Below are 72,089 nucleotides of genomic sequence, written 5' to 3'. Positions count from 1 at the left end.
TCTCAGGGTTGTGAGTTCTGGCCCCATGTTGGGTGTAAAGATTACTTAAAAAACAAAAAATCTTTCAAAGAAATGCAATGTCTTTCCATATATTTAGATCTACTTTAATTTCTTTTCACCATATTTCGTGGGTTTTAGTGTACAAATCTTTTACTTCAGTTAAATTTATTCCTAGGTATTTTATTCTTTTGAATGCTATTGAAAATGGAATTGTTTTCTTTTAACTTTTTTAATATTTATTTATTTATTTTTGAGAGACAGAGCATGAGTGGGGGGCGGGGCAGAAAGGGAGGGAGACACAGAATACCAAGCAGACTGTAGGCTCTGAACTGTCAGCACAGAGCAAGACTCAGAGCTCAAACCTACCAACCCTGAGATCATGACCTGAGCCAAAGTCAGACGCTTAACTGACTGAGCCACCCAGGCGCCCCTGGAATTGTTTTCTTAATTTCCTTTTCAAATTGTTCATTGCTAGTGTTTACAAATACAACTTATTTTTATGTGTTGATTTTGTATCCCGCAAATTTGCTGAGTATATTTAGCTCTATTTTTTTTGGGGGGGGGGATTCTTTAGGATTTTCTACATAGTAAAATTATTTCATCTGGGAAAGACTTTTACTTCTTCCTTTCCAATTTTCATGCCTTTTGTTTCTTTTTCTTTTCTTTATTTTAAGTAGGCTCCACCCCCAGCCTGAGGCTTAAACTCATGACCCTGAGATCAAGAGTCTCATGCTGTACTGAGCCAGCCAGGTGCCCCTATTGCTTTTTCTTGCTTAACTGATCTGACAGAACTTCCAATACAACGTTGAATGGAACAGTGAAAGCAGAAATCCTTCTCCTATTCCTTATCTTAGAAGGAAAGCTTTCACCATTAAGTGTGATGTTAGTTGTGGGGTTTTCACAGATGCTCTTTATCATGCTAAGGGAGTTTCCTTATTCCTAGTTTGTTGAGCATTTCTCTCTTGAATAGTTGTTAAATTTAGTCTAGTACTTTTTCTGTGTAGTTGAGATGATTATGTCAAAATCTTCCTTCATTGTATTAATATAATGGATTATACTGAGTGATTTTCTTTTTTTTTTTTAATTTTCTTTTTTAACGTTTATTTATTTTTGAGACAGAGAGAGACAGAGCATGAACAGGGGAGGGGCAGAGAGAGAGGGAGACACAGAATCCGAAGCAGGCTCCAGGCTCTAAGCTGTCAGCACAGGGCCCGACGCGGGGCACGGACCGTGAGATCATGACCTGAGCCGAAGTCGGACACTTAACCAACCAAGCCACCCAGGCGCCCCTGAGTGATTTTCATATGTTGAATCATTCTTGGATTCCTGACATATATCTCACTTGATCATTGTGTATAATCCTTTTAATGTGCTCCAGGATTGGGGGTGCCTGGCTGGCTCATTTGGAAGAGCATGGGACTCTTGATCTTGGGGTCATGAGTTTGAGCCCCATGTTAGGTATAGAGATAACTTAAATAAATAAATATTTTTAAATATACATATATATGCACACACATATATATGCTCCAGGATTGTGTTTGCTAGTATTCTGTCAAAGATGTTTGTATCTATACTAATAAAGAAAATTGGTCTACTGTAGTTGTCTTTAAATGGCTTTGATATCTGGATAATATTAGCCTCATAGATGCATCAGGAAGTGTTCCATCCTCTTTTGTTTTGAAAGAGTTGAAAAAAATTAGTGTTAAATCTTTAAATGTTTGGTAGAATTCACCAGTGAAGCCACCTGGTCCTGGGCTTTTCTTTGTTGGGACGTTTGGTTACTCCTTCAATCACTTATAAGTTTGTCCAGATTCTCTATTTCTTCTTGAGTCACCTTTGTATGTTTGTACACCTTCTTGAGTCACCTTTGTAAGGTGTATGTCACCTTAGTGTGTATGTTTCTAAGAAATTTGTTCATTTCACCAGACTATCTAAATTTTGTACGTACAATTGTTCATAATATTCTCTTATGCAACTTGCATGCAACATCTTTCCATTATTTGACTTTCAACCTATTTATGTCTTTGGATCTAAAGTAAAGCGATCTAGAAGATATCATATGGTTGTATCTCTTTTTTAAAAATCCATTTTACCCATCTCTGCCTTTTAATTAACTAGCTGAATCCATTTAAGATAAATTACTGGTAAGGACCCACTTATTTCCTTTCTCTTTTATCTTTTTTGTTCCTCAGTTCCTCCGTTACGGCCTTCGTGATTGATTTCTTTCAATATACCATTTTTACTCCATTCTCACTTCCTTTTCTGCATATTTCAAGTTATTTTCTTAGTGGTTACTCTGGGGGATTACAATGAACTTTTAATCAACCCATTTTATTGAGGGACTTCAGGGAAAAGTCAAAGGGCTAGGAGGACAATTAGATCCAATGTCCTCAGTCTGACCAGGATCTCCCCAGCTTCATAGTCTCTGAAAGCACAATTAACATTTTAAAATTATAGCATTCTAGTTTTAATAATCCCAATTTAGCTTCAATAGTATACAAATGTTTTACTCCTAAACAACTCTGTCCTTCCCCCTTTATGCAGTTGTTACATTTACAAAATATGTGTCCAGTAACCTACATTTATAATTAATATTTTATGCATTTGTCTTTTTTTTTCTTTACCACTTATTTATTATTGAGAGACAGAGAGACACAGAGCGTGAGCAGGGGAGGGGTAGAGAGAGGGGGAGACACAGAATCTGAAGTAGGCTCCAGACTCTGAGCTGTCAGCACAGAGCCCGACGCGGGGCTCGAACTCACAAACTGCGAGATCATGACCTGAGCCGAAGTCAGTCACTTAACCAACTGAGCCACCCAGGCGCCCCATGCATTTGTCTTTTAAATGATGTAGAAAAACAAAAGTGAAGTCACAAACCAAAAATATAATAATACTGGCGTTTATACTAATTTATGTAAGTACCTTTACTGGTGTTTTTTTATTTCTTCATATGGCTTCAAGTTACTGTCTAGTGTCCTCTCATTTCAGCCTGAAGAACTTCCCTTAGCATTTCTTTAATGCAAGTCTACTAGCACTGTGAACTCCCTTAGCTTTTATTTCTTCAAATGTCTTAATTTCTCCATTTAAAAAATTTTTTTCAATGTTTATTATTCATTTTTGAGAGAGACAGAGCACGAGTAGGGGGAGGGGCAGAGATAGAGGGAGACACAGAACCCAAAGCATGGTCCAGGCTCTGAGCTGTCATCACAGAGACCGATGCAGGGATCAAATCCATGAACTGTGAGATCATGACCTGAGCTGAAGTCTGACACTTAACCAACAGAGCCACCAAGGCACCCCTTAATTTCTCCATTTTTGAGGGATGGTTTTGCCAGATATAAAATTGTTCATTGACGTTTTTTCTTTCAATACTTTAAATATAACATCCTACTGCTTTCTGGCCTCCATAATATGTGTTGAGAAATTAGCTGTTGATCTTATTGAGGAAACTTGGACATGATGAGTTGCGTCATTTTTGATGCTCTCAAAATTCTGTCTTATGACAGTTTAATTTCAGTTCACCGAATGTATATATCTTTTGAGTTTATTCTACTTGGAGTTCGTTGAGCTTCTTGGATGTGCGGATTCATGTCTTCCATTAAACTTAGTGTGTGTCAGAAGAAAAGGGAATTGCCATTTATTCCTTCAAGTATTCTTTTGGACTCTTTTCTCTTTCTAGGATCCCCATGATGTGAATGTTGGTACATGATGGTTTTCCAAAATTTCTTAGGTTCTGTTCCTTTTTCTTCATTCTTTTTTCTGCTCCTCAGACTGACTAGCTTCAATTGTCCTGACTTCAAGTCTGCTGATTCTTCTGACTGCTCCAATCTGCTATAGATTCCCTCTAGTGAATTTTCATCTCAATTATTTTTCTTTCAGCTCCAGATATCTATTCAGTAACTTTTTATAATTCTTATCTCTTTATTATTGATATTCTGTATTGATATGGACATATTGTTCTTAATCCTTTGTCCATTATTTAGTTCTTTGAGCATATTTAAAACTTAAGGTCTTTTTCTAGTGAGTCCAATGTCTGAGCTTCTTCAGGGACAGTTTTTGTTAATATTCTTTTATTTTATATGTGAATGGGCTAGAATTTCATGTTTCTTTGCAGGCTTTGTTTCCTGTTGAAAACTTGACATATTGAATATTACAGTGTAACTTTGGAAATCAGAGTTGTTGCTGTTTGTTGAGGGTTACAGTTTTTGTTGTTGTTTAGTTGTTGTGTTTGATTTAGTGACTTTTCTAAACTCTTTTCAGTAAAGACTAAATTCATTATCATGTGTGGTCACTAAGTCTGTTAGCTTACTCTCCACCTAGTGATTTAACAGTGATTTCCTTCAATGCCTAGTGACAAAACAACAACAACTCCCAGTGTTTGCATCTGGACTCTGTGTGTGTTGGGCATGCTTTTAACATTCAGTTGGGCAACTTACAACTTTGCCTTTATTTTCACATCTTGCTTTCCCAGGGCATCAAGATCAGCCAGAGATGAGAGCTTAGAGCATTCTCAGGTATTTTTAAGCATGCATCTGCCCATATGTGCACATGGCCTCCTACATTTCCAAGAATCGTGGAAGCTTTCCAAGCTTTTATTCCCCAGGACATCTCATTCATTCCCTAGCTTTTTCTTCCCAGGCTTTTCAGTGTATCTATTTTTTGCCCCAACTTATATCCTTTTCCCCAGGTGTTAGCGGCTGGTTCATTTGCATTTAAATATTTTTTGAGCAACATCCTCCACATAGCTATTTCCCCAATCTGAGAGAGTTCTGACTTAGGGAAGGAAGGAAGGAAGGAAGGGAGGAAGGAAGGAAGGAAGGAAGGAAGGAAGGAAGGAAGGAAGGGAAAAGGCCTTTAGGTTAGTCCTTCAAGGAGCCACCTAAGAGTCAATCACAATGTTTTGGAAACAAAATCTGGTTTGCTTTCTCCGAAATCTGGAATTCACATTGGGAGTGTGGACTTCCATCTTCAAGACCTGGGAGTGGGGGATTAAGCAAGGGTAAGTTAAAATGATGCAAAACTTTCTTACTGGTTTCAGCCAACTTTTTTTTCTTTTCTAATTTTTTTTAATGTTTATTTATTTTTGAGAGAGAGAGAGAGAGAAACAGCACATGTGGGGGAGAGGCACAGAGAGAGAGGGAGACAGAGAATCCGAAGCAGGCTCCAGGCTCCGAGCTGTCGGCACAGAGCCCGATGCAGGGCTCAAACCCACAAACTGCTAAATCACGACCTGAGCTGAAACGAAGAGTCTGTTGTTTAACCGACTTAGCCACTCAGGCACCCCAACTTTTTCTTAAGTATTCACTTGGTTGGGGGAGCCTAGGTGGCTCAGTCAGTTAAGCTTCCAACTTTGACTCAGGTCATGATCTCACGGTTCATGTGTTCGAGCTGCACGTCAGGCTCTGCGCTGACAGCTCAGAGAGTGGAGCCTGCTTCAGATTTTGTGTCTCCCCTCTCTCTGCCCCTCCCCCATTTGTGCTTTGTTTCTCTCTGTCTCTCAAAAATAAATAAACGTTGGGACACCTAGGTGGCTCAGTTTGTTAAGTGTCCAACTCTTGATTTCAGCTCGGGTCATGATATCACTGTTGTGAGTTCGAGCCCCACATATGGCTTAATACTGACAGTGTGGAGCCTGCCTGGGATCCTTTCTCTCTCCCTCTCTCTCTGCCCTTCCCCTGCTCGCTCTCTCTCTCTCTCTCAAAAATAAGTAAACTTTAAATAAATAAACATTAAAAAAAGTATTCACTTGGTTATTATAAACCTTTGACTATTTTCCAGAGTTCCATAAAGCTTATTCTGACAATTTTTGCCACATTTTTTTGGTATTTCTGTGGAGGCACAGGACTTTGGAATTCTCTGCCCATCTCTTTCACTGATGTGAATGGGCTTAACCAGTTCTGATAATCAGGAATGGTGTCAGATCATCATTTCTGTGTCAGGTCATCATTTCTGTTTGCTGCCTAGAACCTTCCAGAATTTATGGTTATCAGAGTGAATCACAAGAGAGATGGATGGGTACATACGTGCTAAAGATTAGCATATTTCCTGGAGAATTACCACTCTTATCCTGACGTAGTAATCATTTTTATCCCCGATAATACCCTTTGCATTAATGTCTATTTTTAAAAACAGCTTGGTCAAGCAAATAAACAAAGATAAAAACAGGTTTGTTTATTCTGGTCTTTCACATAAAAGAAATAAAATAAGATGAAGTCATTTGTAACGGGTGTCTTTCACTCAGCATTATGGTTTCAGGATTCATCCATGTCATAACATTCCTCTTCATTGCTGAATACTATTCTATTGTAAGGATGCCCCATTTTTTTATCCATTCATCAGTTATGGACATTTAGGTTCTTTCCACATTTTGGCTATTATGAATAATAATGCTATGAATATCCATGTACAAGTCTTCGTGGAACGTGTGTTCGTTGCCTTAAAATGTATTTTCCATCACACTAATTTAGGATAAGCCAACCTAGTTTTTGGTAATATTTGCTTCTTACATTTTCCCATCCCTTTACTTTCAATCTTTCTGTAATTAAATAGAATCGTTTGTAATTAAAATATAGCTTCATCTCATTCTTTTGCCCAATCTCATAACTTCTGTCATTTTACTGGCAAATTTAGTCTATTCACAATCGTAGTTACTATTATTTTTGGATTTGTATCTATCATATCATGAAACTTCCTGTTCTACATTTTGTCTTTCCTCCTTTCTTATCTTTTACATCAAGCTTTATTTCCTCCTAATCCCCACTAGTTTGGAACTTACATACATTTGTTTGTTTGTTTGCTTGTTTGCTTTAGTTGCTTTACATTGTGAATATTTAATCTAAAGGGAATGAATATTTCTTATCTATTCTCAGAAAATAAAAGAACCATAGAATATTTCAACTTCTATCATCCCTCCCATTATACATTAAAAAAACAAACTTACTTTGGGCACCTGGGTGACTCGGTCAGTTGAGCATCCGACTCTTGATTTTGGCTCAGGTCATGATCCCAGGGTTGTGGGATAGAGTCTCATGTCTGCTCCACACTGAGTGTGGAGCCTGCTTGAGATCCTCTCTCTCTCTCTCTCTCTCTCTCTCTCTCTCTCCTTCTGCCCCTCTCCCTCACTCTCTAAAATAAAATAAAATTAGGGGTGCCTAGTTGGCTCAGTCGGTTAAGCGATTGTATTGTTCATGAGTTCCAGGCCTGTATCCGGCTCTGCACGAACAGTGTGGCGGTTGCTTGGGATTCTCTCTCTCTTTCTCTCTCTCTCTCTCTCTCTCTCTCTCTCTCTCTCTCTCTCTGTGCCCTTCCCCTGCTTGCTCTGTCTCTCTCTCTCAAAATAAACATTAACATTTTTTTTAATTAAAAAAAAACTTTCGAAACATTCACAGATTGAAAAGAAATTGTAAAGATAGTACAGAGAGGTCCTATGTATGCTTCACCAAATTTCCCCAATGGTTAATCTTTCATAATTATAATACAGTATCAAAACCCAGAAATTGACACTTATGTGCACAGTCGTTTATCACATGTATTAATTCGTGTAACTACCACCACAATCAAGATACAGAGTATTCCATCACCACCAAGATCTCATTCATATCCCTTTTTAGTCATACCCATTACTTTCCCCCAACCATCTCTAACCCCCAGCAGCCACTAATCTGTTTTCCATTTCTACACTTTTGTCATTTTGACAAAGTTATATAAAATCCTACCAGATATGACCTTTGGAGATTAGCTGTTTTTTGCCATTCAGATCAATCAGAGTTGTTGTGTACATCAGTAATTCATTCCTTTTTATTGGCAAGCAGTATTCAATGGTATGGATGTACCATAATTTTGTTTGTTTCTACTTTTTGACTGGAATAAAATTTCTATAAATAATCATGTACAGGTTTTTGTGTGGACATAAGCTTTCCTTTCTCTGGCATAAATGCCCAAGATTATAATTGCTCAGTCTGTTTTATTTGGATTTTAAAGAAACTACCTAACTTTCAAAGTGGCTATGATATTTTATATTCCAACCAGCCACATATGAGAGATCTGAGTTCTCTGCATCCTCTTTGGCACTTGGCATTGTCATTATTACTTTTAAGTTTATTTATTTATTTATTTATTTTGATAGAGAGTGCAGGAGTGGCAGAGAGAGAGAGAGAGAGAGAGAATCCTAAGCAGGCTCCGCACTGTCAGTGCAGAGCCCAGTGTGGGTCTTGAACTCACAAACTGAGTTTATTACCTGAGCTGAAACCAAGAATTGGATGCTTAACGGACAGAGACACCCAGACGCCCTGGGCATTGTCATTTTTTATTTTAGCAGTTCTAATAGGTATATGGCAATAATCTTATTGTGGTTTTAATTTTCCATTTCCTTAATGGTTTAGTAAAATGTTGAATATATTTTCATGAGCCTATTTGACATCCATGCAGCCCCTTCAATAAAATATGTCTTTGTGAATTTTGCTTATTTTCTTCTTCTTCTTCTTCTTCTTCTTCTTCTTCTTCTTCTTCTTCTTCTTTTTTACTGTTGTGTTTTGAGAATTCTTTATATATTCTAGAAACTGGGCATGTGGATATGTGGTTTGGAGATATTTTCTCCCAGTCTTAGCTTGTCTTTTTATCTTCTTAACAGGAGCTTCGAGAGAGCAAAAACGTTTTAAATTTTGATGAAGTCCAATTAAATTTTTCTCTTTTAAGGATTTTACTTTGGTGTCTTATTTAGAAACGCTTCAAGCCCTACGTCCCAAGATTTTCTCCTGTGTTTTTTTCTATAATTTTTAGTTTCATATTTGACATTTTTTTAAATGTTTATTTATTTTTGAGACAGAGACAGAGCATGAGTTGGGGAGGGGCAGAGAGAGAAGGAGACACAGAATCGGAAACAGGCTCCAGGCTCTGAGCTGTCAGCACAGAGCCCAACGCGGGACTCGAACTCACGAACCGTGAGATCATGACGTGAGCCCACTGAGGCACTCAGGCGCCCCCATATTTGACATTTAAATCCATGATTCATTATACAGAGTTCACTTCTGTATAAGGTTCACTTTTCTGGCTAGTTGATATCCAACTGCTCCCGCACCATTTGTTAAAAGACCACCATCCCTCTATTGCATTACTTTTGTACCTTTGTCAAAATTCACTTGGCTGCTCTTGCGGGGGGCTATTTCTGCTTTATTTTGTTCAGTTCATCTTGTGTCTATCTCTCTGCCAATACCACCCAGTTTCGATCTGTTACTATATAATAAGTCTCAAAATCTGGTAGATTTCTCCCAGTTTTTCAATATTGTTTAAGCTATTCTAGTTCCTTTGCCTTTCCATCCACATAAAAAATTTTTTTTAATGTTTTATTTATTTATTTAAAAAAATTTTTTTTTCAACGTTTATTTATTTTTGGGAGAGAGAGAGACAGAGCATGAACGGGCAAGGGGCAGAGAGAGAGGGAGACACAGAATGGGAAACAGGCTCCAGGCTCTGAGCCATCAGCCCAGAGCCCAACGCGGGGCTCGAACTCACGGACCGCGAGATCGTGACCTGGCTGAAGTCGGACGCTTAACCAACTGCGCCACCCAGGCGCCCCTGTTTTATTTATTTTTGAGACAGAGAGAGACAGAGTGTGAGCAGGGGAGGGGCAGAGAGAGAGCAAGACACAGAATCGAAGCAGGCTCCAGGCTCTGAGCTGTCAGCACAGAGCCCGTCGGGGGGGCTGGAACTCACAGACCGCGAGATCATGACCTGAGCGGAAGTCAGCCGCTCAACCGACTGAGCCACCCAGGCACCCCTCCGTATACATCTTAGAATAATCTTGTGCATAGCAACAACAATCTTGCTGAGTTCCTGATACAAATTGCATTGAACTTTATCAATTTGGAGAGAATTAACATCGTCACTATGTTGAATCCCCTGATCCGTAACATGATATAGATTCCCATTTATTTAGATCTGCTTTGAGGTCTTTCATCAGCCTGCTGTAGTTTTCAGCCTCCAAATCCTGTACATGATTTGTTACATTGACGCTGAAGTATTCCTTTTTTCTTCTGAGAAATTGGAAACATTGCTGGTGTATAAAGTACCATTTTATAATACTTTTGCATATACTTAATTTTTATCTCGTGTTTCAGCCCCCAAATTAGGATTGGTTGTCTGCAATCAGTTCAAAAGTTTATACTTTGTTCCCCATTGCTTGTAGCTCTCCTTTCCTCTTCATCCGTTTTCCTTCCTCTGAAAGAACATCTTTTAAAGGTTCTGTCACTAAGCTCTTCCTTCTAAACTTTCTACATATTTTAAGATGGTTTTCTTTTGCCCTTGCTCTTAAATGAGTTTACTTATGTAGAAAGTTCCAAACCGCCATTTTCTCTCCAACTTTGATATTATTCCCTTATTCTGACCTCTAGCATTGTTTTTCTTAAGTGTACTGTATATGGACAGTCTGAATAGGCTCTTCCTAATTGCCACGATGATCTTTCTCTATGGTGTTCAGTTGTGTTTCCACCATGAAATGCCTCATTAGGGATTTAGTTTAAACCTGTTGGTAACTCATTTTGCTTTCTAAAATTTTTCTTTAATGTTTATTTTTGAAAGAGAGAGACAGAGCGTTAGTGAGGGAGGAGCAGAGAGAGAGGGAGAATCTGAAGCAGGCTCCAGGCTCCGAGCTGTCAGTGCAAAGCCTGACACGGGGCTCGAACTCACTAACCGTGAGATCATGACCTGAGCCAAAGGCAGAGGTGTAATCGACTGAGCCAACCAGGCGCCCCTAGCTGGGCTTTTTAATTCCACATTGGGTTGTTTCAAATATTTTATTGTCATAAATGCTTCTCACTTGATATATTTTTCACTCGAGCGGCTGTTTTTTGTTTCTATAAATTTTCTGGTACTGTCTTTACACTTGTTTATTCTGATTAACACTCTCAACACTCTCTATTTCTTAAAGTTCCTGAAGAGTCCAATGATCTTTTTCTCTTTTGTGCCACTTGTATTCATTTGTGGCAGGTAGACTGTTCCCTCCTACGGTTTGTACTTTGGGGAAGAAAGTTGAGCTCACTTTTGGCAGACAGTTTATGCAGCCTACATTGAGGATGTCACTCTCCATAAAGAATTTGTTTCTTCCAGGGGCGCCTGGGTGGCTCAGTCTGTTGAGCGTCTGACTTCAGCTCGGGTGATGATCTCACGGTTGGTGGGTTCGAACCCTGCGTCCGGCTCTGTGCTGACAGCTCAAAGCCTGGAGCCTGCTTCGGAGTCTGTGTGTCTCCCTCTCTCTCTCTGCTCCTCCCCCACTCACACTCTGTCTCTCTCTCTTTGCCTCTTGAAAATAAATGTCAAAAGAAAAAATTTTTTAAAAAGTTTCTTCCAGGTGCTTGAGGGGCAGTCAATCCAAGGAGATGCTTGACGCATTAACTTATGAGCTTATGTGTTTCCAGGCCACATAAATAGTATTAATTCAAGATCCAAATATATATGAATACAAGCTTCCAGCTAAACAATTTCAAGGGAAGAGCTCCCTCCTCTCCCAGTCCAGAGCCCAGGCCAAAATAAGACAAGCTTCCCCCGTCCCTTCCTGAGGAGTCAGATTGTTTTTCCAGTCTACTTTGTGGTGAAGAGTGTAGCTCTTAAAAGGGTCCTGGCTGTGTAATGGTGAGTTATTTTGAGCCCCAAAGTCAGGTGTACCATGTGGGTTTTCCGTTTCCTTTTCAGTTTTCCCTGGGCACTGGAGATTGTAATTTCTTTATGGTAGGCTGGGGTTTACCATCATTTTGTTTTTTGTGTTCTTTGGCAATTCTAGGTGTTCTGAATTGTATGGAAGAAGTTGTTTTGTTTACAGCATTTTTTTAGGTAGGCTTTACACCCAGCGTAGAGCCTAACATGGGGCTTGAACTCATGACCGAGATCAAGACCTGAGCTGAGATCAAGAGTTGGACACTTAATCGAACAAGACACCCAGGTGCCCCTGTTTACAGCGTTTAAATGAAATCATGGGGGCATACAGCAACGTAGCAGACCATGGAGTCAGGCACAGCATTCTGAATCCTGCTTGCTACACATAATAGCTCTGTAACTATAGGCAAAGTTCATCTTTCTAGCTATCAGTTTCTCCTATAAAGATAAGGTTGATGTGAAGATTGTATTAATAAAGGCTATAAAACACTATTATAGTGCCTGGACTATCTCAAGTACTTAACAAATTACATTTTCACCTAAAAAAATTTTTTTTAATGTTTTTGAGAGAGAGAGAGAGAGAGAGAGAGAGAGAGAGCAAGCAGGGGAAGGACACAGAGAGGGAGACACAGAAACCGAAGCAGGCTCCAAGCTGTCAGCAGAGCCTGACGCGGGGCTCGAACCCACGAACTGTGAAATAGGACACTTAACCGACTGAGCCACCCAGGCGCCCCTACATCTTCACTTTTTAATAATTTTTACAAAATAAAATGGTATGTTGTTAGGAGTGCAGATGTATGTCATGTTTCTACTTTTACCTTTTTTTAAACTTGGGGCACCTGGGTGGCAGAGTGGGTTAAGCATCGGACTTCAGCTCAGTTCATGATCTCATGGTTTCGTGAGTTCGAGCCCTGCATCAGGCTCTGTGCTGATAGCTCAGAGCCTGGAGCTTGCTTCAGATTCTGTCTCTCCCTCTCTCTCTGCCCCTTCCCTGCTCGTGCTTGCTCTCTCTCAAAAAAAATTTTTTTTTAATTAAAAAAATAAAAGTAGCAATAAGACTGATTCCAACAGTAGACACATTTCCCAATTATTTATATATACATAAGGCACTGCTATTATCTGTCAATAGAGTAATAATACCACACTCTGACCACATCTGTGAACACAATAGTTTAAAAAGGATGACGAAATAAAGATTATCACATGAAATAAGGCACAGCTGTGAAGTCTCAAAGAGTTGAGGTTGCACACAATGTTTTGGTCCAGAACCCACTTACCCATCAGGGTTGTCCAAAAATAGAACAAGCTGCTTCACAAAAAGGGTACTGGTCGTTTTAAGTATTCAAAAGCAGAAAATGAAGGACCGCTTAAGAGCCACAACAGAAAGGATTCCTTTATTGGGACATGCTAGAAGTTAATGGTGAAATAAAAGGAGAAAAAACTATTTGGATAACCGTCTCATGACACTAATTTAAAAATACCATGCATACTGCAAATAAGGAAGAGACTGGCAAACCCCAAACCGAACTTAAGTAGGTTAAAAACACTGAAAACCAAACTTCAGAATTTTTTTTAGGTCATTAAAATTGAGGGATGCCTGGATGGTTTGGTCGATTAAAAACATTTGACTCTTAATTTCGGCTCAGCTCACAATCTCAGGTTTTGTGATTGAGCAAGGAACCTGCTTGAGATTTTCTCTCTCCTTTGCTCTCTGCCCCTCCATTTGCTCTCTCTCTCGACAAAAAACAAAAATCTTAAAAAAAAACTGAGTAACAAGAGAAGCTTTTCTCATGCCTAATTCCATTCCAGGCTAACCATACCATCATTAAAAATTCTCTTCTGAATGTGTTCTTATGATTACATGGTCATTTTCCCCCTCTTCAGTACAGATGGCCACTTGAAGGTAAATCCAAATATTAAACACAGTATTTGAAAAAGGAGTCACAGAAAAGTCAGAATTAAATTTTATTTCACATTGGTAGAAACCATGAAAAAGATTTACATCGTCCCACATAACAGCACATTTCAACAGAATATTTCTTGCCATAAATTAGATCTTGTTGATTTATATAACTGAAACAACAATTTATATTCTTCAAGGTAAAGCAAAATGACTTAGTAAATGATTGTTTAAAAATTTTAAATCCAGACATAAACATATGGCTTCATTATTAACATTCTGTACAATCCATTACTAAATTATTTCCATTATCAATTAGCACCCATTTATAAAGATGCATCCCTAACACTGTTTTAGTCAGTTGGAAATACAGCAGAAAAATTAACAACAGATCAGAAATATCAAGTGTACATTTTTGCTACATATTAAACTGTGGTAACTACACCATATGTATTGAGTTGTGATTCATTGTTGTCACCCATACACGTTTTCAAATAATTTTTACCAATAATCTGAAAAATTCAACTATGTAAAATCAAATAAAAAAAAAATCTGACTAAAGTGAAGTCTTCAAATAAGTCCATTGGCAGATAAAAATAAAGCAAATTTATCTAATGGATTGTTCATTTCCTACAGTAGTTGGTTTCAAACATATGTACAAAACAAACTAAAACTATGCTACGAAGAGAATCATCTTAGAGCAAATCATCTTAGAAATTACAGTTTTTAAAATCTGTCTTAAATATTCGAGAACATACTAGAATATGACGTAATTACCCTTCCATTAATTACAGAAAAATACAACCACAGAATTATTCCAATTATCTAGACTGAAGATTCTAATAACTATATCGGTCTAACTTTGGACTAAGTAAGGTATAGTTTAAGAAGTAAGTAGTGTAGGAAGTTTAAAGTGATGTCAGGTGTCTTTATGTAAGTGTAAATACATTTAAAATACCATCAAATCTGTGATCCAGAATGTCAAATTACAGCATGTATTGGCAGGAGAGGTCTACAGCAATGAGCCAATTGCCAAAGCCATTTGGTCTTTTATGAAGGATAAAAAAGAAAACACCTTTCTGGAGAGGAAAAAAAACCTTAAATAGAAATGATATCAGGGAAAGTAAAGCCTGGTCCCCAAAATAAAAGGGCCATTAACTGGAGAGAGCAATATTACTCTTTACTGACACTTAGAAGCATTACTCCCGTTACTGGGAATAATGCAGTAACACCTCACTCTCATTATGTAGTGCAATCATTAAGTATGTAAGGAACACATATATAAAAATACAGATAATGCATGGTGTCTACATTGTGGAGTAAGTCTGTAGACTAACTCACAAGATGCACAAATAATTCATATCCTAACTGTTCCTTTATACCTGAACAAATTCTCATTAAGCATACTGATAATTTTCAAATGATGTAATAAAAAATCTGGTTACAGTATTTTATTATTTTGCTGAATTACATTTGGGAAAAAGTCAGCTGCTTCACCTATTTTAATACTAGTATATTCTGAATCATACAAATACACGTATAGAAACTTAAAAGACCATTATTTCCCACAAGGAGATATTATTACGTAGTCTGTGTTATCGGTGCATATTTGCAAAACATTTTAACACTGCAAACTTCCGAAGTTTCAAGATTGGGCACGGGAAAAGGTTTCTACACTACTACAACGATGCTGGTGTGTACTTCGACACAAGGCCTCTTAGTGACGTCAATCAATTGGAGGTAGAAGTTTATCAATGAATTGCTTGATATCCATCATTTCCTGTTTGGAATAAAGTGATTTAACAAGCTGTTACAAAATCAGAAATTAAATCCCCACTAAAATACCATCAAATAAATCTGCAGTGTGCCTAGGTAAGGTGAAACCACATTTTCACTTCTATTAAATGAAAAGTTGTAACAGAGAAATGAGGCTACGATAGAAATTTCAGAACATTTCCCGTGACTATGATGATTATTGTACGTTCAAATGATAGTTCCCAACTATTTTGAGGTCCCATGAAAATGGTCTGCACTTTGCTCTACTTAAAACACTGGGGCTGAGTGCGGACAAAGGGCCTTAGGAGTGACAACACCTATCCCGAGAAGTATCAGTAAGGATACAATTACTGTCAACTAAGCTTGGGTGGAAAAACCTAGCTTTTAGCCTTCCCTCATTAGAATGAAATGCTAAATCCATAGCATAAAATATTTTGTGCCTTTTATCTCTTCTCACTTTCTGCTCCTAATCATTCAGTCCAGTGTTCTCCAATGTGATTGCAAAGAATCATCAGCTTTTACTTTTTTTTTCCTTTGTATGTAAGCTCTACGCCTGACATGAGCCTTGAACTCACAGCTCCAAGATCAAGAGTCACATGCTTGGGGCACCTGGCTGGCTAGTCAGTAGAGCATGAGACTCTTAATCTTGCGGTTTTGAGTTCAAGCTCCTCACTGGGTGTAGAGATTACTTAAATAAAATCTTAGAAGAGTCACATGCTCTACCAACTGAACCAGCCAGGTGCCCCAATAGAGCTTTTTTTTTTTTTTAACGTTTATTTATTTTTGAGACAGAGAGAGACAGAGCATGAACGGGAGAGGGTCAGAGAGAGAGGGAGACACAGAATCTGAAACAGGCTCCAGGCTCTGAGCTGTCAGCACAGAGCCCGACGCGGGGCTCGAACCCACGGACCACGGGATCATGACCTGAGCCGAAGTCGGACGCCCAACCGACTGAACCACCCAGGCGCCCCTAGAGCTTTTATTTTAAAAACACATCTATACAAACACAGATACCTGAGTTTACCTACTAATCCCCAATGTGCTGAATCAGAAATGCAGAGTTTGATTGGTGGCTCAGTCGGTCAGACATCCGACTTCAGCTCAGGTCATGATCTCATGGTCTGTGGGTTGGAGCCCCGTGCTGGGCTCTGTGCTGACAGCTCAGAGCCTGCCTAGAGCCTGCTTGGGATTTGGTGTCTTCCTCTCTCTCTGCCCCTCCCCAGTTTGCGCTCTCTCAAAAATAAATAAAGGTTAAAAAAAAAAAAGAAATGCGGAGTTTGAAGTTCTGGTGTCTGCATTTCTATTAGGCTCCAGGGTATTTGTAATGTAAAGCCTACTTTGAAAAACACTGCTCTAAATGTGGATGGAACTGGAGAGTGTGATGCTAAGTGAAATAAGTCAGGCAGAGAAAGACAGATACCATATGTTTTCACTCTTATGTGGATCCTGAGAAACTTAACAGAAGACCATGGAGGAGGGGAAGGGGAAAAAAGAGAGCGGGAGGGAGGCAAACCATAAGAGACCCTTAAAAACTGAGAATAAACTGAGAGTTGAAGGGGGGTGGAGGGAGGGGAATGTAGGGGGTGGGCATTGAGGAGGGCACCTGTTGGGATGAGCACTGGGTGTTGTATGGAAACCAATTTGCCAATAAATTTCATATTAAAAGAAAAGAAAAAAGAAAGAAAACCACTGCTCTAGACCCTCAGTCCCTCCTGGATCCTGAGTGTCAACCCACCTGCTTTCTGGATTCAAAACTTGCTGACAGTTTCAACTATGTTCTCAATAACACCCTAGAATCCTAGGCCCCCTTGTCTTTCTGGATAAATCATATTAATACCTCTTTTCTCTGCCCCTAAAGCAAATGATTCAGACCCACTCAGTGGTTGCAAAGCTAAGTTAAGTTGGACTACCTTAACGATTGGTAATCAGTTTTTATTCTAGACCTTTTCAAGCCTCCAAACCAATGCAGGCCTCCTTCACTCTTACCAAGTGACCATATCTCCCACTTTACTGAAAAGACAAAGAAGATCTCAAGTGAGCTCTCAACTATTACCCACCTCAACAATCCTTGTTTATATTCATCCATCCTATTCTAGATTCTTAAGTGATGTTCTCCTCTTTGAAGGCAAGCACTACCCATTTTAGGGCTTTAAACTACATTATTATTTGATCTCCCTAAGATTCTCCCATTAGATTATTATCTTCTCTTCACTTCATTTTCTCCCTCCTTCTTCCCCACCCATGGGAGTCTTTTTCTCCCATTGACTAAAGAGCCTTCCTACTCTTTCCCCCTTTCACAAAAACCTTTTTAATAAAGGTCCTTATCCCTATCTAGTTCACTCAATCCACTGCAGGCTCCATTTCCAAGCATCCAAGGTCACAGATGGCTTACTATGGGATAGTTTCTTCCTGGCCTGTTTTTCCTTAATTGTTCTCTGAATCATGGGACACTCTTCCCTTCCACTCTGAAATTATTTTTTTCCTTAAATAATTTAACCAATTAAACAAAAAAAGTTTGCACATGTATGTACGTATATATGTATGCAATCTCTACACCCAGCTTGGGGCTCAAACTCAAAACCAGTATCAAGAGTCGCAACACACTCTTCTGACTGAGCCAGCCAGGCACCCAACCGCTCTGAAACTCTCTCCTCTCGTACTCTCATTCAACACCTAACTCCTTTCTAATCATACCCCCCCCAAACAAGTTCTACCCCTCAGCTTTTTTCCTGATATTCCCCCATGGTAATTCTTCAGTGATCAATAATATTGGCCATTATTCTAAATCTCTATTACAGGCCTGAGCTCCAGACAAGTATTTCCAACATCCCATTTTGCTATGATGGGGGTACATCAATCTTAGTACGTTCACTAAACTCAATCATTATTATCGTCTCCTCCGTTACCCTAAAACTCTTCCTTGTAACCACTTTATGAGGACACCCAGCTTTTCATAAGACTATGGCCCAACTGGTCAGCTTGCTTTCCCTACCCCACAGTCCTTTCTCTGTACACCTGCTACCCAAATCCTACCCATTCTTTCAAATCCAGCTCTTCCTTCATGATCTCTGTACTTCCCCAAACAAAAGGAATCTCAGCTTTTCTCAGTTTTCTAGAATGCTTTTAAAAACTTCTAATATAACACGTATCACATTCTGCTTTCTACACATTTGGATATATACCCTTCTCCCCTATTAAATTTTAATTAATTTAGCTTAAATTGCAATAAAAAGGACTGTTTTTTATTTGTCTTTGAATTATGCACAAAACTTGCATGTAATAGGAAAAACAGTGAATATCTGTTGAATCAAATTGAAGAAACTCTAAGTCCTCACCTATGATTCAATGTGAGATCATTAATTAACTCCTTTAAATACCCAAGGAATCAAATGCTACTTAAGTTAAAAACATCACACGGAAAAGTGGTAAATATGTCTCTGCTTCCAAACAGTTACCTGCTGACATGAGCTGTGCATCATGCCTTGGTAGGTTTTGAAGGTTACATTGGCTGGGTTTACTAACATTTTTAGCTTTTCAGAAGTAAGAGAAGCAATCATTAGGGGAACTAAAGGGTCGCAATCTCCATGGCACTGAAGAATAGCAATATCTCTATTAACGCCACTGATAGGACCCTGCAAAAAAAAACAAAAAAACCAGTATCATTTATTCAAATGTATAGAGCATTATGCCAGGCATTTACAACTGCAGATAGATATGCACATACATATGTTATTACTTACATCACAGGTTCTATTCGGCCACGGGAATAAAATTCCTTCCATCCCTATGCTCCCCACAACTCTTTATTTAAACTTTTACAGGACAGGGCAAGTGGGTGATGGGCACTGAGGAGGGCACCTGTTGGGACGAGCACTGGGTGTTGTATGGAAACCAATTTGACAATAAATTTCATATAAAAAATAAATCAAAAAAAAAAAAAACTTTTACAGGACACATGATTATCCTGTCTTGTATTATTATTTTGCCAACGAACTGGTTCCTTGAAGCAGACTGTATCTTAATTATTCTTTATTATATTCAGTGTCTTGACAGGAGAGGTACACTTTAGCTGGATCTTATTTAATTGATTTAAATAAGACGGTTAATCAGCAGCACTTACTACGTGTAAGACACCAAACAAACGCTATATAATGATAAAGAAAAAAAATCCTAGATTTAAAGATGAATCTGAAAATAAATGTCCACACCTCCCATGTGTGTTATATACTGCTTTACACTATAGAGTACTTAGAAATTATATTCTATGGTAAAATTCTGCTAGCAATCAATAAGAATATTGAATATTTAAAAATGTTATTTCTATGTGTAAAAAATTCCCCTTTTATAAGTATCTTAAAATGTATCAAACACTTCAAATAGAAGATTTGTGACAAAAGGACTTCTTTTTTACCCCATTCTATGCAATCTACAGTAAAGACAGTATAGTATACAGATCACAAAAGTCTAGGAAAATCCTTTTTAAAAAAGGATGATTGATGTAAACTACGGGCTTTAGGTAATAATACTGTGTGTCAGTATAGGTTTGTAGATTATCAAAGACGTACCACCACGCTGCGGGGTGTTCACAAGCTGTGCACGTATGGGGACAGGGGACATGTGGGAACTCTGTGTGTTTTCTGCTCAGTTTTGCTGTGAACCTTAGCTGCTCTAAAAATATACAGTTTATTAATTAAAAAAAAAAAAAATGACCCTCTCACAACATTATCTGCTTAACTCAGTAATCTTATGCTGCAAGTTTCAATCAGGCTACCTGTGGAAATGAAGCCCGGAGTGGAAGCCAGCAACTGAGGGCAGTGACTCCTGCCAGTTTCTGCTGTGTGGTAAGAGCAGTGTATAAAGATAAAGCTCCTCCCTGGAAAGACAACAGAGAGAGTCAATGGAACACATGCTCTGCTAACAGCAACTTGATTTCTTGTTATTAATAATGTCCATTAAAGAAAAAATCAACCCGGGTGACTGATGTCAAGTCAGATCAGACAAGCTCCTAGAAACACAAACACCCCACTCCACCATGTCCTAAAGGATAACATTCTCTACATTGAAGATCACTGTGAGAACACAGGGACCATCCAATCAGTTGAGAAAGAGTTAACAGTATATTTGCACTTACAGATGCCTTAAGAATATTCTAAACTTAATTACTTATTTTCTCCTCTGAAAAGTCTTAGGTATAAAATCAAATCTAGTTGTAACTTGGTACTCTTTTCTAAAAACTTCAAGACAATAAGGACCCTGTAGCAGATACCTTTAGAGTATCCACCCCAGCTTAAATACCCTGCACTCTGGGAACTGTATTCCCGTTAGTCACCTGGATGCCATGTCACTCTGACCATCCCCACGGGTCACCGGGGCCCATGAGAACATGAGATTCCAACTCATCCGAGACAGTCAAGTTCTTTTTCCCAAGATTTTGAAACTGGAACTCAGTGACTGTGAGTCTGTCTCTGTGCAGCTGGGATGGTAACACGTAAACTCCAGAACTGGCAAAGTTATAGGCTGCGACGGCAGAAAAAGCCAACTCTAGATGAGCAGGCAAAGGAAGCAGATGGGCAGAGAAACAAGGAAGATGGAGAGAAAGTCATGACGGCTCTCCAAGTCTTAGATATTTCCTGAGGCCTTGCTTCATTCTCATCCTTGGCTTCCTTGACGTGACCCCACGGACTCATAACTTGCTCTTTCTGGCTTACAGTACTAGGGAGTTGTTTTCTGTAATCAATGAATCCCAACCACATAGCCTCCTATGTTAGCTTCCTACTCGAATCAAGCATTCATTTCTGTACCTATATTTATGGCACAATGTGTATTACAATAGACATTATCTTGAACTTCAATAAATACCAAATCAGTAACATCTTTTTTACCATACTGAATCAACAAACTGTCTACTAGATTTTAACTTCTAAATAATTCCGTAATTAATTCCATAATTCTAACATTGCCCAAATTCAGGTATTCAGTCTGAACACTAAGTTGTTGATTTAGAAGATTCACAGATTAGAAGCTACAGCAATGTGGGGATAGGTGAAATAAAGACATAAGGTCAATATGAGGTAACTACGTCTGCAGAAAAAGTATAGAAAGAAGAAGATACCAAAAATAAACATCACATATTTAAGTCTAAAATCTATTTTACAAGATGAAAAGAAGAAAGATGACAGAGTGACGTCACCAAGATGGGACACAGGTCATTCCTAACTTTGCTCCCTCTTACAAGAACTAACATCTAATCATGGACAGGGCACCACTGAGAGAATCCTAGCACACGGAGGGGAGGCGGAGGCACCCCTGTCCCACAGAGACCAAGAAAGATCACACTGGAAGGGAAGAGAAGTGGTTACACGCTGACCAGTGCCGCGCCATCCAGAGTCTCCCCGGAGCCTCCAGTTCCTCCAGTGGGAAGAAAGAACACAACGGGGACAACCAGCATCCCCAGCATTGTGGGTCACTTTGTGGGAGCCCCTACTTAGATCTTGTCTCAAGGGGATTGCAGGGGGAGTCTATGGGGCTCAACCACCGGGAATCTGTGACAGAAAGAGAGAAGAAATTCTCCTGTCTTCTAATGTATTGTTCCTATCAGTAGTCTCCTCCTAGGAGAGGGGAGTTATACCTGTGTTTAAATTAGAGTTTTGTTTAAAGGGGTACATAGCATCAACTTAGAAACCTAGCTATGTGTGTATTAGTATTTTAAGAAAATACATTCCAAGTTCCTATCAATTTGCCAAATAAATTTATTTTAAAGATATAATTTAGAAGGGAAAGGCAATAGCTGAAGAGAGAAAACTAGAAAAGCAAAAGAGAACACTCTTGTAATTAACTACATGTAATCCATTTGAACTTAATTCAGCATTAACAATAGTGTAACAGATTCTATAACATCTACTAAAAAAAAAAAAAAGACTCCTCCATAGAAAAGGATGGAAACCACAGATTTTCTAGATAAATATACCAATGACATATCACCCAAACTTTACCTTACCTGAGAAAATCCTCCCAAAATAATTCTGTTAGAAGGAATGCCATTCTTCATCTCTTGCTCTATCAAAGCTTTTACTAAAAACAACGTAAGATTAAATCACCAACACTGTAAAAGTTAAGCCTGATACCATTTTAAACAGGATAAATTAATTACAGAAAAGCACAAGGTATGTTAAAGGTGAATAATACGTGAAAAACTTGAAGCACTCTATTAAAATATAAAAGGAGGATGTATTTTCATTATAAAACTCATATTTGGCAGGTGTTGCTTAAATAGTTCAATTATTTCCTTTTTTTTTTTTTCTTTTTTTAAGATTTTATTCTTAAGTAATCTCTATACCCAATGTGGGGCTTGAACTCAACCCTGAGATCAAGAGTCGCATACTCCGCTCTTTCAACTGAGCCAGTGAGACACCCCTGTCCAATTATTTATGTCATTTGTAAACAAAAGTTCTTTCTCTTACCAATCAATGGATATTCTTTTACCTGCGTCAATTCTGCCCATATACATTCTATATTTCTCTCTCTTCAATGAATCATAGGAATTTGTACCTCAAGTTGCCATTTTAAATCCTAAGAAATATAGATTACATGGTTTGTGATTTACAGTGTTTATAAAGTTCATTCTAGGGGTACCTGGGTTGCTCAGTCAGTTAAGCATCTGACTTCAGCTCAGGTCATGATCTCGTGGTGCATGAGTTTGAGCCCCACATCAGGCGGTCTGCTGTCGGCATGGAGCTTGCTTCAGATCCTCTGTCCCCCTCTCTCTCTGCCCCTCCCCTGCTCGCACTCTCTCTCAAAAATAAACATTTTTGGGGCGCCTGGATGGCTCAGTCGGTTAAGCGTCCAACTTGGGCTCAGGTCACGATCTCACTGTCCGTGAGTTCGAGCCCCGTGTCGGGCTCTGTGCTGACTGCTCAGAACCTGGAGCCTGTTTCAGATTCTGAGTCTCCCTCTCTCTCTGACCCTCCCCCGTTCATGCTCTGTCTCTCCCTGTCTCAAAAATAAATAAAACATTTAAAAAAACAAACATTTTTAATAAATAAATAAATAAATAAATAAATAAATAAAACATTCATTCTACTAGGGGCACCTGGGTGGTTCAGTCAGTTAAGTGTCCACCTTTTGATTTCGGCTCAGGTCACGATCTCACGGTTCTCAGGTTTGAGCCCCGTGTTGGGCTCCGTGCTCTCAGCGGAGCCTGCTGGGGATTCTCTCTCTTTGCCCCTTCCCTGCTCGCTCTCTCTCTCAAAAGAAATAAACATTAAAAAAAAAAAAGTTCATTTCTATTATTTTAAAACTCTAATTTTTCTTATAGCCACTAAATGATGTACGAAAAAAAATCAAAGGGTTCTTTTGTTTTGCAGAACACTTTGACACAAATCATTAACTATAAAACTGCTGACTCCTCAAATTTTTCTTTATAATCAGTGCTATGTGTTTTTTTTTTTTTAGTGTTTGTTTATTTTTGAGAGGTAGAAAGAGCACAAGCAGGAGAGGGGCAGAGAGAGAGAGGGAGGCACAGAATCCGAAGCAGGCTCCAGGCTCTGAGCCGCCAGCACAGAGCCCGACATGGGGCCTGAACTCATGAACCGCAAGATCATGACCTGAGCTGAAGTCAGATGCTTAACCCACTGAGCCACCCAGGCGCCCCTGTCCTTTCATTTTTTACATATGTGCAAGAGTTTAATTTTTTTACAACAATGTGACATTTTATTTATTTTTTTAAGTTTATGTATTCATTTTGGGAGAGAGAGTGCAAGCAGGGGAGGGGCAGTGAGAGAGGAAAAGAGAAAATCCTAGGCAGGCTCCACACTGTCAGCACAGAGCCTGACATAGTGCCTGAACCCACGAACCATGAGATTATGACCTGAGCCAAGATCAAGAGTCGGGTGCTCAACTTCCTGAGCCACCCGGGTGCCCCAAGAGTTTCATTTTTTAAGATCAGAATTTCCAATTTCATACTTCCTTTCTATCAAAAAATAAAAATCTGCTTTTTCTAAAACACTGCAAAAAACAAACGCCCGAATGAAAAATTATTTTCTTTTTTATATAAAGTTTAGTTCTTAGACTGAGCATGAAAAGCAAGCAACACCCTGACTATGGCATGGAAGAATGGGCTAGAAAATAGGAACAGGGGGTTAAGAAATAAAAGAAGTGCTGGGAAACCTGAGGGATTTATTTACAGTGGCATGGAGGAGGCAGAAGTGGCAGAAAAGGCCCAGTTGGGAGGAGAGAAGGCTTGTGGGGGCCTGGCGACTGGTAGCTGCTTGCCCACCGGCAAGCAGTGCTGGGACCACTTCCCCTGAATTTCGCAAAGCTTTACTCCTCAAGGTCACCCCAACTGCTAAGTCGTACAAGAATTACCTGTCTTTTTAAACAGCTAAGTGTTCAATCAGTGGCTTCTATTATTATTACCACACGAAAATTAACCACTAACATAATTTGCATCGCACGTGATTATACCATTACATCCATCATTAACTCAAGTCTCCTTAATGAAGAGAACTGGCCACACCGATTAAGTTGCCATTTTCTCTATTAGCTGCTGTAAATAAAAGCAAAATTATGTATCCACAGACACTAAGTTTGACAAAGACCATTCTTCCCTATTCACCTCACCTTCGCTGCCTACAGTTAAGGGAGTCCATTTGGCAAACAACTTAGAGTGTGATCAGAAAGAAGGAAATAGCATCACCTACTAAGTTCAGATAATTGTACCCCGGATTTCATCAGTATCAATAAAACTACTGAAGCCACTAAAATAAGAATTCTTTTGTCTTCGTAAAATTTTTCTGTACTTACCATGTTCTGCTGCCCGTTTAATTCCAGGTTCATCCTCCTGTGATTCTGGTGAAAGCCCAATAATATCGAACCTGGAAAACAAGGCAAAATCTTAAAAGAGCTATTGGATTCTAAAAGTATGTATTTATGGTAAGTACATTTCACTAAACTCACGGTAGTCTGGATTAAAAGGGCAAACCATGAACATGAAACTCATATTAAAATGTCTACAGAGGCCAAAATAGAACTTAAATGCGTGAATATGACATTCTACACGTTCCTTTCACCAACTAGATACAGATTCTAATGTTAAAAAATCACACTGCCACATAATTTTAGAGTAAGAACATCTAAGAAAATACCTAATCCAGTCCTACACCCAAGCAGGAACTGCGATGCACACTCCCCTAAAAAGTCTGCAATGAGTTCCAGCCACTCCCCTCCCCTTCTACTGCACCATAGGTCAGTCCAATGGGACAGAGCTACTTTACGCCGTCACTCTCTCCTGCACCATCTCATAGCTATTAAGCAGAGGTATTATACTGATCTCTAGCCACATTCTTCAAAACGTTTTCATCGTACATTGTAGGTACCTCAAACCAGAGCCCCAAAGGAAGCTTTCCTCTTCTCTGTCAGGCCCTTTCCATTTCCCTACTGGGTTATATCCTCTCATTGTGGTCTCTAGCTACGTTCGCTAGAAATTGTGGTTCTGGATGGGAGTTTTGCCAGAGAAGGAAGATGAAAGAACCAAAGGGCAAAATAGGCAGGAACCTGTGAAAACTGCCAAGAAATCTAGGGTAGACAGAAAGGAAGTGAAGGGGTGGGTAAGAAATGGGTGGCAACAAGTAGAGAGGACAAGAGGACAATAGACTGGAAGTAGCTTAGAGGAACGAAGAACTGACTCTACTTCCTGACTATAAAACATACAGGGAACGTGAAAATATCTTGAGAGTGCGGAAGAGGAAGTGGTCTCCTTAAAAACTTGTCAACTCTCCACAAAAGCAAGAGGTTGGAAGGGTGTAACGTTGTGGCTTAATCAGAGTTATGCCACATGGGGTCACTCAAACCAACAAAGGTTTATCAGGCAGTAGGAGATATTTTCTACACTATTTCTATCTACCTATTCTCTCCCATTCCTCTACCTCTTGGCACAGCTCCTCAAGTTTACCCCTGAAGCTAAAATACAGAACTTAAATAATTAAAGGTTAAACGTAAAGTTAATTATGTAACTTTGCAACTTAAAAATAGCTAATTAAAAATTGCTATATGCAAAAGCTCTTCTAATAAAAAACAAAAAAACTAAGTGTAAATAAAAAGGTCTTATTGAATAATTCTTACTTACCAGGAAGGCATAGCCATGTTCATATTCAATGTTACAGGCATAACTGGTCTACATAGGAAAGAAAAAAACCGCAAAGTGAGAGTAATATAACAAGGCATAAAACCTGATACATTCCATCACTGAAGGATAGAGAATTACTTCAGGCTTACACAAAATTGTATGCTACAATTTCAACACTGAGCTGTGTCACCGCATCCACATTGCATCATTTTCTCTACACATCCTCCAAATGTGTTCTGAAGACAGAGCAGCAGGTGTTCAGGACCACGCTTAGCAAATAAAAACATTTTCCTTTCTCAACACTCTTATTTAATACTTTCAAGCCAGACATTTTCTTACAAAAATGTGTAACCAAGACAGTTGGAAATGCATAAAATATAAGACTCTGGCTAAGTCTAAGGAAACGAGCAATTTACCACACAGATATGGTACATCAATTCCCATATGCTCAGATTATATTTTTGCTTATTTTCTAAGTTTCAGCTATGTAGTTGCTTAAGAGACCTCTAAATAAATATGGGAAATAGACGTTTTGCCAAAGTGTCCACTACACTCAGTTCAAGTCTTTGATGAACAATCTGTTGGATAACCTGAATGTAGCTAGATAAAAAAGGAAAGAGAAATAAATACACTATAACTACATCTCATCACTATTCTCCTGATTCATAAAACAAGTCTACCTTAGTTAGAGGTTACAAATCTTATCACAATGTCTTTGAGAACATGAATTTTCCTAGGTTGGGAAATGGCCTTAAATCAAATTCAATCTTGGGGCCAATCACAACACATGAGAACATTCTAATTAATCAAGAATTGTCTCTGGGGCGCCTGGGTGGCTCAGTCGGTTAAGCGTCTGACTTCGGCTCAGGTCATGATCTCACGGTTCGTGAGTTCAAGCCCCGCATCGGGCTCTGTGCTGACAGCTCAGAGCCTGGAGCCTGTTTCAGATTCTGTGTCTCCCTCTCTCTCTCTGACCCTCCCCCGTTCATGCTCTGTCTTTCTCTGTCTCAAAAATAAACACTAAAGAAAAAAAATAAATAAATAAAAAAAAAAAAAAAAAAAAAAGAATTGTCTCTTACATGAGTCAGAATAGAGGACACAGTAACCCTGGCCAGAGTATTTGGTAGTCTACAGAGGTAAGATGAACCACCTATTTAAGGATAAAAAGGGGACAGAATGTATTCTTACCTAATCAGATATGTTTCCTCCTTCCATTTTTTCTTTCACATTTATCAGCTCTACTGCTACCACCACTTCTGAGGATGAACTAACCTATTAGCATGAACTCGAATTACAGTTGTCTTCTCCATGGCTACTGTTTCTCGGCAACATTCTGACCTAAAATGTTGCCAATCTCAGCAATTTTCTGTTTCCTGAAAACTTTATAGTTTCTTTTTGACATCCACAAGCATCTCCAGAATTTAAAACCAAACCTATGAGACTTCAAAACCTGTGGTTTTTTTCCCCATGGTGTATCACAATGCCTTTACCTGATAAACTTTAGGAGTGTTGCCAACATAGTAAAGACAAACTTGACAAGTAAATAAATCCCCTTGTGGATATCCTTAGATCTCAGATGTTTGTATATCTAAAGGAATTTTTCTGGTTCTCAGCTCAACTGACCTTCAAGAGAACATTATTTTAAATTTCCCAACATAACAGGAAAAAAATTCTATGTAGCCAAGTCACCAGTTTAGTTTTAAAGAATTTACTAATCTTTACTTTTAAACCAAATATTTAAAAGGACAAAAACAAATTATATTTAAATGCTTTTCTAGAAAAGTAAAGGTATCACAATGATTCCTCTCCAGATTCTGACTCACAAATGTAAAGATTAAAATACTTACGCATGCGGGCAGATATATTTGATATGTGAACTTCTGATACCCGCGAAGGCTTCTGCCCATCCATGCCTGGAGGGAAATTATGTGAATAATGCCATTAGATACTGTTTTAAATCCCAATAAATTAGTAACGGAATAGTACTTTAAAAAACTTGCAAGGATAAATGTAGCTCTTTATAATACCATAAAAGTATGGGCCGTCAATGCTATTAAAACGCCACAACAACCCAAAGGCTACTAAGCTTTGTCTACAAATAAAGATGAACTCTCCTGATTTCTGAAGAGCAGTGTGTTTTCTTTCACAGATTTCCACAGGGCTTTACTATTTACAAAATACAGGTATATTTATCTCTCTATAACCTCACAACAAAGTAGACAAGACAGATAATATAAATCATATTTTATATGATGGAAGAAACCTCAGAAGTAAATCAGTTGTCTAATATCTCTACATGCTTCTACTCTAATGAAAATAACTTTAATTAACATTCTTTCCTTGTGTGTATTATACGTGTTCAAAATGGAATACGAGAAAAACTAAAAAAAATAAAACAGTAAATCACAATCCTTCTAGCTGCGAATAAGCAGTTATCTTTTGGTGCACTTCCTTCGATTTTTTTCACGCATAACACCTAAGCAACAGATACAGATTTTACAAAAATGGGATCATACTATACATACATACATACAGTACCTACTTGTTTACACTTGACATCGTAACTGATACTTCCTACATGTTACTTCTATTAAAGCATAAAGGAAAAGTAACCTAAGGGGTGCCTATTGGGCTCATTTGGTAGAGCACGGACTCTTGATCCCTAGGTCATGAGTTCAAGCCCCATGCTGGGCACAGAGCTTATTTAAAAAAAAAAAGAAATTAAAAAAATTTTTTAAAAAGTAACTTAGGACATTTTTTGTGTGAAATAGTCCAGATATAAATGTTAAATGCAGGGCACCTGGTTGGCTTAGGCGGTAGAGGATGCGACTCTTGTGTGATGAGTTCAAGCCCCATGTTGGGTAAGGAGGCTACTTAAAATTAAAAAAACAATTTAAAATTAAATAAACAAATACAAAAATGTTGAATGCTTTTGTATTAACTATTCTTCTATTTTAATACACCTCTCCCAAAAGTGTTAAAGGCATATAGAAAAATCAGTAACAACTGTAGTAATATTTACACTTATATAACAACACTAAGTCAGGCACTATTCTAGAGTTGTAGGAGTGCTTGCATGTGTAAGTGTGTGTTTAATTTTTTTCAAATCTTTATTTACTTTTGAGAGAGAGAGTGTGAGCAGGGGAGGAACAGAGAGAAAGGGAGACACAGAATCCAAAGCAGGCTCTAGGCTCTGAGCTGTCAGCACAGAGCCTGATGTGGGGCTTGAACCCACAAACTGCAAGATCATGACCTGAGCCGAAGTTGGACACTTAACTGACTGAGCCACCCAGGCACCCCTAAATGTGTGTTTATATGTGTGAGTTCATGTGTGTGTGTACATATATGAGACTTCACTCTGAAAACTACAAAAATGTTGAAAGAAATTAAAGATCTATGTAAATGGACATCTCATGTTCATGGACCAGAAAACTTAATATTCTTAAGGTGACAGTACACACAAACTGATCTACAGAGTCAATGCAATCTCTATCAGAATCATTGCTGGCTTTGCAGAAATTGACAAGCCAATTCCAAAATTCATTTGGACATGCAAGAGACCCAGAAGAGCCAAAACAATCTTAAAAACGAGTAAGGTTGGGGGCACCTGCATGGCTCATTCGGTTAAGTATCTGATTTCATCTCAGGTCATATCTCACGGTTCATGGGTTCATACCCTGCATCAGCCTCTGTGCTGACAGCTCAGAGCCTGGAGCCTGCTTCGAATTCTGTGTCTCCCTCTCTCTCTGCTCCTCCCCGACTCGTGCTCTGTCTCTGTCTCTCTCTCAAAAATAAATAAACATTAAAAAAAAATTTAATGAGTGAGGTTGGAGGCCTCACACTTCCCAATTCAAAAGACTTAAACCTAAGAGATAAAACTATAAAACTCCCAGAAGAAAATACATGGAAATCTTGTAGCCTTAGATTGGGTAATGATTTCTTAGATGCCAAAAACACAAGCAACAACAAAATTTTCAAAAAAAATCATCAACATTAAAAACCATTATGCTTCAAAGAACATTACAAAGAAAGTGAAAAGACAACCTACAGAATGGGAGAAATATTTGCAAAACATACATTCAGTAAGGGTCTAGGATCCATAACATATAAAGAACTCTTAAAACCCACAAACAGAAAGACAACCTAAACATAAACAGGTAAAGGACCTGAAAAGACATTTTTCCAAAGATATACAAATGGCCAACATGGATAGGAAAAGATGCTCAGCATTATTAGTCATTAGGTACATGCAAATAAAATCACAATACCACTTCACACCCTCTAGGATGGCTATAATCAAAAGACAAGGGGTGCCTTGCTAGCTCAGTCGGCAGGGCATGCAAACTCTGATCTCAAGGTTGTAGTAAGTTTTGAGTCCCATGTTGGATGTACTTTAAAATCTTAAAAAAAAAAAAAAAAAGACAGAAACAAGTGTTAATGAGGATGGGGAGAAATCAGAATTTTCATGTACTGCTGGTTAACATGAAGTTACCATATGAACGAGCAATTCTACTCAAAGAAATATGATCAACAAGAAAAAGGAATGAAGTACTAACATATGCTACAACATGGATGAACCTTATAAACATTAGGTTAAGTAAAGGAAGCCGTTACAAAAGACCATGTTATATGATTCCATTTATACGAAATGTCCAGAATAGGTGAATCTACAGGTATAGAAAATAGTGGTTACCTAGGGCTGAGAATATAGGGGGGCGGGTTTCAGGGTGATAACGAGTATAAGGTTTCTTTTTGGAATAAAAATGGCTGCACAGTTTTGTGAATATATTAAAGGGTGAACTGCAGAATTCAAGTGGGTGAATTGTGCGGTATATCTCAAACTGTTGCCAAAAGAAATACATGACGCGAGCCCAGTCATGAGAAAACATTAAAACTAAGTTGAGGGTCATTCTACAGAATATACAAAGGTAAGGCTCTGTATTTTAAAAATATAAAGGCTATGAAAATGAACCTGGACCACTTTCTTACACCATACACAAAAATAAACTCAAAATGGATGAAAGACCTCAGTGTAAGACAGGAAGCCATCAAAATCCTCAAGGAGAAAGCAGGCAAAAACCTCTTTGATCTTGGTCGCAGCAACTTCTTACTCAACACATCTCCAGAGGCAAGGGAAACAAAAGCAAAAATGAACTATTGGGACCTTATCAAAATAAAAAGCTTCTGCACAGCGAAGGAAACAATCGGCAAAACTAAAAGGCAACCAATGGGAGAAGATCTTTGCAAATGGCATATCAGATAAAGGGTTAGTATCCAAAATCTATAAAGAACTTGTCAAACTCAACACCCAAAAAACAAATAATCCAGTGAAGAAACAGGCAAAAGACATGAACAGACACTTCTCCAAAGAAGACATCCAGATGGCCAACCGACACATGAAAAAATGCTCAACATCACACATCATCAGGGAAATACAAATCGAAACCACAATGAGACACCACCTCACACCTGTCAGAATGGCTAACATTAACAACTCAGGCAACAACAGATGTTGGAGAGGATGCGGAGAAAGAGGATCTCTTTTGCATTGTTGGTGGCAATGCAAGCTAGTGCAGCCACTCTGGAAACCAGTATGGAGGTTCCTCAAACAACTAAACATACAACTACCCCATGACCCAGCAACTGCACTACTAGGTATTTATCCAAGGGATACAGGTATGCTGTTTCGACGGGGCACATACACCCCCATGTTTATAGCAGCACTATCAACAACAGCCGAAGTATGGAAAGAGCCCAAATGTCCACTGATGAATGAATGGATAAAGATGTGGTATATATGCACAATGGAGTATTACTTGGCAATCAAAAAGAATGAAATCTTGCCATTTGCAACTACGTGGATGGAACTGGAGGGTATTATGCTAAGTGAAATTAGTCAGAGAAAGACAAAGATCATATGGCTTCACTCATATGAGGACTTTAAGACACAGAACAGATGAACACAAGGGAAAGGAAGCAAAAATAATATAAAAACAGGGAGGGGGGGAAACATAAGAGACTCTTAAACATGGAGAACAAACAGAGGGTTTCTGGAGAGGTTGTGGGAGGGGAGATGGGCTAAATGGGTAAGGAGCATTAAGGAATCTACCCCTGAAATCACTGTTGTACTATATGCTAACTAACTTGGAGGTAAATTAAAAAAATTAAAAAAAAAATATATATATATATATATATACATCTATATATAAAGGAAATGAGAGATAGACTAATAAACTGTTTCATAACAGACATGATAGCTAAAAGTAACACAAATTACTGGAAAGGATCTTAGACCAGGAAGGAAACACATAGTTGGGAAAGTTGGCAAAACCTGAATGGATTAGGGGATGCCTGGATGGCTCAGTTGGTTGTGCATCGGACTTGGGCTCAGGTCATGATCTCACGGTTCATGAGCTTAAGCCCTGCATTAGGCTCTGTGCTGACAGCTAAGAGCCTGGAGCCTGCTTCAGATTCTCTCTCTCTGTTTCTGTTTTTCCCCGCCCCTCCTGGGCTTCTCTCTCTCTCTGTCCCTCAGTTGGGCCATGTATCTCTCTCTCCCTCAAAAAAAAAAAAAAAAAAAAAAAAAGACTTCTGATTACTAGATAATGAGCATATACATATGGAGACAGAGAAAGAGCTTGAATGCATGCACAGTTGCACAATGTAGTAAAAGATTAACAATTGGGGAAGCTTGGCAACAAAGATATGGAATGATTAGCACAAGTAACCAAAGACAGAAAAAGATAAACTAAAATTCATCAGGATTAAAACTGTTGTGCTTTAATGTACACTATCAAGAAAGTGAAAAGATAACCCTTAGATTGGGGGATAATATTTGAAAATCACATATATGAGGTTTCCATTATCTAAAATATATTTTTATTTTTATTTTTTTAAGTTTATTTATTATTTTTAGTAATCTCTACATTCAATGTGCGGCTGGAACTCACGACCCTGAGATCAAGAATCACATGCTCTTCCAACTAAGCCAGCCAGGCTCTCCTAGAATATATTTTTATTTTTTAATTATTATTATTTTTAGTTTTGAGAGAGAGAGAGAGAGAGAGCGCGCGAGAGCGAGCGCACGAGTGTGGGAAAGGGGCAGAGAGAAAGGGGGAAAGAGGATTCCAAGCAGGCTCTGAGCTGACAGCAGTGAGCCCAATGGAGGGCTCAAACTCACAAACTGCAAGATCATGCCTGGGCCGAAGTTGGACACTTAACTGACTGAGCTGCACAGGAGACCCTAGCATATATTTTTAAAGTCTTAAAAATCAACAAGAAAAAAGACAACTTGGTTTTAAAAATGGGCAAAGGGCTTGCACAGATATTTCTCTAAATATAAATGGCCAAATAAGCACATGAAAAGATGATCAACTTCATCAGTCACTAGGAAATGCAATTAAAAACCCAAACACTTCACACTCAATAGGATGGCTATAATCCAAAAGAAAGAGAATAACAAATACTGGTGAGAATGTGGAAAAATCAGAACCTTCTTACACTGTTAGTAGAACAGGAAAATGGTACAGCCACTGTGGACAACAAACGGTCTGGGAGCTCCTCAAAGGGTTAAACAGTTACCACTGCCTCAGCAACTGTTCAAGTGAACGGAAAACCTATATTCATGTAAAATCTTGCACATGGATGTTCTGAGTAGCACTAATCATAACAGCCAAGAGGACGAAACAATTCAAATGTTCATCAACTGATAAATTTAAAAACTATGGTATATTCATAAGATCAATACATGGCTATCACTCCATGGAATATTATTTGAGAATAAAAGGAATAAAGTACTGATACATGTCACAACATGAATGAACCTGAAAAACATGCTATGTGAAAGAATGCATACCAAAAAGGTCAAATATTGTCCAATTCCATTTATATGAGAAATCCAGAAAAGGTAAATCCATAGAAACCACAGGGAGATTAGTGGTTGCCAGGGAAGGGAATAAAGAATATCTGCTAAGGGGTGTGCCATTTCTTTGGGGGATGTTGAAAATATCCTACAATTAACACCTTAGTGATGGTTCCACAACTTTGTAAATATACTAAAAACTATGGAATTGTACACTTTAAAAGAGTTGCTTTTATGATATGCAAATCATATTTCAATAAATAACATTAACAACTGAAGAAGTTTTTAAAAAGGGGCAGGCCAGAACTGAACTGTGGCCCACTGTTTGCCAACCACTCTTCTACACAAGAAATACTAAGAACTCTTATGAGAAAAAGAACAGAAATCTTGAGTTCTAGTCCAACTCTGCCTCTATGTAGAAGCGGGGATACAGACAGCTCAGACTAGTGGCTTTCAGAGTGTTCTCTCCAGATCAGTAATAATATCTGGGAACTTGTCAGAAATGCAAATTGCCGGGCCCCATCCCAGACCCAGTGAATCAGAAACTCTGGTGGTGGGGACCACATTGAGCCTTCCAGGTGGTTTTTATGCATATTAAAGTATGAGAATCAATGCTTTTCCAGTCCTTAGTTTTCCCATCCATAATCTCCCCATCGCTTATAAAAAATCTTCTTTGAATGTTTATTTTTATTATTTTTCTTAAAAAAATTTTTTTTTAATTTACCGTTTATTTATTTTGAGAGAGAGAGAGAGAGAAAGAGAGAGCACGAGAAGGGGAGGACCAGAGAGAGAGAGAGAGAGAGAGAGAGAGAGAATCTGAAGCAGGCTCCAGGCTCTGAGCTGTTAGCACAGAGCCAGACACAGGGCTCAAACTCATGAGCTGTGAGATCATGACGTGAGCCGAAGTCAGATGCTCAACCGACTGAGCCACCCAGGTACCCCTAAAGATCTTTGACTGTAACTGAATTATACAAAAGTATGGCCAACTTGTTTCCAGTCCTTTTGTTAATTTTCAAAGTCAGTGGAAACCTCAAGATTCAAGAAGTCGACACAAAGCTTCAGTTAAATGAACAATCTACTGTTCAGAAACCTAGATCAATCAGAATATATTTCACTTATTTGAAACAGAAAAAGAAAACAAAACATGCACACACACATATACATACAAAGGTTTTCTGAGTCCAAAAAAAATTTCCAGGCATATCCCAAGAAATATCACAAATTCACACTCTTTTATTTCTCAATTGTGCTTTTAGAAAAGACTACAACAAAGTAACTAAAGTCTATTTCCATTATGCTCACTACTCCATAGTAATATGGTGTGGAACTAAAAACAAAGATTCCAGGTTTGTACAAAAGCACTACTTATTACCATCCCTGTCCCAGTAGCACATCACAGTTACAGAATCTCTCCTATCTGTCCTAATGAGTCTTACCAACTATCTGGCTAAGAGCAAAATGACCCAAGGTGGGTCAGATTCATTTTTTTTTTTTTTATGTCTACTTATTTTTGAGAGATACAGCATGAGTGGGGGATGGGGAGAGAGTAGGGAAACACAGAATCTGAAGCAGGCTCCAGGCTCTGAGCTGTCAGCACAGAGCCCGATGCGGGGCTTGAACCCACAAGATATGAGATCATGACCTGAGCCAAAGTCAGACACTCAACCAACTGAGCCACCCAAGTGCCCCAAGATTAGGTCAGTTTTTTTTGTTTTTGTTTTTTTTTAGTTTTTTAAAATGTTTGTTTCTATTTGAGAGAGAGACAGAGACAGAGCTCGAGCCAGGGAAGGGCAGAGAGAGAGAGTCAGAACCTGAAGCAGGCACCAGGCTCCAAGCTGTTAGCACAGAGCCCAACGCAGGGCTCGAACTCATGAGCCATGAGATCATGACCTGAACCAAAGTCAGATGCTTAACTGACTGAGCTACCAGGTGCCCCAAGATGGGGTCAGATTCTTAACTGAACACCAGAATTAGGGTTGATATAAAGTCAGAGCTGGGGTGGTCCATTTTGATCAGAAAAACGTGTCAGCTGAGGAAATTGTGCAAATACACAGAAAGAAGCAAAAGTAAGAGACCACAAGGGGATGAAAAGCAGAGAGAGGAAAGGCACTTTGGTGCATGCAGTTGACTGAACAGTACCCACCAAAATTCATGTTCACCTGGAACATCAGAACGTGACCTTATTTGGAAATAGGCTCTTTGCAGATGTAATCTGTTAAGGATCAAGATGGGATTTATTAGGATTAGGGTGGGCCCTAAATCTAGTAACTGGTGTCCTTATTAGAAATGAGAAAAAAAAAATGAGGAAAGTACACAGATTAACAGCAAAATGGTCATGTGAGGAGGGAGGCAGAGACTGGAAGTTAACTATCAAAAGCCAAGGAACTGTCACAACCTGGCAGAGGCACAGGGTTCTCCCCAACAGCTTTTGCAGGGAGCATTTGTAGTCCTTTTGACACCCTGACACTGGACTCCTAACTTCTTTAACTGTCAGAATAAATTTCTGTGGCTTTAAGCCATCTAGTTTGTAGTGTTTTACTATGGCAGCCCTGGGAAACTTAATATACTTGGTGACTAATTCCCATTCTAGGTCTTGCCCCTTAATTCCTCATTCATTCATCTACTCAACACTTAGTTCTTCTACGTATCCAGTAGCGTCCAAGCCCTGAGGATGCAGTATTAAGTTAAATAGAAAATACCTGTGTTCTCAGGTGACTTTTATGGTATGGTATAGTATTAAGTTAAATAGAAAAAACCTGTGTTCTCAGGTGACTTTTATTTCAATGAAATTAAAAAAAATCTTTGCCTTCTTGGAGCTTATATGCTAATGAGCTATCTTGTATCCTTCCATAAATTTTGTATAAACTAGTTGAACAGTTTTCTAGTCCTTGTAACTAAATGATCCCCAAATCCCACTCTATAATTCTCTTAGTTCTTGATTACAAAAAGACCTGCAAATGAACGGTCACAAAATATACCCATGTTGCCAATTCAATATTATTTTTGATCTTACTTGATCTCTCAGTTAAGACTTAATCTACTTAAACATTTGTCTTTGAAACTTTATTTTTGTCTTTTTAATGTTTATTTATTTTTAGAGAGAGAGAGAGAGAGAGAGAGCGCACGTGCAAGCAGGGGAGGGGCAGAGAGAGGGAGGGAGAGAGAGAGAATCCCAAGTAGGCTCCGCACTACCAGTGCAGAGCCCGATGCAGGGTTTGATCTCCCGAATCATGAGATCCTGACCCGAGCCGAAATCAAGTCAGCTGCTTAATCGACTGAGCTTCTCAGGCGCCCCCGTCTTTTTTTTTTTTTTTGAAACTTTCTTTTCTAAGCTTTAAAATCTCCACAGCCTAGAAAATTCTCATGTAGATCGGTAATACAGACCAGTAACTCCTGGAACATATGGAGGGAAGTTTACATGAAGAGGGCCAAGTTTTCCACCTGGCCTTTTCTCCTTCCCTGGAACTGAGCTTTCAAGTGTCACGTTCAGCTGTGTGAGGGCGAGGGGGGCGGTCAGGTGTGGAGGTGGTTCCCATGTATGAAGCAAAGCTGTGGGCTGGGGCACCTGGAGGGGTGATGAGGCAATGCCAAAACGCACTACTGGCCAAAACTGCAGAACAGAAGCCAGGTTTCTTATGGAGTTACAAATACGGAAAGAGGGAAGGCTAGCATAATCCCAGTGGTGCTGACTGGAACTGGAGGAAATCAGTATAAAGCCCCAAATTTTAATATATGTAAATTTCAAAACTGATATAGATGTGTGTCCACACATGTATGTTATGTAGCTACACTTCTAGTTTTGTCTACGGAAAGGATCTAGAAGTAATGATTCCTTCAACAAGCACATCCGGCACTCAGATCTAGGTTCCTAAATAATACTCTACGAAAAGGAACCAGAGCTCTTGAAAAAAATGGCTGAGTCCCAGGACTGAAGTAGGAAAAATATAAGATGATCCTGGAACAGATCTTGCTGTATCAGAAAGCAGGGAAGTGCTCAAGGAATGATGGAGACATGTCCCATAAGAGCAGCTTGAAGGGGCTCCCGCTAGCCAACTACAAGATGATTTGACGTCAAAAATATGATAGATTTAAGTTTGTAACCCTCAGAGTAAAACAGCAATCCAAGAGTCTGTCCTGATTTGACACTTTAAAATGAATAAATGAATATATGTATACATAATAAGTAAGGGAGAAGGGAGAGTTGCCAATGAATAAATCTAGAATGAAGGATTTTTTGAAAAGATCATCATTTGGAACTGTCACAATAATAGGTATGGACAAGAATCATTAACGGACACTAAATCCATAGGTGAAAATTTGGCGAGAAACATGTTTTCATAATATCGAAGCATCTCCCTGTGGGGAAATAGGTTCTACTTACATAAATGGGTTAGAAAAAAGCTTAGAGTGGAAAGCCGCCACCATGGGGGAGAAAGCACCCGAGGATAGCTAGCAGGACATTATAATGGGGTCAGGAGTAGCTTATTACATCACCTGCAGGAAACTACTGTCCATCTGACGCCAATATACTACTGTTCTTTGATTACAAACTCCACTTGCCCTCCAGACCCTTTGCTTCTTCCACACAAGTTAATGATTACTGTCTATTTTCTCCACGTTCACGTGTGTAAGATCTTGTTTTCTCCACGTTCACCACGTGAGTAATATCTTATGAGCTCAATAAATCCGGAGACAAAACCCCTGTTCAGGGCTCTTGTCTCCTCCCGAACACTAGCCTTTCAATTCTGCATCTGCTCTCTTGCCGGACAAGAAAGAACTCCAGACTCATAGTCTGCTACATCTCCCCACAAAATATTTTTAAGTAAACACACTTATTAATTTTACTGTGGAGAAATGGAGCAAACACTATCTTAACCAGGTGAAAAAATGTAGCATCACCAGTGAACAAAAACCAACGCAGTATGTGTCTGATACAATCCATAGAGAGGAACACAGCAACACCTGTGTTATTTTTGTCAAAAAAGGCTTAAGTCAGAAGGAGACATTACATAAACCCAAACTGAGGACAGTCCACAAAGTCATTGGCCCGTATTCTCAAAAAGTGTCAAGTCATGAAAGACAAGGAAAGACTGCTCTAGACTGAAGGAGACTAAAGGCACATGATAACTAAACGTAACATGTGATCCTGAATTGGATCCTGGGCCCGTAAGAGACATGATTGGGTCAAATCAAGAAAAATGTGATGACAAAAGCAAGATATTTGATGATCAATGTTAACTTCCTGATTGATGGTTAACTGTGGTGATGTGGGAATGTTCCTGTACTGACAAGATACACAATGAAATTTTATAGAGTAATGAGGCAATACTTCTTCAGTATGTCCCAATTGTTCCAGAGATGTTAACAACTGGGTAATCTGAGAGGAAGAGCATCAGGAGCTCTAAATACTACTTCTGTTAAACATTTATGTAAATTTACAGTTGTTTTCAAAGAGCTAAAAATTTTAAAACACAGTAACAATGATGAAATGCCGTTCCCTAAATTTATAGTCCGTACAAAAAAATGGGTAGGGGCAAATTAATAAACATAAAGAGTGACAGAAAATCGTATCATATTAACAACTGAGTCAAGCAAGAATCATCAACGGATGCTAAAAACATTGGGTGAAAGCTTAACGTACAATTTGCAAAGTCTCAAAGTATCTCCCTACAAGTTGCTTTTTAAACTACAAAGGGACAATAACTGCAGTAGAGAAACCCGGAAAATGCCATCATGCTCAAGTGATCCAAGTAAACAACAAGGGGACAAATGCTATCATTTGCATGCTGACATGATGCAATGAACAGGACGTATCACCAGGTAAAGTTTGAATAACTCTTGTATTAGACAATGATATTAAGTGTTCAATTTCCCAAACGTGATGAACTGTTCTGGGGTTACATAAAAGACTCTCCTTGTTCTTAGGAAATACATGCTAAAGGGTTTGGAAATAAAGAATCAGGATAACTGCAATTTACTCTCAGGGGGTTCGGCAAACATAGTAACCTATTCAATAGACAGAGATTAGTGAAACTGGGTAAAAGGTATTGAGCAATCTCTATTCTTGCAACTCTTCCACAAATTTGAAAATACTTCAAAATGCAACATTTTTTAAATTGCTATCAAAAATAAGTACTTCTGGGTTTTTGGATTTCAACTAATTTTCATTCTCCTCTCATATTTACAGTTTGAATTTGTTTACAATACTAATATCATAATCCTAACAGCTACTCTTATTTTAGAAGGAAATCTGTGATCTCACACCATACAGTATAGTCTAAAACATATTGCTTTGAATACTAGTTTCACAGTTTATTATACATGTTATTAGCAACATTTTATCATAGGTGTTTCTTTACAGCAGAACTTTTCAGAGTTTTAAACATGCTAGTGCATATGCTAGAAAATTTTTCAAGAGGACAATATGCCACTTCATATTTGCTGGACAGTAAGACATAATCTAAATAAGAGACACCACTGAAAAAAACAGCTTTTTAAGGGGGAAAAAAAAATCACCACCACAAACACACGTGTAGTAAAATGAGCACCAATCTCAGAAACAAAAATGTGGGGGAAATTATATATTACAATTGTCAAAATATAGAATTACATGGGTCTTCCAATCATATTTGGTCACCATTTTTTTCATGAGGAATCTAAAAGACACAGACCTGGAGACCTATGTTACCAGACAGTATACCTTGGCTAGTTCTACAAAAGTCTTAACCAAAAAGAAAAAAAAAAAAAAGGCAAAACCTGCCCAATTTTATAGCAACGAACAAAATCACTTAATCCCCATCATCCGCCAATTTAACCCATATTTTAAACATTAAATTGCCACTTGTCAGATTGATTGCTTCTGAATTTCACCATGTATTCATGGGACCAATTTAGTCAGCTTTTATCTCATGAAGTATTTTTAGAATTGGAGACCTTTAATTTTTTACATAAACTTAATTCTTGGTCAAGATGCCTGGATGCTCTTGGTAATTTTAATCTCACATTTCCTTCATCATTTTCAGTCTTTAACTTCAGCTCATGGATGGAATCTGGCTAAATTGGGGTCTACAGAGAATCTTCCTACACTGAAGATTTCTTCTCTTGGACTGATTCTTTAGGCCTGGGTCTCCTTAAAGAGAAAGTTACAGGGTAGCAAGTTCCTCCTTGACTTGTCAGGGATTGGTTGTAAAAGAGCTGTGAGACTCTCTTCAGTTAAGTAATAGTTAAAAAAAAAAAAAAAAAAAAAAAAAGTCTGTCAACACAACATGATTGCCAGAAGGAGTCCTGCAACCTGTTCCCCAGCTCCATACAAGGTATGTGTCATGCACCTCCACTTAGTAGACATAAAAGAATATTAGGAGTCACTTTTAACAATTCATCTAGCCCAACACCTCCTTGGAAAGAACATTTAATGGTTTTTGGCTACTTTATCCAAAATTTATCCATCTTCAGTTTTCCTCCAGTTCTGTAATTTTGCCCAAGTTTCAAATTGATAATCACTGGTTGGTTTATCGCTCCATACCCAATGTGGGGCTTGAACTCACCACTCTTGAGACCGAGAGAGAGCCACAGGCTCTACTGACTGAGCCAGACACGTGCCCCTGATAATCACTGCTTTACATTAAAAACAAAAACCTCTCAGGGCACCTCGCTGATGCAGTCGTCCAACTTCAGCTCAGGTCATGATCTCCCGGTTCATGAGCTCGAACCCTGAGTCAGGCTCTGTGCTGACAGCTCAGAGCCTGGAGCCTGCTTCGGATTCTGTGTCTCCCTCTCTCTCTGCCTCTCCCCCTCTCGCACTCTCTCTGCCTCAAAAATAAAACAAAACAGTAAAAAAAAAAAAAAAACAAAAAAAAAAAAACAAAAAACCTTTCCAAAACACACACCTCTCAATACAGAAAAAGCCTAAGGGAAAGATAAATCATGTGACTAAAGTTAGCACAACAAAATTTGGCTCATCAGCCTCCAAATAAATCTTTGCGTGTTCTCCCTTGCACTTCAACTGATTTCTTTTAAGGGACTATCTAAGCTCTCAATCAGAACACCGTAGACCTCACGTTGCTATTATGTGTCTTATCAAAACCAACTACTTCTCAGCCCGTCCTGCAATTTTAACTCCTGGAGAAAGTTCTCAATTGCACTCTGTCTCTACAAACATTCCGCCGATCTCTTGCATCCAATACCCCCAGCAACTCAGAGAAGAGTTTGCAATTTTAATATGTTCCAGAAACAGGAGACGAACATGACAAATTTAAGATGATGAGAGAAAAATTCAAAAATGAAAAGGTTGTATCTTATTCCTGGGCTGTAAGAAGCAGGACGAACAGCAATCTTCTTTTTATACAATCCTCGAGGCCTTAAACAAACCTTTGATGGTGTAAGTAGGGTTGCATAACCCCATTTCATTACTCTTACTACCAGCGGTACCTACCCTGTATCTCCCAAGCCGTGAAGGAAAATCACCTAAAAGAGAAGAGGGAAAATTAATAAGCAATGCCTAAACAGACCCACAGAGAAGCGTTAGACACTGAGGCCTCGGTTACGGTGGATGATGCCGCAATCACAGAGCACTGCCTTCAGCAAGTTCATCAATCTCTACAGACCTCTTAAGTGACGAAAATCTTTAACTTCTCTCCCCGAGTTCCTAAGACAATCAAGGTGGCGTTTCAGCACTTAAAAGAGGTCCCAAGTAGACATTCCTAGGTGCGAATGTCCACCCATTTTAAGAAAAAGACTTCGTCTCTTTCCAGTCAAACCATGCAAGCTTCGCATAGGGTGCCGAATTTTTCCATCGCAAAAAGGAACTTCCGGGCGGGGATAAAAAGTTTGAGATCCTCATCCCCAAGTTTCCTAAAAAAATCAAACAAACAAACAAAAAAACCCAAAAAACAAAAACCAAAACAAAACCAAAAAACAGCACCTCTGGTTTTGGGAGACACGAAATCTTCAAACTTCTTTAATTTAGAACAAGAGTGCGAGGTAAGAAAATAAAGCATTCCCTCATCACAAATGAGACAGAAGCATGTTAGAAAGCCACCTCGTGTTAAGGCGCTTGTCCGCTAACGCCACTGTCCCCAAGCTGGGACGGGGGGGGGGGGGGGCGGCGGGGAGGGTTCCGGGGGTCCGGCGGGCCGCACTCGCTCCGCAATGCGGAGGACTCGGGTTCGGGGGCCGTTGAGCGGGAGGGAGGCGAATCCTCCGGGCCGGCCGCGACCCCGGCGCGCTCCGCTCGCGCCCTCCGCCCGCGCCGAGCCGCTCTTCCCCCCCTCCCCCCCCCCCCACCCCCACGAGGGGCAGGGCGGAGCGCGCCCACCCACCGGTCGCCACCGGCCTGCGACGCCGACCCCGCGCGAGAGGCGGCAGCCGGCGGCGGGCCGACCGGGCCCCTCCGAACCCTGGCCGCCGCCACTCACCGCAGCGGTGGCTTTCCGGGCGGCGGGCACGATGGCGGGAAGCGGGGCAGACATGTTATTGCCGCACATACACCGGCTCGACTGACGGCGCGCGTCGGCTGCGGAACGGAGAGCGGGCGCCCGGCCCCGGCCCAAGGGCGTGCGAGCGGCGAGTCCCGGCCCGCCCCTCCGGGCGCGCGCTCAGGCGCGTGCGCGCCAACGAGGCGCCTGGCCGCCCTGCGCCGGCTCCGCGCGCGCCCGCGCTGCGAGACGCCGGTCGGCCCGCCCCTCCCCCGCCGCCCGCTCGGCCCGCGTGTCACAATGCCCGGCTTCTCCGTCCGCCCGATTGGCTGCGACCGAAGCGGACCTTCTGGTGCCCCGCGGCCCGCGAGCGCTCGGTGCGGGTGGCCACGCGGCGCTCCTGCCCGTGGGGCGTCCCGGGCACCCCGGGGAAGGCTCGGAGGCCCAGGCCAGCAGCGTGGTCCCCGGAGCCCAGCTTTATCCTCCGCTCCTGGGGCCCCGTAAAGAAAATAATTATCCCCGAAGCCAGTCGTCGTACCCAGTCCCGGATATTCCTTTGTCTCCTGAAGCCAGGGCTGTACTCAGTTCGTAAGAGTCAAGAAGGACGACTGGGAGAGGCCGGTGGAGCTTTTGCCGTATTTCCATTCGGGGCTCTGCTAGTGTGCAGTTTGGGGGTCGACTCCCCTCCTCCTTTAAACTTCACCTGAAAAGGAAAACACTCAATTGTGGATCCACAATTTATGACTGACGAATATTAACACTGTACTGATTTAAGCACAAGATTGGATGGCCCCTTTTCTGCACGGTGGCTCAAATTATATCACTTTGTGTATCCGGGAGGCGACAAGAGGCAGAAACGCTTGAAACCAAAATGCCTTGACCTTCAGAAGTTAGCAATTCAGTGGGGAAACTTAAAGGATCTATACAATCTCTAGAGAGTAGCACCTAAGGTAGGGAAGGAAGCTGGTGAACAAAAGGGTTTCAAAAACCCACTCCACTGTAATTCACATGGTAACCAGAATGCTGAAGGGTTGGGGATCTTACTGGTACTGTTTTTATGACTCGTATCTTGGATTGGAGTGCTGAGAATTCAAAAATGTTAAGTTGGTGCTCACTTATTGAAAATGATAATGTGACTCATTTCACATAGGAGTATACGTGTTTATGTCAGGCTTTTAAGTATTTGGTTGTGATCTAAATAGAGAAAAACTTTAGTTCTTACTGTGACCACGACATATTCCCTAGTATGTGACTTTCTATGATGTAATATGTATAGTTCCCCGGGGCACCAATCCGTTCTAACGATTAACTTCCAACAGTGCGGAGTTGAACTCGATTTCGTGTATTTCAGTCACCTGCCCCTCCCTCCCTATCCAAATGCTACTATTCCTGCAAGATTCTCCCAAGTCATACATCCTCTAAAGAACCTTAATGTTCTAATTAATTGATCTCTCTTTTCCTCCCGTAAGGGAATGAAAGAATTATAGTGGAAAAAAGACAAAATTATAGTTATTTTCAGAATTAACAGAAAATAGGGAAAACTTAATGAGTAGTTACAAGAAAATTTAGCAATATAGCTAATTACTAAATCAATATACAAAAATGAGTGGTTTTTCCGTCTACAAACAATACCTGGTTAGAATATCTAATGGAAGACAAAATATTTGCAATAGAAGTTTAAAAAAATGTATTCAAGCAAAATTTAACAAGAATGTATCAGACCTGTATCAGAAAAAGCATGAAGGCACCAGGGTACGAGAGCAAATAATTGGATAGGAAGATGCACTGTTATAAGGTTATTAATTTGCTCAGAGTTACTAACACAATGTACTTCCAATTAAAATCCCAATAGTTTATACTTTGATAATAATTATTTTTGAATATCCCAATCAAATTTTCTAATTTCATAAAATAATTCTAAAATTCATGCGCGTGGGAGAATAGACATGCAGGAAAATCCAGGAATTAAAAAAAGAAATATGGCAATTTGAGGTACCAACCCTACCATACATGTGACATTGAAGGGGGTCAGAATTCATGCCCCAAATTCTGCCATTTGGCAATATTGATCATTTTGCCTTAAGGCCACTGAGAAACAATAGATGGAGAAAGAAGCCATCTTGGGGTTTCCTTTAAGAACAGAAACTCTAAGGGGCGCCTGGGTGGCTCAGTCAAGCGTCCAACTGCGGCTGAGGTCATGATCTCACAGTTTGTGGGTTCAAGCCCCGCGTCGGACTCTATGCTGACAGCTCAGAGCCTGGAGCCTGTTTCAGATCCTTTGTCTTCCTCTCTCTCTGCCCCTACCCTGTTCACACTCTGTCTCTGTCTCAAGAATAAATAAACATTAAGAAAAAAAAGAACAGGACGGTCATAAATCTCCTCTCCTGGGGGGAGATTTATGGCCACAAAGAAGACAGAGAAAGCTGGCACCAAAGTGCTATTTCACAAACAAACTTTGCTAAATAACTTTTATCTTTCATTAGTTCCCCCACACATTTACCTTCCCATAATTTACAAACCCTAGAAGCTCAAAACCCTTTTTGTTTGTCTTATCATTTCTCCATAAATTTATTTCCCTTTCTTCAAATGGTACATAAGCCTCTATGTCTGACTACCTCTTTAGAGTTGTGTGTTATTTTTTTCTCCTTACGTAATCTCAAGGACCAACGTAGGGCTCAAAATCATGACCCCAAGATCAAGATCACGTGTTCCACAGACTGAGCCAGCAAGGTGCTCCAACTCTTTAGAGTTTTTGTGTCATTTCTGTGAGGTCCCCAACACAGGCATATGAAATAACCCTTTTTCTCCTATTAATCCGTTTTTTTGTCAATTCAGCTTGCCAGGCTGCAGTTACTGAACCTAAGAGAGGAGAAGAAAAAGTGTTTTCCCTGCCCATCAATATCACCTAGAATTACATTGGCTACAAGAGTAAATTACCAATGTAAGAAAGTACAAGTAGATCGGATCCTTTACTGAATTCCCTTAGTTGAGTCAATTTAGTTGTAAAATGGAATGAAAACTGCAAGAAAAAAAGAAACATAAGAGAAATAGGGGTATGTTAAGGGTGACATTTCAAATCAATAGAAAAATGAGTTTTTCGGTAAATGAGAGAATAACTGGCTACCTTTGAGAGAAAATTCAGATGGTTTCTCCATTATTCCTCCCACCAAATTGTAGGCAATATCCAGAAGAGAAAATCCAAATGACTAATACAAGGAAGTGCCCCACTTTTCAAATTATTAAAGAAAGACAAATTAAAACAATTTACTACTTTAGACCTGTGTTACTGGAAAGAACAGAACCAGGTTAAATTGCACACACTGCTAAAGAAAAAATGGAATACAGCTGCAAAACAGTTGGGAAAGATCTAGTGAAGTTGCAGATGTGCAATGTGAGAAAATCAGTAACATGAAACCTCACTAAAACAGAGTGGGGAGGTCTGCCCTACCATGCCCAGTCAGTTGCAGACCCAACAGGAAGAGAGAGACTTGACCTTACTTGGGCTTCATTTTGCCGGTGGCTACTACTCTGCTACTTCAGCTTGAGCAAGAGCCACTTTCCTCCCTCCACCCCTCCACCCCCCCAGGCAGCTCAACCAATGAGAAGGCACCAGATGTCAAATTCCCAAAGTACTCAAATGGACTTTTCGTTTATAGCAACCTTCCCAACCTACCCCTTTTCTCCTTAAAAGAAAAAAAGAATAATATTACCTCTCCTTTGTTCCCAGGACTTACCTTTGGTTTTGCCACAGTGTCTTTGTCCCAGATTATAATTCGCTTTTATTCCTGAACAAACCCATCTTTTGCTGGTAAAATAACCAGCAGTTTTTACTTTTTAAGGTTAACAGCAACTATGACCTGACAACTCTGCTCTGGGGCATACCTTGGAAACCCTCACATATACGTGCACAGAGAGACTTATAGGAATGTTAAAAGCATCACTTTGTAAGGTGAAAAACCAAGAGTTACCTAAACACTCATTGACAGGAAATGGATGAATTCATGGTTATATTCATATGATATTATACAAAGGTGACAATGTATGAATGGTGGATAAATACAGCAACATGAGCAGATTTCAAAAATAATGCTGAATTTTTTTAAATGTTTATTTATTTATTTGGGGGGGCGGGGAGGGGCAGAGAGAGAGAGAAATCCCAAGCTCTGTCTGCACAGAGCCTGATGCGGGGCTCGAGTCCAGGAACCATGAGATCACGACCCGAGCTGAAATCAAGAGTTGGGCGCTTAACCAACGGAGCCACCCAGGTGCCCCCAAAACAACACTGAATTTTTTGAAAACAAACAACAAAAATGAAATTTTGTAAGAAGTTTAAAAGCACATTAAGATACCATATGTTGTTTCTTTCAAGAGACCTGATCATTTTCTAGCACTTCTTTCGCTCAGCATCACTATTTAGAGATCCATCCGTATTGTATCAGCTGTTCACTTTTTAAATTGCTAAGTAGCCTCCCACGACCCTCCCACGACACACCGTTGTTTATCTGTTCACCTGCGGAGGACCATTTGAGTTGTTTCAAGTTTGGGGCTATTACAAAGGAGCTGCTATTACCAACCGTGTACAAGTTTTCTTGTGAACATACGCTCCCATTTCTCTAGGAGTGGGACTGCTCAACCATGTAGAAGGTGAAGCCTTAACTCTTTAGAAACCTGGGAAAATATTCTCTAAAATAGTTATTTTATATATCTGATCACATCTTTTGTCCGTGTTTTAACTGGGTTGTCTCAATATTATGTTGTGAGAATTACACAAATAACTTAGGGACAAATACTGTGTCAGAGACACGTTTTAAAAACACTTCTCCCAGGGCGCCTGGATGGGTCGGTCAGTTAAGCATCTGACACTTGATTTTGGCTCAGGTCATGATTTCACGGTTCATGAAACTGGTTCGCTGACAGTGTGGAGCCTCCTTGGGATTCTCTCTTTCCCTCTCTTTCTCTGCCCCTCCCTTGGTCTTTCTCTCTCAAAATAAATAAACATTAAAAAAATACTTTCTCCCAATCGGTGGCTGAACTTCTCATTTTCTTATATGCCTTTTAAAGACTAAAATTTTTACTTTTCATGAAGTCAAATTTATCAATTTTTCTTTTATAGTTTATGCCTTTTAGTTTAGTTTATGCTTTAAGAAATTTTTGCCTAACCCAACATGACTAACATTTTCTTGTATGTTTTCTTCCAGAAGATTTATACTTTTAGCTATTATATTTAGGAGATTTATTATGATCCATCTTGAACTATATTTTCATAAGGTATGAAAGAACGATTGAGTTTTTTTTGCATATGACTATCTGATTGTCCATTATCATCCATCGAAAAGATTATAATTTCCTCTTTGCTTTATTTTCCCCAGTATCTCCTCCGTTTCATTTTAAATGATTTCTATTAAGTCTTTGTTTGTTGCTCTTTTTCTACAGTGTATAACTTGCTGGTAATTTTACCCATACCATTTTCTTCTCAGACATTATATTTTTCACCTCTAGACATTTATTTGTAGTTTTGTTTGTTTGTTGTCTTTTGGATTAGCAAAATTTTTAACTGTGGTGAAACACATAACCTAAAATTTACCATCTTAACCATTTATAAGTGTACAGTTCAGTAGGGTTGAGTATATTTACATTGCTGGGCAATAGATATTTTTTTAACATCTGTGTCTTCTTAAAATGCTCATCGGTCCTCTATCTTGAACATATTCGGTCCTCTATCTTGAACATATGAACTATATTTATTCTGTTTAAACACTCTTGCCAATTGTTTCTATCATCTCTGTCATTTCTGGATCTACTTTAAAACATTTTTTTTAATGTTTATTTATTTTTGAGACAGAGAGCATGAGCGGAGGAGAGGGAGAGAGAGGGAGACCCAGAATCCGAAGCAGGATCCAGGCTCTGAGCTGTTGGCACAGAGCCCGATGCGGGGCTTGAATTCAGGAGCTGTGAGATCATGACCTGAGCCGAAGTCAGACTCTCAACAGACTGAGCCACCCAGGCGTCCCTGGATCTACTTTGATTTTTTATTTCATTTCTTTCTTGCCTCTTTGCATATATGGTAATTTTTTCTTTTACAATATGCTAAATATTGTCGATTTTATTTTCGTTATTTTGTTAGTTGTTGGAGTTTCTGAATTTTTTTTCTAAAATATTTTCGGCCTTTGTTTGGGAATGCAGTTAAGTCACTTGTTAAGTTGGTCTATTTGAGGCTCGCATTTTTGCTTTGCGAGGCGGGTCCACTACAGCCTTTACTGAAGGGCTAATTTGGTCCCAGCCCTTATGCAGTAACATTTTGGGAATGTCCTTGTGTTAGGAATTTTTTTTTTTTTTTTTTTTTTTTGGCTAGTGGTAAGATAAAGTATTCCTAGCCCTGTGTGAACTCTGGTAAAGCTTCTGCTTGCATCTTTCTCATGGCCGTTCACTGGCCTTGAGTGGTTTCTTCACACACATGTGCTGACTAATACACACATTTGGAGCTTTTCCTGTGCAGCTTTCTCTTCTCTTGTACTTGATCCCATAAATGCTAGTAGGCTTTCCCGGTACAGACTCTGTCTCTTCACCTCTGGGAGACTAGAGGGCTCTGTTTGGGTACTTCCTCCCTGGATGTAGCCTGGAAATTCGCTCCATGCCATCAGTTGGAACAATAATATAACTCAAAATTTTTGTTTCATTTCTCTCAGAGAAGTGCCTGTTGTCTAATATCCACCAGCCATTATGCTGTATATTTTGTCTGGTTGCTTAGTTGTGTGTGGTGGGGGGATAAATCTTTTTAAATATTATTATTATATTAAATATAATTCTTTTTAAATATTATTATTCAGTTCTTGCCCCATCATTGCCAGAAGCCAAAAATCTCAAAATATTATATGTTGATAATGGATATACAGAGACAGAGTAAAAGTACAAAGAAATGCATAGGAAGGATAAATTCTAAGTTCAGAATAGTGACTACTTCTGGGGAAGTTGGGAGAAATAGGAATATGGTTAGGTATAAAAAGAGACTTACAACTATAAAAATACTATTTTATTTCACAAGGTAGGTGGTAGGCACATAGGTGTTCAGCTTATTGTTAGTTATATTTAACATTGGTCTTGAAATATCTCACCATAGAAAGATTTCAAATAGGACAAAGGGTTAAGTGGGTTTTTTTTTTTTTGACAAAGAAACCATAAAAATGCTAGAAGAAAGAACATATATGTCTTAGTGGCATTTATAACCTTGATTCAACATTTTACTCTTTCTGCAAATGTATGTGTAATATATAAGAAATAGTCTTGAAATTAAATAATCTGCCATAAAAAAAAAACACCGAGCCAGTCTTGTGCCCATTTATTTGATTTTTGCTCTATAATGCTGATGTGAAGAATATACATATTTCCAGACTGTTCTTGACTTCTAGAATAGTTTAAGGCAGTGAGACTGAAGCTGAGCAAATTGCAATCCTGAGTAGGGAGAATTAGGTAGTATTCTGTGGGCTCATTCTTCCAGCTCTGTATAATAGTAGGAAATCATTTCCTGAGTCTTAGGATTGGATACCAGCAAGACTTGGAAAGGCTCACCAAACCATCTTGTTTCTATTTTACATCTACCAGAGGGACCACACCTAGCAACACTATGGCACTGTATAGTTGTAGGAGAACTCTTGCTACTACGCGTCTATACCTTTCCCTTTTATAAACTTTCCTTTATGAACATGAAGGACTCTGTAGGTGGTGGTTTTTTTTTTTCAAATATTTCTGATTCTCTGTCCTCCAGGACATGGTAGGATTGTACTTCCCAGATTTTGTTTTAAGTGAGGTCATGTCAGTAGGTCCGGTCAATAAATTGTAGGTAGAAGAGACATGTGTCACTTTCAGACTAGAGATTTCCATTCCTGGTGTGAGAGCCCCCCAGAATCCTCTTTCCATCTGTCATAGCAACCTGCAGGTTTCATGATATGGCTGCTTTCTCATCCTGGGTTCTAGGATTAGAAAGATAAGGAATAGAGTTTGCAGCTCATCTTCAGTGGGCTTATAATGTAATCAAGAAATAAACCTTTTCTTAGAAAATGCTAAAAAAATCTTTTGTGTCCTTTGGTTCAAATGTCCCTTCAGAGAGGCAATATTTGACCATTCAGTCTAAAAGACAACACAAATATCAGTTATTCCCTAACAAAATCCCCTAATTGTCTCCATGGTACTCCTTATTCTGAGAAATAGTTTTATTTGTACTTATTTATTGTATTTCACCCCCCCCTCCCCGCAAAAGAAATAACCCAGAAAATTCCATAAGAAGACTTGCCTAGAGTGCTTGGGTGGTTCAGTTGGTTAAGCACCCAACTCTCGATTTTGCATCAGGTCATGATCTCACAGTCATGAGATCAAGCCTTGCGTCAGGCTTCACAGAGTGTGGAGCTTGCTCAGAGCTCTCTCTGCCCCTCCCCCACTTAAATACATAAACTTAAAAAAAAAAAAGACTTATTTCATTCACTGAATGAAATTGAATCCGATCAGCCTGATTCTCATAGGCCATGGTAAGAAATTTGCATTTTACTCAGGAGCAATGTGAAGTCACTGAAGGGTAATGACATTCTGACTTTTTGGAAAATGGATTGGAAGGGCACAGGAGTGGAAGTGAAAATAGTCATCAGCAGACTGCAGCATTGTTCTAGGCAATATGGTGGTGGTTTGAACCAGCATTATGTTTACAGGTAAAAGTGATAGGTGTCGTTGATGGATGAAATAGGGAAAGAGGGGCATTAAAAATGACTCTTAGGTTTTGGCTTTAATAACTAGGGAAACAGAGGTGCCATTTATTGACAAGGAGAATATAAGGGAAGAGGAATTTGGGGAAGATTGTGGTAGAGTGTTGGAAATCTAGGATCCCCTTTTGATGATGTTAAGACATCTTAGTCAAGATATCAATTAAGGAGCTGGATACATAAAAGTTGAACTCCAATTTGGGATACAGATATAAATCTGAGAATCTATAAACCATTTAAGATCACCTTGAGAGAATATCTGAATAGAAAAAATAAATTTCAACATTTAGAGAGCAGAGAGTTTAAGACAACTCGGTAAAAGTGAGTGAGATCAACCAGGATGGAAGAACACCAGAAACGTGGGTGGTCCAGAAACTACACAAAGTATTTCAAGGACAAAGTGATCAATTGCCTTGAATGATGCAAAGCACTCCTTTAAAAGAACAATTTCCATTTTTTTCAGCTTTATTGAGGTATAATATACAAAAATTGTACACATGTAATGTATACACTTTAATGAGTTCGGATATAAGCTTAGACCTGTGATACTACCACCACGATCATGGTAATAAGCAAATCCATCACCAGGGTGCCTGGCTGGCTCGGTTGGAGGAGCATTGTGACTCTTGATCTTGCGATTGTGAATTTGAGCCCCATGTTGGGTGTAGAGATTACTCGAATAAGTAAGTAAACTTGAAAAGAATATCCATCACATCCAAAAAATTTCCTTTGTCCCCTGGCTTTTTGTTTGTGGTAAGAATATTTAACATAAGATTTACCCTCTTAAGAAGTGCGTAATACCACACTGTTAACAACAGAGTGTTGAATGTTGTAGATCTCCAGAACATACTCATCCTGGAAAACTGAGACTTTATACCCATCAAACAACTCTCCCATCTCAACTATCAAACTCACTCCAATCTCCTGGCAACCACCAATCTATTTTCTGCTTATTTGACTATTTTAGATACATTATAGAGGAGGAATCATGCAGTATTTGTCCTTCTGTGACTGATTTATTTCACTTAACATAATGTCTTCCGAGTCCATCCATCTTGTCAAAAATGATAGCATTTCCTTAATTTTTAAGTTTGAATAGTATCTAATTGTATGTATAGCCCACATATTCTAAAAATTTTGAATATAATTGACACACAATGTTACATTAGTTTCAATATCCCACATTTTCTATATCCATTTGTCTTACACTGGATATTTGGGCAGTTTCCAGATCTTGGCTATTGTGAATAGTGCTGCAATAAACACAGGAGATATCTCTTTGAGATCCTGATTCCAATTCTTTTGGGTATATACCCAAAAGTGGAATTGCTGGATCGTATGGCAGTTCTGTTTTTAATTCTTTGAAGAATCTGTATACTGTCTTCCAAAGTGCCTGCACCATTTTACGTTCCCATGAACAGGAACAGCGTACAGGGTTCCAATTTCGTCACATCCCTACCGATACTTATCTTTTGTTTTGTTTTGTTTTGGCAATAGTCATTCTAACATTTGTGAGGCAATACTTCATTGTGGTTTTGATTTGCACTTCTTATCAGAACTGGCAACATGGAGGTTATTCGCAGGAAAACAGGATTAAAGAAGAGGAAATAGAGATAGCCTACATAGAACTCTTTTGAGGAGTTTTGCTAGGAGAGCAAGCAGAAAGATGGATACAGGTGAAGGCGTGTGGAGGGATGATGGGATAAAGAAAAGTGGTATAGTTTTTTCGTAATCAATGCTAGTCATGCGTTTTTATACGCTCATGAGACCACCTGGCATGAGGAGAGATTGATGATGCTGATGTGGGAAAGATAGGGGATATTCAAAACAACAAAATCCTTAAGCAGGTAGGAGGCATGGAAGTCCAGATCACAGTTGGAAAGACTGACCATTAGCAGGAGGAAGCCACTTCCTTGTCTTTAACAGGATATAGAGAATACATGCAATGATGGGAAGGATTGTACATTTAATGGTGGGATGTGGGAAAATGCCTGAGCTCATGAGTGCTTTTTGTAAAGTAGAAAGGAAAATCATTGGCTGAGAAAGAAGATACAAAGTAGTCATTGTGGAGAGTGAAAAAGTAAGTATTCTGGGACACTGGAATAGGATGACCAATTTGGGGTCTGTGATCTTGAAATGTTTTTTTTTTGTTTTTTTTAATTAACGTTTATTTATTTTTGAGACAGAGAGAGATAGAGCATGAACGGGGGAAGGTCAGAGAGAGAGGAAGACACAGAATCCGAAGCAGGCTCCAGGCTCTGAGCTGTCAGCACAGAGCCCGATGTGGGGCTCGAACTCACAGACTATGAGATCATGACCTGAGCCGAAGTTGGACGCTCAACCGACTGAGCCTCCCAGGCACCCCTGTGATCTTGAATTTAAAGAAGGCTTGTTAGCCTGACAGCTAGTTCTTTATGGGCAGGAAAGAGAAACACTGAAAACTGCTCGAGAGAGAGAGAGCAGATACAGTAATTGTTGTAGCTTCTTATTTATATCCGTGACAATGTTAAAAAAAAAATATGTATATATATAGCTAAAAGATGTTGTAAGTAGAAGGGGCCAAAAAGTGTGAGAGGTTAGATGAGTCAATGCCTTCATCTTACACAGAGTGAGGAGTTTCTGTATGCTTTTGACAATTGACAATTCAAGAGATAGATATTTAAAGTACTCACATTATTTGAATTACAGTTACCATAGAGAAAACTAAAATACTAGGAAATAGTTTAAATTATCTAAATCTTCATCTATCTTAAGACAAGTGAATATACAATGTCAAAAATCAATAAAACAATTAGTGGTAGAGATAGTTTAATTTATAAATATAGAGGTACTCACCTGATGAAATAAAAACGAAAGTTAAAAGTTGATTGCCTATGGAAAACTGTTTCTCATGAGACTCTTCTGTACTATTTGATTTTTCTCCAAACAAATGAATGCATTACTATACTTTAATAAAATTAAAACAAAAACTATTCAAGTATAAATGAAGACCTATAAGTCAGGGCCAACCTTTGATAAAACTAGGTAGGTTTTATCAGGGTGACATTTATTTCCATCCCCTTCCCATGCCCTCTTGGTATTGTTTTTTCCCAGTATCAAAGGGATTTACTGCTCTCCTGCACCTGGGTTCCTCCTCTTTTCACTTAGGAAACTCTCATCTCTAGTTGTTTTCCAATTCTCAACTTTGATAAACACAAAATAAGCCTGTTCTTGGTTGCACTCTAAAAATGACTTGTTCTTGGGTCACAGAAAAAGTCAGTAATAATCTAATAACTGAAATTCTTTTCCTCTTGTTCCCATCCCTGCCGAAATATTCTTTAATGTATGATCTCATTTAGGAGGAGAGTTTATGTGCATGTTTTTGTTTTGTTGCTTTTTAATCTCAGAAACAGAGGGGTAAGTTGATTAGCCTCTCCCTAGTGTATTTTATTATGGTTCATGTAAACTGCCTTATATGATAAAATTATCCCTTTATTTTCACGTCCCCAACTCTCATTCTCTACCCACTTTGAGAATTTTCATTAAGAAAAATTTTTTTTTAATGTTTGTTTTTGAGAGAAAGAGAGAGAGAACGAGCAAGGGAGGAGCAGAGAGAGGGAGACACAGAATTTGAAGCAGGCTCCACACTCTGAGCTGTCAGCACAGAGTCTGACACGGGGCTGTAACTCACTAACTGCGAGATCATGACCTGAGCTGAAGTCAGATGCTTAACCGACTGAGCTACCCCACACACCGAGAATTTTCATTTTAAATGAGTTCAAAGGAATTAATCTATGTTGATGGACCGTTAGGGTCCTTGCATAAGTGGCAAAAGATTATTTAGGAGTGTGTGAGAAAGAGGACTTCCCAAGGAATTTCAAATTATACCACCTTCACAGGATTCATTTCATTCTTTTTATATAATGATGCAGTAGTCATTATTAACTGGGACTGGAATCAGGATGGACCTTAAGCAGTCACTGAAATGTTTTCTTTTTATGAAGACTTTTTAAAAAAAATTTTTTTTTTTTAACATTTATTTATTTTTGAGACAGAGAGAGACAGAGCATGAACAGGGGAGGGGCAGAGAGAGAGGGAGACACAGAATCTGAAACAGGCTCCAGGCTCTGAGCTGTCAGCACAGAGCCCGACACGGGGCTCGAACTCACAGACCGTGAGATCATGACCTGAGCCGAAGTCGGATGCTTAACCGACCAAGCCACCCAGGCGCCCCTGAAGACTTTTTTTTTTTAAAGTTTATTTATTTATTTTGAGAGAGAGTACACAAGCAGGGGAGGAGCAAAGGGGGGGAGAGAGAATCCCAAGCAGGCTCCTCACTGCCAGCACAGGGGCCAACATGGGGCTTGAACTCATGAACCACGAGATCAGGACCTGAGCCAAAATCAAGAGTCGGAGGCTTGACTGACTGAGCCACCCACACCCCCCTGAAATATTTTATTACAAAGTCTTCTCAATGATTTAAACAGGGTATAGTGCAACACCTCAATCTTGTGGGTGTTTAATATATATTACTGCAATACCCCAATCATGTGGGTGCTGAATAAATACTATCATACAATACTGATGATGTAAACCTTACACAGGCTTAAGATAAGGATTAATGACCTATTTATTACACAACCTTAATTTACATTTTCACAACACGATGATACTCATCAAATTGAGAGTTTTATATGCTTTCTCAACAAGTTGGATATGGGATAAACACATAGCCTACAATTTACGACAATTATTTCCACTGTTATTAACTAATGTCCCCCAATAACATTATATAACCTACACGAATAAAAACATCTACTTCCAGGAAGTACAGCACACTGTACTGTATTTATATTTCCTGTATCTCATTTATTCAATAAAAATTATATGTTTAAAAATGTTATTAGTATTAACACTCACCCAGAAATTCACTACTTAATGCAAGCAACGATTTTCTAGGTAGAGAAAAAAAAAGCTGAGTCTTTCTGCAGTGTATTTTTAATTTTCTTCCCAGAAGTATGAAATTTCTAACAAAAAGATGATGAAATATATCGAATTGAAACCCTTAAAGTCAGGAACTAGTTTCTATTGTTTTCTGTATTTTCTTTTGTACTTCCAAATAGAGTATTTTATATTGTTTTAGAGAGCTCATATTTGTAGTTTTCTTCTATTTGTGCTGTTAGGTCTATAAGAGACCTACTTTTTTTTTTTTTTTTTTTTTTACTTTTTAAAAAACACTCAATTTTGGGGCTCCTGACTGGCTCAGTTGGTGGAGCAAGCGATTCTTGATCTCCAGGGCGTGGATTTGAGCCCCACTGGGTGTAGGGATTACTTAAAAATAAAGACTTCAGGGGTACCTGGGGGGCTCAGTCGGCTGACCATCAAACTCGATTTCCTCTCAGGTCATCTCAGGGTTGAGTTGGAGCCCTGCAGTAGGCTCTATGCTGACAGTGTGCAGCCTGCTTGGGATTCTGTCTCTCCTCTCTCAGCCTCTCCTTCACCGGCTCGTGTGCTTGCTCGTTCTTTCTCTCAAAAGAAGTAAACATAAGAAAAAAAAAGATGATCTTAAAAGGAAATTTTAAAAAAGAAATAAAATCTTAAAAAAACCCCTCAATTTTGACAAATTTCCTGTTGTAGATTTCAAAAAAAAACAAAAAAACCTGGGAGCAAGATCCTATTTGATTTCATCTTTGTATCTTTCTCAGTAACAAGTTAGTTAGTGACGTGCTCATAAATATGCTTAAAGAAATGGATGCATCTTCCTTCTTTTATATTTCATTCAAAATAACTTCAGAAAGGTTTTGTCAAACATAGAAGTAGTTCGCCTCCCCAAATTTCTCAACTTCACTATTGTATAACTAATAGCAACCAGGAAGAACAACTCCACAGCAAGACAGTGAAATGTAAAAAGAATAAAACAAAAGGAGGGAACATGGTCTTTGACATTACATCCCCTCAAGGCAAAAATAGGGAAGTTGCTATTTTTTGAATGAAAATAACCTTATGTATTTCGTGCTGCAGATACTCAATTTTATATGATAAAAAATACTACTTTGTAAGGAGGTAGTAGAAGTTTGAATCCTGGCTCTGCTTTTTATCGTGAGACCTTGGTCCAGCTACTCGACCTTGCCAAGGTCTGTAAAAAATAAAAACATCTCTACGACTGGTTGTTTAGATAAACCGAGTAAGGCTGACTTAACACGCGCCTGACACATAACCAAGCGCTAACATCATTAAACAATAAGCGAAATTAGTTATCTCAGCAGCTCAGGCACAACAATGTAGTGTAGATACACCGGGATGAGAACGCATAGTTTGATTCTTACTCACAGGTCGGTAGGAGCCAGGCATTTTAATAGCTGGACCCCGGGTATTATTTTTGTCTCTCACCGCGTGTAGCCAGGCGAAGCTCAAAGCTAAAGGCTTAGCGCTCCCGTTACTTTGGTCTGGGCTCCACGCGGAGCTCGGGGAAGACACTGTCTCCTACAGGCCAAGACACGACAAAACGTGCCAGGCCAAACACGGACTCCCAAGATTCCCTAATGCATGGCGTTTTCAATGCGCGCTTTTCTAAAGCCGGGGAAAACGTCGTAGGCTCAGGGACGAGGTCAAGGCACGGTCTCCCAAACTACGCTCACACCCCCAGCGAACTAAAACCCAGAAAACGAGGTAGAGCAGCAGAGGCTAACTTGCAAATCTTCGCACGCTACCAGGGCCCTCCCGGACACCGGCGAGCCCAGCGGCCGAGAGCGCAGCAGTTCCTGCGGTACGACAGGGGCGGGGCCGCGGCCGTAAAGCAGCGCCCGGAGACCACGTGGGCTCCGAGGCGACCCCGGGCGCCCTTGGAGGGCCTTGGCTGTGCGGGTCATGGCCGGTCCCCTGCGGGGCGGTGGGGCAGGGGCTCTGGACCTGCTCCGGGCACTTCCACGTGTGAGCTTGGCAAACCTAAAGCCGAATCCAGGCTCCAGGAAACCGGTAAATGGCTGGTGGCGGTGCGGGGACGCGCAGGGGGAAGGGGCGATGGAAGCGGCCTGTTCTCGCCATCGTTCTCCCGCACTCTTTGCGGAGGGTGTTGGGATAAACGTAGGGTTGCCGAGCCCTTGTTCTCAACTGCACGGAGAACCCAATTCGTAACAAGGTTCATATGGTAAAGCGTGATTCTGTAATTACGGCGGAGGCGTGAAGTCGCAGGAGCCACAAAATGATGGCCTCGTTCAGAGTTGGATTTAAGATGAGCTCCTTTCCCGTTAACTTTATTTTCGTGGGAAAGATTTGAATTGATTATGGTAGTTGTCTTTTCTGCAAATCACTGAATACAGCTAGAAAAGCTGTCAGTTGACATACTGTCATTTATTTAACTTTAAAAATATTTTGTTTCCACCCAGCGTGGGGTTGGAACTCACAACCCGAGACTGAGCGCCAACACACTATTATTTAAAGAATCGGTTCGTTTTCACGAAGTGACAGGAAGTTAATTTGGGAAAAAAATACTTTCTTTACAAGTTAAGGTTTAAATAATACACATGGGTAACGATTATGTGTTTACAATTAATTACAAAATAAGTGTTCTTAAATACCGTGTAAACCTTGTTTGTTGTGGATGTTTGACTCTAGGATTTTTTTCATTTCCAGCCTATCCTAGAGTCCTTACCTCCATTCCGTCCTTGGAACTTTTCCTTTGAAACACAATTTGGACTTTGGTTACAAGAATTCACTACATTTACAGAGGCAAGGATGCTAACTTAAAAGCGGAGGTTAGAGCAGTTAGAACAGAGCTTGGCACAGTGTTAGCTGTTAGTACTGGTTGATTGGATAAATGAATGGCGTTTCTTTTCCTTGTAGGAAAGACGGCGAAGAGGTCAGAGAAGAGGTCGAAAATGTGGCAGAGGCCATAAGGGAGAGCGGCAGAGAGGAACCCGGCCCAGACTGGGTTTTGAGGGAGGCCAGACTCCATTTTACATTCGAATCCCAAAATATGGGTTTAATGAAGGTCATAGGTAAGGTTGCTTTGCTTTTTAAAGTAAAAATCCCTAATTTTCACTGACAGTCACCAAAACAAAAACAAAAACAAAAACAATTGCTTGGTAGAAATTTAAATTCACTTTGAGGTAAACTTTTATTGCTGTTTCTCTGAATCATTTTTGGTAATGAAATTTGGCCTGGATTAGGAGGGGAAAAAAGCCCGGACTTGATGCTCAGACCTGGCAAAGGAGGAGATGGTAATACCAGCTCTTGTGGTTGGCTAGAGGCTTAGCAATAATGTATATAAAAACCTGGGTAGTCACCCAATAAATGACAACTCCTCTTGTTACTTTGAGCTCCGTTAATGCATAAGTCACTTTGACAAATTTGTTTAAATGAGTGAAGTAAATGCTTAGAGAGGCAAATTATTTTTAGTGAAATGAAGTTCTGGTTCTGTTTCATTGCCAAAAAGCAAGCGATATTGTGTGATTTTGTTGCACTCAGGATGGTTTTATTTTTGTTAAATCATGTAAATCGAGGGAGGAAAATAGAGGACAAAGCTTTGAGTTGATCGGAAGAACTTACGGGAAGAGCCGTTTGAGTGTTCCAATTGTTACTTTGTTTTGTAGCTTCAGACGCCAGTATCAGCCTTTGAGTCTGAATAGATTGCAATATCTTATTGATTTGGGTCGAGTGGATCCTACTCAACCTATTGACTTAACTCAGCTTGTCAATGGGAGAGGTGTGACCATCCAGCCACTTAAAAGGGATTATGGTGTCCAGCTGGTGGAGGAGGTAAGTCTGGATGAGATTTGTTGGTGTCACATAGAAGGCTATTTCTGGTTACCATATAATCAACACTCTGCCTTTTTAATTTTTATTTCTTTAATTTAAAATTTTTTGAAAGAGCAAGTGAGCGAGGGGCAGAGAGAGAGGGAGAGGGAGAGAGACAGAAAGAGTGAGAATGAGTGAGTGAGTGAGTGTGTGCAGAGCCTGGAGCAGGGCTCAAACTTACCCGGAGTGGGGCTTGAGGTCACCTGAATGAAGCTGGGCTCGGACTCACGAACAGTGAGATCATGACCTGAGCTGAAGTCAGCCCAGGTTGCCCCAATTTTTTTCTTTCTTTCTTTCTTTCTTTCTTTCTTTCTTTCTTTCTTTCTTTCTTTCTTTCTTTCTTTCTTTCTTTCTTTTTTAAATGGTTATTTATTTTGAGAGAGAGAGGGCAGGAGAGGGGCAGAAAGAGGGGGAGATGGAATCCCAAGCAGGCCCCTCACTGTCAACGAAGAGCCCAATGCTGGGCTCTTGAACCCATGAACCTCGAGATCACGACCTGAGCTGGAATCAAGAGTTGGACACTTAACTGGCCGAGCCACCCAGGCACCTCCCCCCCCACCCCCCAATTTTTATTTCTTTTGAGTTACCATATAACCATTACACTGTGTTATACTCAGTTGTAGTTTGAGGAAGTTGGCATGGCCTTTGTCCTTGGTTCTGGGGTGCTCTGCTGTGTATCGATTCAGCTGGCTCTCTCCCTTTGATTCTCTGCTCAAAATGTCATATCTGGGAGATCTTTTCTGACATCCTTTTATAAAAGAATACTCACAACTCCTCCCTCCCCTCCCCTCATACTCTTGTCTGCTTTACCCTGTGCAAAGTATTTTTCTTTGAATGTATAAACACCTGACCTTTATTACCAAGTAATGCATTTATTTTTTCATGCTCTTCTTCACACTATAATGTAAATTTTATGTCTAAATGTAATGACAAGTACTTTAGTTCATTGCTATATTTTCAGTATTGGAAATACTGGCTCATAATAATTAGTTTTATGGAGACAAGGAATGAATCAAATCCAATTCTTTTTTTTTTTTTAATTTCTCATTTTTTCAATATGTATTCATTTTTGAGGGGGGTGGTGTGGGGCAGAGAGAGGGAGACAGAGGATCTGAAGCAGTCTCGGTGCTAACAGCAGGGAGCCTGATGTGGGGCTTGAACTCACGAACTGTGAGATCATGACCTGAGCTGAAGTCAGATGCTCAGTCGACTGAGCCACCCAGGCACCCAGAATCAAATCTAATTCTAACTGCAGCAAAACCTTTTTCTATTTATAGAAATTGGCTAAGAGTTTCATAAGCAGTTAAATTTCTTCATTAATACTTTTGTTTCTTGTAGGTCAGGAATACAGCTATGTGAGTAACTTAGTGTCCACTAGAGGGAGGCATGTGTTTATGGAAAAATCTTTTAGGTTCCTTTGAAAAAATGAACCTTGTGGATAAAAGTTTTCCAAATAAAATGATTTGAAAATAAAATACAAAATACTCAGTTAAGCCTCAGTATTCTATTCTGGGTATATAAGGGAATATACATATAAATTAATATGGAAAAATCTGTGACCTTGTCAGCCAATAGCACATTCCAACAGCTTTCAGGCATGTATCTATATTAACTAGGAAAATAATCCTGAAAACTACACCAGGGCAACAGTTCAGTAAGTACAGTTACAGTCATTTGTAGCTGTAAATTGGTTGACCTTTTCTGGATTTTAGATTTGCAATAAATAATGGTAATAATCCATAGCACAAAATTACCAATTTCAGAATATGTGTTTTCAAGGAATAACAAAAAAAGAAACTTAACTGATATAAAGACATTCCTAAAAATAGTATTTATAATACTGAAAACACCAGAATTAACTCTAATGCCCAAGAAAAGGAAATAGTTGGGCAATTTGGAATAGTAATTAAAATTCACAAATAATATGGCAAGACCTTATTTATTTATTTATTTATTTATTTATTTAAATTTATTTGTTTTTGAGAGAGAGACAGAATCTGAAGCAGGCTCCAGGCCCTGAGCTGTAAGCACAGAGCCTGACATGGGACTTGAACTTGTGAACTGTGAGATCATGACCTGAGCTGAAGTTGGACGCTTAACTGACTGAGCCACCCAGGCGCCCCAAGACCTTATTTTATTGAGTCAGAGGTGCCATTGATTAATAAAATGCAGACCAGTATCATAGATGGAAAAAAAATGTGAGAATATGCATCTTATTTGGTGGAATATTTGTGTCTTACTTGATGGAATGGGTGAACCTATTTTTTTAATGTTTATTTATTTTGAGAGAGAGGCAGAGCAAGTGTGATTGGGGAAGGGACACAGAGGGAGAGAGAGAATCCCAAACCGGTTCTTCACTGACAGAGCAGGGCTCAATCCCACGAACGAGCCCTGGGATCCCATGATCCCATGTGAGATCATGACCTGAGCCAAAACCAAGAGTCAGACACTTAACTGACTGAACCACCCAGGCACCCCAAAGGAGTGTTTTTGAAGTACATTAAAGCTTCATAATTAATAAAAGGAACTTGATTGGGAGCCAGCCTGATTCAACCACACCAAAATAGCAAAAAAAAAATTCTATTACCACAAAATAGTAATACTACCACCTTTTAATTCAGAATCTGTTTTGAAATTAGAGTAAAATGTAGTACAGCCTAATTAAAATGACCAAAACCAGAACTTTAGGAAGTTCAAGTCTACCTTTTTTAGTGTTGATTATTCTAGGGAAAAGTTCTTACTTTTTTTTGTCCTTTTAGAGGCTGTGATAAAATCAGTAGTAAAAGCAGAGTGAATCTTTTGTCTAAGAGGCAGCTGATCCCTCCAAGATCAGATATTGTCAGAATTTTAAAAATTAATTAATTAATTTTTTAGGTTTATTTATTTATTGAGAGAGAGATGGGGGCAGAGGGGCAGAGAGCATGAGAATCCCAAGCAGGCTCTGCGTTGTTAGCACAGAGCCCGATGTGGAGCTCGAACCCATGAACTGGGAGATCATGACCTGAGCCAAAATCAAGAGTCAGACATTTAGGGACTCCTGGGTGGCTCAGTCGGTTGAGCGTCTGACCTCGGCTTGGGTCATGACCTCGTGGCTCGTGAGTTCGAGCCCCGCATCGGGCTCTGTGCTGACAGCTCAGAGCCTGGAGCCTGTTTCCGATTCTGTGTCTCCCTCTCTCTCTCTGCCCCTAACCCACTTGCATTCTGTCTCTGTCTCTCTCAAAAATAAATAAACATTAAAAAAAAAAAAAAAAGTCATTTAACTGACTGAGCCACCCAGGTGCTCCAGATTTTTTTTTTTTAAGATTTTATTTTTAATCTACACACAACAGGGGGCTCAGATGTAGCCCCAAGATGAAGAGTTGCATGCTCTACTGACTGAGCCAGCCAGGCACCTCTGTTGTCAGATTTTTATTTTTCCACTGGTTCCAGCCCACTCATCCCATCATTAAAAATTTCTTGGCCTCTTGCTAACTTAGGGATAAAGAAGAGAAATTTCTATCCATCTCAGTATGGTAGAATGTTGTGTGTAAGAACACAAATACAGGCGTCACCCTGAGCTGTGGCCTGCACTGTGATGCTGGGCACGTTCCTGGGCCTGTGCTACCACGAGCTGGCCACAACTGGATTCCCACAGCAGGCATGTGGGGCACTGTGGGCACGGTAGGGCTGGTATGGGCCATGGACTGCCAGCTGATTCTGGACTGGGTGCCCTATACTAATGGCAAGTTTAAGAAGGATGATTAGGTAAACTGACCCTTCTTGGATCCCTCTGATGTCTGCTGGTATTGTCTCCTTCCATGTTAGCTCCTGCTGTACCTGGAACAGCCCCCGCCCTCAGGAAAGGCCCCAAGGATATCTACAGCATGACTTAGGACTCCATGTTTGTGAAAATGGCTGTCATGTTTGAATACACACAGCATTAAACCTTGCTCTGAAAAAGAACAAAACAAAACACATGCTGTGACTGGACTCCCTGGGTTAGAATCCTAGCTGTGTGATCTTGACAAGTTGCTTAACCTCTGTGTGCTTTGTGTCCCCATCTATGAAGTTGGTGTAGCAATAATTTTGTCATGGGGTTGTCGGGATTAAACAGTCCACTATTAATGAAATACTGGGGATGGATGCTTGTGTTGCTGTTTACTAAATATGTAGGATGAAAACGTAGTCGTCCTTGCTTACGGAGAATGAAAGTTGGTAAAACAAGATAGCCTAAACAAACGTAAAAGAAATGAATGTTGTTTGGTAGGACCTGGAAGCAGAGAGAGGTATTTAGAGTTGGAATTACTGTAACATTGTAGGCATTTTGGAGGAGAAAACACAGTGTAAAAAACTTGCCATAATTTTATACTCCACTGTTAACCGAGCTACCTACAAACAGACTTTGCTTTGCCATGTTGCAGGGTGCTGACACCTTTAAGGCAAAAGTTAATATTGAAGTACAGTTGGCTTCAGAACTAGCCATCGCTGCAATCGAAAAAAATGGTGGTGTCGTCACTACGGCCTTCTATGATCCAAGAAGCCTGGGTAAGATGTCCTGCAGTCCCTTTTTTCTCCCTCTTCATCTCCTACTGGCTGCCGTGTGAGGATTTAAAAGGCCTCATGGCCCTCTGACTTGTGGTTTGGACACCTCAGTCTTCTGTTTTAGGGTTTCCTGTTCGTGGTGTGGCTTCTAGTATTCCGCAGTCACTATGTCATGAGCAGGTTTTTTGTTTTTAAACATGGGGCTTACATATGATATTATATACCATGTTTAGAAATTCACTCATTGTTGGTAACCCAGAGGTAACTTTGATTTTCAAGATCCAAATTTTGGAAAGTGAAGTATTTCCATTTGCTTACTTAAGACAAGTCTTTTTAATAATAATAATAATAATAATAATAATAATAATAATAAAAAGTTCTTGGAAGTTCCCATCTTGGTAGTAGTTAAAAATTAATAATCAAAAGAAGGGCACCTGGGTGGCTCAGTCAGTTGAGTGTCTGGCTTCTGCTTGGGTCATGATCTCACAGTTCGTGAGTTCGAGCCCCGCATTGGGTTCTCTGCTATCAGCACAAGAGCCTGCTTCGGATCCTCTGTTCCCCTCTCTCTTTCTGCCCCTCCCCCACTTGCCCTCTTTCTCTGTCTTTCAAAAATAAACATTAAGCACATTAACAATTAAAATCAAAAATAAACATTAAGCACATGAATAATTAAAATCATATACATATAGCCGCTATTTGTATCTTTTTTATTTAAAACCTTTTCAGACATTCTGTGCAAACCTGTTCCATTCTTTCTGCGTGGACAACCCATTCCCAAACGAATGCTTCCGCCCGAAGCACTGGTACCGTATTATACAGATGCAAAGAATCGTGGTTACCTGGCGGATCCTGCCAAATTTCCTGAAGCAAGACTTGAACTTGCCAAGAAGTATGGCTATATTTTACCTGATATCACTAAAGATGAACTCTTCAAAATGCTTAGTACTCGAAAGGATCCAAGGCAGATTTTCTTTGGTCTTGCTCCTGGATGGGTGGTGAATATGGCAGATAAGAAAATCCTAAAACCTACAGATGAGAATCTCCTCAAGTATTACAGCTCATGAATTCCTTCCAAGAAAGCAGAGTTGTAAAAGAGTTCTGGAAGAAAAGAGACTGAAACATGTATATTTCTCATCATCTTTTCTCTAGTTGTAAATTTTCCATGTAGTCCCGTTTCCATTTTTATCTAAAATTAAAATAAAAATGCAGTAAGCAAGGCTATATAGAGGAACTGAATCTGTGCGGGTTCTTTCTCAGTTAAAGAAACAACCCCCCTGGTTTTCTGCCAAAGGAAGATTATAACTCTTAGGGGAGCGTTCTTTTTTTCACGATCTTTTTGTCCAGGTCTGTGTTATCATTGTTGCACATCAAAATGAAGGTGCAGCTGGAACGGGATTGATGGGTGGGCCTGTCAAGGCTAAGCAGTTGCTACTGGTTGCCCATCTTAATCAGGGGCCTCAGGAAGCTCTATCCAGTGTCAGGATGGAAAGCTTTCAACTCTGGATTTTATTAAGATTTGGGATAGGAGTTTAAGATTTAAGGCTAGTGAATAAGTAGTACAATATTTGCTAGCAAAATTGAAATAATTCCAAGCGAATTCATTTTCTCAAGTCATCTGATAAGAGTAGACAATAATGATTAAGCCCTTAGCCTTTTTCTTGAACAAGGTAAGTGTTCTAACTGATATTTTACTTATTTCATAGATAGTGGAGACCTTTGTTTTTCATTCATTTTAAATGATTTTTGAAAAATTGTCCAGTAATTATGTAAGCCATAAAAACAGCTGGTATTGTGAAAATTAAACTCAGTTAACGTAAAAGTTTCAGCAATCTGTAAGCTTATTTAGCTTTCCAAAGTTACGTCGTATCTAAACCATACAGAAACGCAATTTGTCCCGCTGCAATTAAATCTAAATAATTCATGATAATTTTTCCACAGCAAGAATAAAATGATTCCTGGATGTTCATTTTCTTAAAATAAAAAAATTAAAAACCTAAATGATGCAATATTTTGTTCACTTGTCTACCTTCTGTATTGCTGATCTGAGATTCAGTTTATAAGGTAATTTATGTACCAAGAGTATTTATTTATTCAAACTTGTTTTATTTTTTATTTTTTTAAATTTGCATCCAAATTAGTTAGCATATAGTGCCACATGATTTCAGGAGTACGTTCCTTAGTCCCCCTTACCCATTTAGCCCATCCCTCCTCCCACAACCCCTCCGGTAACCCTCCGTTTGTTCTCCATATTTATGAGTCTTTTCTGTTTTGTCCCCCTCCCTGTTTTTATATTATTTTTGTTTCCTTTCCCTTATGTTCATCTGTTTTGTCTCCTAAATTCTTTTTGATTGCTGAGTAATACTCCATTGTGTGTGTGTGTGTGTGTGTGTGTGTGTGTGTGTATACACACCACATCTTCTTTCTCCATTCATCCATCGATGGACATTTGGGCTCTTTCCATACTTTGGGTATTGTCAGTAGCGCTGCTATAAACACGGGGGTGCATGTGCCCCTTCGAAACAGCACACCTGTATCCCGTGGATAAATGCCTAGTAGTGCAATTGCTGCATCCTAGGGTAGTTCTATTTTTAGTTTTTTGAGGAACCTCCATACCGGTTTCCAGAATGGCTGCACCAGCTTGCATTCCCACCAACAATGCAAAAGAGATCCTCTTTCTCCGCATCCTCGCCAACATCTGTTGTTGCCTGAGTTGTTAATGTTAGCCATTCTGACAGGTGTGAGGTGGTGTCTCATTGTGGTTTCGATTTGTATTTCCCTGATGATGAGTGATGTTGAGCATTTTTTTCATGTGTCGGTTGGCCATCTGGATGTCTTCTTTGGAGAAGTGTCTTCATGTTTTGCCCATTTCTTCATTGGATTATTTGTTTTTTTGGGTGTTGAGTTTGACAAGTTCTTTGTAGATTTTGGATACTAACCCTTTATCTGATATATCGTTTGCAAATGTCTCCTCCCATTCTGTCGGTTGCCTTTAGTTTTGCTGATTGTTTCCTTCGCTGTGCAGAAGATTTTTATTTTGATGAGGTCCCAGTAGTTCATTTTTGCTTTTGTTTCCCTTGCCTCTGGAGACGTGTTGAGTAAGAAGTTGCTGCGGCCAAGATCAAAGAGGTTTTTGTCGGCTTTCTTCTTGAGGATTTTGATGGCTTCCTGTCTTAAATTGAGGTCTTTCATCCATTTTGAGTTTATTTTTGTGTATGGTGTAAGAAAGTGGTCCAGGTTCATTCTTTTGCATGTTGCTGTCCAGTTTTCCCAGCACCGCTTGCTGAAGAGACTGTCTTTATTCCATTGGATATTCTTTCCTGCTTTGTCAAAGATTAGTTGGCCATGCGTTTGTGGGTCCATTTCTGGGTTCTCTATTCTGTTCCATTGATCTGAGTGTCTGTTCTTGTGCCAGTATCATACCGTCTTGATGATTACAGCTTTGAAATACAATCTTGAAGTCCGGGATTGTGATGCCTCCAGCTTTGGTTTTCTTTTTCAAGATTGCTTTGGCTATTCGGGGTCTTTTCTGGTTCCATACACATTTTAGGATTATTTGTTCTAGCTCTGTGAAGAAGGCTGGTGTTATTTTGATAGGGATTGCATTGGATATGTAGATTCTTTTGGGTAGTATTGACATTTTAACAATATTTGTTCTTCCAGTCCATGAGCATGGAATGTTTTTCCGTTTTTTTGTGTTTTCTTCAATTTCTTTCATAAGCTTTCTGTAGTTTTCAGTGTATAGATTATTCACCTCTTTGGTTAGATTTATTCCTAGGTATTTTCTGATTTTTTGTGTAACTGTAAATGGGATTGATTCTTGATTCTCTTTCTGTTGCTTCATTGTTGGTGTATAGGAATGCAACCGATTTGTGTGCATTGATTTTATATCCTGCAACTTTGCTGAATTCATGAATCAATTCTAGCAGTTTTTTTGGTGGAATCTTTTGGGTTTTCCATATAGAGTATCATGTCATCTGAGAAGAGTGAAAGTTTGACCTCCTCCTGGCCAATTTGGATGCCTTTTATTTCTTTGTGTTGTCTGATTGCAGATGCTAAGATTTCCAATACTATGTTGAATAACAGTGGTGAGAGTGGACATCCCTGTCTTGTTCTTGACCTTAGGGGGAAAGCCCTCCATTTTTCCCCATTGAGGATGATATTAGAGTTGGGTCGTTCATACATGGCTTTTATGATCTCGAGGTATGCTCCTTCTATCCCTACTTTCTTGAGGGTTTTTATCAAGAAAGGATGCCGTATGTTGTCAAATGCTTTCTCTGCATCTGTTGAGAGGATCATATGGTTCTTGTCCTTTCTTTTATTGATGTGATGAATCATGTTAATTGTTTTGCGGATATGGAACCAGCCCTGCATCCCAGGTATAAATCCCGCTTGGTTGTGGTGAATAATTTTTTAAAAATGTATTGTTGGATCGGTTGGCTAATATCTTGTTGAGGGTTTTTGCATCCATGTTCATCAGGGAAATTGGTCTAAAGTTCTTTTTAGTGGGGCCTCTGTCTGGTTTTGGAATCAAGGTAATGCTGGCTTCCTAGAAAGAGTTTGGAAGTTTTCCTTCCATTTCTATTTTTTGGAACAGTTTCAAGAGAATAGGTGTTAAGTCTTCCTTAAATGTTTGGTAGAATTCCCCTGGAAAGCCATCTGGTCCTGGACTCTTGTTTTTTGGCAGATTTTTGATTACTAATTCGATTTCCTTACTGGTTATGGGTCTGTTCAAATTTTCTATTTCTTCCTGTTTCAGTTTTGGTCATGTATGTTTCTAGGAATTTGTACATTTCTTCCAGTTTGCCCATTTTATTGGCATATAATTGCTCAAAATATTCTCTTATTGTTTTTAGTTCTGCTGTGTTGGTTGTGATCTCTCCTCTTTCATTCTTGATTTTATTTATTTGGGTCCTTTTTCTTTTTGATCAAACTGGCTAGTGGTTTATCAATTTTGTTAATTCTTTCAAAGAACCAGCTTCTGGTTTCATTAATCTGTTCTGGGTTTTTTTTTTTTTTTTTTTTTTTTTTTTTTTTTTGGTTTTGATAGCATTAATTTCTGCTCTAATCTTTATTATTTCCTGTCTTCTGCTGGTTTTGGGTTTTATTTGCTGTTGTTTTTCCAGCTCCTTGACACATAAGGTTAGGTTGTGTATCTGAGATCTTTCTTCCTTCTTTAGGAAGGCCTGGATTGCTATATACTTTTATGACCACCTTTGCTGCATCCCAGAGGTTTTGGGTTGTGGTGTTATCATTTTCATTGACCTGCATATACTTTTTAATTTCCTCTTTAGCTTCTTGGTTAGCCCATTCATTCTTTAGTAGGATGTTCTTCAGTCTCCAAGTTTTGTTACCTTTCCAAATTTTTTCTTGTGGTGGTTTCGAGTTTCATAGAGTTGTGGTCTGAAAATATGCACAGGTATGATCTCGATCTTTTTGTACTTAGGGCTGATTTGTGTCCCAGTATATGTTCTATTCTGGAGAACGTTCCATGTGCACTGGAGAGGAATGTATATTCTGCTGCTTGAGGATGAAATGTTCTGAATGTATCTCTTAAGGCCATCTGGTCCATTGTGTCACTCAAAACCATTGTTTCCTTCTTGATTTTTTGATTAGATGATCTGTCCATTGCTGTGAGTGGGGTGCTGAAGTCTCCTACTATTATGGTATTACTATCGATGAGTTTCTTTATGTTTGTGATTAATCGATTTATATATTTGGGTTTTCCAACATTTGGCGCATAAATGCTTACAATTGTTAGGTCTTCTTGGTGGATAGACGCCTTGATTGTGATATAATGCCCTTCATCTGTTGATACAGTCTTTATTTTAAAGTCTAAATTGTCTGATACAAGTATGGCTATTCTGGCTTCCTTTTGTTGACCATTAGCATGATAGATGGTTCTCCATCCCTTTACTTTCAATTTGAAGGTGTCTTTAGGTCTAAAGTGGGTCTCTTGTAAACAGCATATAGATGGATCTTGTTTTCTTATCCATTCTGTTACCCTATGTCTTTTGATTGGCACATTGAGTCCATTGACGTTTAGAGTGAGTACTGAAAGATAGGAATTTGTTGCCATTATGATGCTTGTAGAGTTGGAGTTTCTAGTGGTGTTCTCTGGTCCTTTCTAATCTTTGTTGCTTCTGGTATTTATTTATTTATATATATGTATTTTCATCTTTTCTCCCCTCAGAGAGTCCCCCTTAAAATTTGTTGCCGGGCTGGTTTAGTGGTCACAAACTCTTTAATTTTTGTTTGTCTGGGAAACTTACTATCTCTCCTTCTATTTTGAATGACAGACTTGCTGGATAAAGAATTCTTGGCTGCATAT

At 39.3% G+C, this 72,089-nt stretch overlaps 2 protein-coding genes and 1 pseudogene across 3 annotated transcripts; 2 read left to right on the top strand and 1 right to left on the bottom strand.

Annotated features, from left to right (window-relative positions):
* Positions 1-13,587: 13,587 nt before the first annotated feature.
* On the bottom strand, positions 13,588-44,396 carry LYPLA1 (lysophospholipase 1). 2 transcript variants are annotated; one of them, XM_015071280.3, is made up of 9 exons: positions 44,257-44,396; positions 42,737-42,768; positions 28,292-28,357; positions 26,445-26,492; positions 25,124-25,194; positions 22,320-22,393; positions 20,094-20,195; positions 18,778-18,954; positions 13,588-15,326 (listed from the first exon to the last, which is right to left on the bottom strand). In XM_015071280.3, exons 4-9 carry the CDS (start codon positions 26,483-26,485, stop codon positions 15,273-15,275), a joined length of 519 nt encoding a protein of 172 aa, XP_014926766.1. In that variant the 5' UTR covers positions 26,486-26,492; positions 28,292-28,357; positions 42,737-42,768; positions 44,257-44,396; the 3' UTR covers positions 13,588-15,272. The 2 variants fall into 2 exon arrangements, with proteins under 2 accessions (XP_014926766.1, XP_026898671.1); XM_027042870.2 differs by lacking the exon at positions 44,257-44,396 and adding an exon at positions 43,719-43,896.
* Positions 44,397-59,233: 14,837 nt separating this feature from the next.
* MRPL15 (mitochondrial ribosomal protein L15) lies at positions 59,234-67,759 on the top strand. Its single transcript, XM_015071278.3, has 5 exons — positions 59,234-59,419; positions 60,287-60,441; positions 61,036-61,201; positions 65,641-65,764; positions 66,488-67,759. The coding sequence occupies exons 1-5, from the start codon at positions 59,312-59,314 to the stop codon at positions 66,823-66,825; spliced, it is 891 nt and encodes a 296-aa protein (XP_014926764.1). The 5' UTR covers positions 59,234-59,311; the 3' UTR covers positions 66,826-67,759.
* Positions 62,301-65,634, top strand: LOC106974076 (cytochrome b-c1 complex subunit 10-like; annotated as a pseudogene).
* Positions 67,760-72,089: the final 4,330 nt, after the last annotated feature.

The sequence above is a fragment of the Acinonyx jubatus genome, chromosome F2, assembly GCF_027475565.1.
Source record: "Acinonyx jubatus isolate Ajub_Pintada_27869175 chromosome F2, VMU_Ajub_asm_v1.0, whole genome shotgun sequence".
Taxonomy (NCBI): domain Eukaryota; kingdom Metazoa; phylum Chordata; class Mammalia; order Carnivora; family Felidae; genus Acinonyx; species Acinonyx jubatus.
This window is presented reverse-complemented; position numbering and strand designations above follow the sequence as displayed.

Bases quoted from the DNA above. Each gene is read 5' to 3' on its own strand.
- LYPLA1 (XM_027042870.2), bottom strand. From the start codon at position 43,787: ATGTGCGGCAATAACATGTCTGCCCCGCTTCCCGCCATCGTGCCCGCC. The intron at 28,358-42,736 runs GTAGGTACCGCT...ATTTCCCTCCAG, and splicing joins CACGGCTTGGGAGATACAGG to GCATGGATGGGCAGAAGCCT. The intron at 15,327-18,777 runs GTAACTGTTTGG...TATTCCAAACAG, and splicing joins TGCACAGCTCATGTCAGCAG to GAAATGATGGATATCAAGCA.
- MRPL15 (XM_015071278.3), top strand. From the start codon at position 59,312: ATGGCCGGTCCCCTGCGGGGCGGTGGGGCAGGGGCTCTGGACCTGCTC. The intron at 60,442-61,035 runs GTAAGGTTGCTT...TTTGTTTTGTAG, and splicing joins GGGTTTAATGAAGGTCATAG to CTTCAGACGCCAGTATCAGC. The intron at 61,202-65,640 runs GTAAGTCTGGAT...GCCATGTTGCAG, and splicing joins GTGTCCAGCTGGTGGAGGAG to GGTGCTGACACCTTTAAGGC.